Source organism: Gymnoscopelus braueri (genome assembly GCF_963280865.1).
Source record: "Gymnoscopelus braueri genome assembly, chromosome: 12".
NCBI lineage: Eukaryota > Metazoa > Chordata > Actinopteri > Myctophiformes > Myctophidae > Gymnoscopelus > Gymnoscopelus braueri.
In genome coordinates, this window is record NC_137614.1 from 6,223,849 (window position 1) to 6,295,937 (window position 72,089).

The window sequence follows — 72,089 nt, forward strand, 5'->3', positions numbered from 1 at the left end:
GGTTTCTGCCTGACAGCAACGACAAAAATGTCCTAGGCCAAAAACCTTATGGTTGCTGTCATGCAGAACCCTTGTATCTCCATGTGCATGTGTAACTGAGAGTCGTGGTGTGGGTAATGTTGTTCATGTGTCAGTGTGCAACCACCCCCGAGGTCCTCTGCTGTGCCCTCTTTCACCCTAGTGCCTGGTTTATACTTGGCTCAGATCTGCAAGCTCACAACGCGCCACACCGCCGGCACGTTGTGAGCTTGTAGATCTGCTAAGCTTCAGCTTGTAGATCTGCTAAGAAAATTTCAGGCTTAAGCAGGAAAGCAGTGGCTCAGGGGTAGAGTGGCCGGGTAGCGTGAACTGGAAACCGCAAGGTTCCCAGTTCGATCCCGGGCTGGGGCGCTCCCCCAGAGTTAGTGTCGAAGTGTCCTTGAGCAAGACGCTGAACCCCTAATTAATCCCGATGAGCAGGTTGGTGCCTTGCATGGTTTCCTCCGCCATCGGCGTATGAATGTGTGTGTGAATGGGTGAATGTAATGCACAATCTATGTAAAGCGCTTTGGATAAAAGCGCTATATAAATGCACCATTTACCATGCCACTTGTGTGTGAAATTCAGCCTTACTGTGCTGTACAGCGCACGCACGCACGCAATACACAATAAGAAGAGGTGCGTGTGTTGTGACATTGTAAACCTCAATGCTCAATGACAAGACAGTCAGTCTTGATTTGAAATTCCAGTGAATACCAGGGACCAGAGACAGCACAGCAAAAAAAACGAAATATTCAGGCAGCCTTTCATGAGCAGAGGCCATACTATTGTCATCAGAAAATCACATGGGGTGCTTCTGACCATCTTGAGCTTGTGTGGGTGTGGGTGTGTGTGTGTGTGTGTGTGTGCGTGCATGCATGTGAGCGCGTGTCTGTCTGTGCGTGGGTGGGTGTGTGTGTGTGTGTGTGTGTGTGTGTGTGTGTGTGTGTGTGTGTGTGTGTGTGTGTGTGTGTGTGTGTGTGTGTGTGTGTGTGTGTGTGTGTGAGAGAGTGGGTGAGGTTGGCTCACCAAGTTGCTGCAGGGTGGGTTTCCCAGATCTCGGGCGGTGACAGTGATAGATATAGACAGTTGTGGTCTCTCTCTGCCCAGCTCTCTCTCTCCTCCAAGAACTCATCTGCTACATAGAACAAAAACAGAGAAAGACAAAGAGAAACGAGTGTTCAGTCAATATGAACTTTGTAACTGTGAATAACTTAAACCAACATGTATAAAGGATAGGCATAAGTAAGCTATGAGCTTCAGCCTATGCCTTTTCGATCAAACACTATGAAATATTGAATTACAGTGTGTTATGTTTTGTGCAACTATTGATGTGGATGTGGATAGCATGGATCGAAATAAACTAAACGAAACACAGGGGGAAAAAGAAACAGAGTGACGGTGAGAAAGTGGAGAGCGAGATATAGTGTGCAAGAGAAAGAGAGAGAGAGAGAGAGAGAGAGAGAGAGAGAGAGAGAGAGAGAGAGAGAGAGAGAAAGAGAGAGAGAAAGAGAGAGGGGGGGGGGGTACTCATGGGACCAGTGCTCATGTACCAGTCAAACTACTTCACTACAGTGAGAAACGCCCACGGCACAACACAAGAGGGAGCTCCACTGATCTCATTCCCCCCCAGATTCGGCACAAACATGGGGATGAATTCATTCTGTTATTATGCCACCAACAAGTGGAATGTCCTACCACCAGCCATCCAAAAGTGTGACTCCCTCCCTACCCTCCTTCAAAACCACCATAAAAGAGCACCTGTCTGCAATTTGCAACTGGACCTAGACAAGTCTTCTAGCTTGCCAAAAGAAATGACCCCCCACAGCATACTTTTACTGCTCCTGGTATTGATGGTTTATTGTATAGTATTGTATGTCCTCATATGTCTTGATGAATTGAATCCATAGAATACAATGGAAACAAGCCCTCAGAGCTTTTTGTGTTATCCTTTTAGCATTATTGTATAACCGTACCTCTGTACTTTGTGCAAACTGTTATTAACGTATTCAATCAATCAATCAATCAAAGAGAGAGAGGAAGAGGGAGTGTTGTTAGCGGAATTAATTTAGGTAGTATCGGCAGCTTCTCCGATACTAGCTAACCCTAAACTGCTGGTATCGGTGAGTATGCCAGTCTATGCCATTCCAATACCACGTAATTTATCACATGATGATGATTTGTCATACATACGGTCCTTTGTATTTTGAATTTCAAACCTAAATATGGAGTCGTTACGTCATAGATACGTCACAGATGGCCGACGTCGTAGACGTGCCCACATGATCAAAACCGCTAGTACTGCTTTCATCGCCGCCAGTATCTTTGGAAGGCAACAGCTCTTTTTATGCCCACCGCTCCGCCATCATGGAGCAAGACTCACTAACGCAGCGAGAGCACGGATCTTCGGTCTGAGAGAACGAACATGAGGGAACACAAAGGAGGCTTCGCCACGACCCTCGTCTCGGACGTGGAAGAGGCCGCTCTCCTCAGAGGGTCCGACATGGAGAACAGTGGACTTCCTAAAGTCACGCAAAGAGGGATCCACGACGAGCTACGAAACGTGTTGCTTCTCCTGTTCCTCTACGTTCTGCAGGGGATTCCTCTGGGCCTGGCGGGCAGCATCCCCCTCATCCTGCAGAGCAAGAACGTCAGCTACACGGACCAGGCGTTCTTCAGCTTCGTGTTCTGGCCTTTCAGCCTCAAGCTGCTGTGGGCTCCGCTGGTGGACGCGCTCTACGTCAGCAGGTTCGGGAGGAGAAAGACGTGGCTGGTGCCGACCCAGTACCTCCTAGGTCTGTTCATGCTCTACCTGTCGGTGACGGCGGAGACGCTGCTGCAGAGCAAGGACGGGCGAGGGCCCGACGTGGTCACGCTGACGGGCGTCTTCTTCATGCTGGCGTTCCTGGCGGCCACGCAGGACATAGCCGTGGACGGCTGGGCCCTGACCATGCTGTCCAGGGAGAACGTGGGCTACGCGTCCACGTGCAACTCCGTGGGCCAGACGGCCGGCTACTTCCTAGGCAACGTGCTCTTCCTGGTTCTGGAGTCCGCGGACTTTTGCAACAAATACCTCCGGACCATCCCCAAGGCCAAGGGCATCGTCACACTGTCGGGGTTCCTGTCCTTCTGGGGCGTGGCGTTCCTGTTTTCCACCACGCTGGTGGCCCTGTTCAAGAAGGAGAAGGTACGCGAACGCGTCCAAGGAAAGAAGCGAGTCCCGGAGGAGACGCAGAGCGTGGTGGAGACGTACCGGCTGCTGTTCTCCATCATCAAGATGCCCCAGGTGTTCACCCTGTGCGGCCTGCTCCTCACCGCCAAGATCGGCTTCTCGGCGGCGGAGGCGGTGACGGGGCTCAAGCTGATCGAGGCGGGGGTTCCCAAGGAGCAGCTGGCGTTCCTGGCCATCACCATGATGCCCCTGCAGATCACGTTGCCCCTCCTCATCAGCAAGTACACGGCCGGGCCGAGACCCCTGGACATCTACTACAAGTCCTTCCCCTTCAGGCTGTTCATGGGCCTGGTGTACGCTCTGCTGGTGCGGTGGACCCCCGGCGTGAAGGACCCCCAAGGGGGGTTCCCTGTGTACTACTACGCCATACTGCTGCTCAGCTACGGCCTGCAGCAGGCGGCGCTGTACAGCATGTACGTGTCCAGCATGGCCTTCTACACGCAGGTGAGCGACCCGCTTATAGGGGGCACGTACATGACCCTGCTGAACACGGTCACCAACCTGGGAGGAAACTGGCCCTCCACCATGGCGCTGTGGCTGGTGGACCCGCTCAGCGTCAAGGAATGCCAGGGGGCCGTCGGGGTCGGGCAGAGCTGCGGCTCCGCGGCGAAGGCGGGGCTGTGCGTCAAGGCGGGCGGCGTGTGCGTGAGGGTGTTGGACGGCTACTACATAGAGGTGGTGATTTGTTTCGCCATTGGCCTGGCCTGGTGGCTGACGCAGGGTAAGAAGATGAGAGGGCTCCAGGATACGAGCCCCGCGGCGTGGAGGTGCAAAATGAACCACTGATAAAAATGTCAATGTGGAAAAATGAACACTTTACTGTTCTGGTGCACCTACAGTATGCATGTCAAATCCTTATCAACAACTTGTCGTGGAAATCCACAATGAATGCTTCTGATTGTGTGTCATTATACAACTTGTCTGTTTTTTAGGTATGTTTTTTTTTTATCATGTTTGCAAACATGGGGAGATGTTCACACCTTTGACTAAGAGGTTCTCCCAGAGAGATTTGCACAATGTCGTGAAGAGATATTTCACTTTAAAAAACACTTTTGGGTAATTTTAACATCTACTCTGTGCACCCCAGACAGTCTTTTTATTTAGATATGTGATATTCATTTTATCAGACACGCCCCCTTCCTATATAATCCCATATAAATCTACTGAACTTCGAACTCCATTTTAACCATGTTAGACTCATTGAAAACTACTAAATTACTTTTTATTCATTTTTGTTTTCATTTTCAAAAAGGAAAAAACACACAAACGCGCACGTGCACGCACACGCACACGCACACACTAGAAGGACAATATCAGTCACCAGAACCATGAACATGTTTAGAATGAAGTTTGAAGTTACAATGGGTGTGAATTTATATCAAATACATAAATACTGATTCATGCAACTTAAAAACTGTCTGGGGTGAAACACAAAAGCACGAGTAGATGTTATTATGACCCCAGAAGTGTTTTAAAGTGAAATACTCCTTTAAGGGAGTGAGAATACATGAAAGGAGATATTAAGCAACAACTGTCTCACTGCACAACCTTGACAGTTAGCGGAATGCCGTCATCATAAGAGATAACGTTCACAATGCACACAGGATTCTTGTTCACACAAAGCTACAGTTTAAAATCCTACGTTAGGCCATCAAAGGTGAATCCACTGAAAATTATGATGTGTCGGTTATTTTCCCACAACACTGGTTCCTACAAGGCCACAGAGGAAAGAAAGAGTCCAGCCCACCATGCAGGAAACCACAGCTGGTCTCAGGAGCACAAATAGACACTTATAGATCAAACATCTGGCCAAAAGTCAGAGTGTGAAGGAGATTTCACTTTTATACACCAATGTTTCTCAACCACCAGAGTCCAAATGGACCACCGTTTTGGGTCTGTTTCTCTGAGAGTGCACAACATGGAATCAAATGGACCCCGGAACCAAATGGACCTGAGAAGCACCATTCAGAATGATATACAAGATGTGCAGGCAATGTGTCGGCAAAATCAAATATTATTCGATTTTGGTGTCATGAACGTCCACCGAATTGTGAGTCGTGGCAATCTTGTTTCTGCATTTATGAATGCTTGGGACCTCCAACATTGCAGGCAAAGTCTTTGCGGAAAGCAAGCATGAACACTGTGCTGGCAGCATCATGATATTGCTCGCATATTCTTGTGTGTGACTTGTGTTCAGTATTATTTTTTTTCAACGGTTGAACACTAAGGGTGCATTTTATCTCTCTCAGAGTTACATGAACACTGAGGATTTTACAGCGTATAGATTGGGGTCCCAGAGATTATAATTTTTAATCAAAATGGATACTACATGTCAAACGGGGGTGCTTGAAATGAAAAGGTTGAGTATTCACTGTCCTCCACTGAACACTTGTAGAAGTGTGTAAAAGTCAGCCTGACTTGATGGAGTGCAACCACCTCAGATGATTGACATGTTGGTGGTGAACTATGTTTACATTTCAGTGGTGGTCATAACTCATGTCCAGCGCAAATGTGCTGCTGATAGCAGCTATGGCTGTTTTTTGTTGTTGTTTTTTTGTTTTAAGGGGCAGTCCCCCGACTCCCTGGGTTAAACTATTATTATTTCAGAAATACGCATTAACAGGTGCAAATAAAACCATTAGAATAAATACGTACAGTACAGCCTTGCACAAAAATGACCATTATGTTGTTGGACGATATTAACTCAACAAAATAGGATCAAACCTGTCAAGAACTCAATAGGTTGTTTTGTGGGATGTGGCTAATGTAGCTACTTTTGGAAAGTTTTGGAAACTCTTTTGAAAATGTTGACCAAAATAGGGCTGCCAGGTTAAAAGTGGTTAAATACAGTAGCATTTAACTTTTTATTTATTTAACTTTCCTTTTGGTATTATTGAATTATATAGGTTTCTTTTTTAATATTGTGAGACTTTCTTTGTTAACTGCAAAAGGAACTGTACCAACAGTCAGTTAAAAGTCAGACTGACTGATTGACTGGTTTGGTTGATGTAGTGTATGAATGGTGCAATGGTGTATGGTGCAAACTTGAAAATGAGATGGGTGTGCAGTCTTAGTGGCTCAGTGTGTCACTTATTTTGGAAATTTGAAGATTGTGAGATAAAGATCTATGTCAAACAGAAAATCCCCAAAAACAGCCATGGTACCTAACAGGTTTGAAACTAGAGCATTTTGTTGAGGTAATTACAGCAAAATACAGAAAAATACAGGGTCATTTGTGTAGTTTGATGGCTTTATGTATTTATTCTAATGGCCATATATGGTGACAGCCCAGAGTGGTTTTATTAGTTTTTATCATGTGTGTACATAATATGTACACACACACACACACACACACACACACACACACACACACACACACACCCTTTCCTCAATAAACACAAATTTTTCTTTAAACACATAGTATGTGTATGGCCACAGTGACACAGTGAAAACACGGGGCATTTCTCCTCTGTCTCTCTCCCCACTAGCAAAACCCATTGGAAATGCATTGGGTGCTTAAAGTTAATTATTTCAAAAACTACAAATTATTTCAAAAAGAAAAGTACAAGCACACTTGTCCACAGTAAGCTGGATTTTTTACAGTTTGAATGGAGTTTCTAAGTGAAAGTATGTAGGAGTAGGCCTAGTTAGGTGCCAAACTTTTGAGGAGAATAAAGAAATGATGTAGAACATCTAGTGTGCTCGCTGCTGATGCAGCGAGCCCACAATTACCTGTGCGTCCAGTCTCAATGTTGGTAGGCCTAAACAAATAATTTAGCCGAGTGGCCAATGTACATATGCAAATGACAACAAGTAACAGAGAACCTCTCTGTTACACTCCAGTAAAGTAAAAGTACCTAAGAATTGTAGGGCAGTACTTGAGTAAATGTACTTACTTAGTTACTTTCCACCACTGTCCACAGGTCAGTCCACTCCACAGCACGCAAAGCAGCAGCCAGCCTCCCTCCAGCACACCTGCACCAGGTTGACGATGACTGCATGCAATGGCGCCCCCATGTGGCAGACACACCAACATGAGTTGACTTGCCGTGACGGTGGTCAGTTGCTGAGAATCACTCTGACTGAGCAGCCAAAACAGAGACAAATAATGCGTTCCCCTATTCAATAATTACATAACGTCAAAATGATACATTGTCTGAAAGAACCACGTTTCCCAAAATAACTTTGTTGTTGTGTTGTGAGTTAATCCACTGGCTCTCTGGCAGTGGTTGCCATAGCCTTGAAACATGACTGTCATATCCTGACAGTCATGGAACCACTTGTTCCTGGTTTGAGAATATTTTACATTTACAACCGCTACATCTACATTGACGTTCAGATTTCAAATATAAAGTGCTGACCCCACGGCCACGGATGTAACAAGTTAAAGCGGCCCGGTTTGTGATATCTTTTGGCTATAACAAAACGTTTTCTGTTAAAAGGTTAAAGCTCTATATTCTGATAATACTCATTGCTATAGAGTGTTTGTTCAGTAACAGGAGTCTCCCTGCCTCTCCAGCTCTTTAATAAACAGAACATACATTTTCAGGTAGGCGACAACATTTCAGCCAATCAGGAAAGAGTACCAGTAATTATCAGCTTATCTTTTATAGTGTTCCAGTTCCAATTTTGTCTGCTCATTTCTTGGTGTCATCACTTCCAATTTCACTTGTTTAATCTGTATCCTGACTGAGTTCTCTATCCTGATTGGATACAATTGTATCCCAAACTGAAAATGCATTTTCTGTTTAATAAAGAGCTGGAGAGACATGGAGACTCTTGTTACTGAACAAACACTCTATAGCAATGAGTACTATCAGAATATAGAGCTATTTAACACTTATTTTAACCAAAGTAAATCACTTACCCTACCTTTAACTTGAAACTAAATAAAACTTTCATGTACGGTTGTTCTCATGTCTTACTAAATAAAGTACATCAATCAAACTCTAATTATTGAGACAAAGACATGTTTCATCTTTGTTAAATATCATTTATTCATTGGTTTCCTTGTCAAAATGACACTCCGGCCACCACCACCTCTCTGAGGCTACAAAACATGGTGGCAAGGAGATGACACACCACTTCAGTAAGAAAACCAAAAAACTACATTTTCAAGCATCTGTACTGTGCAGCATCAGCTTAGGACAAAACAAAAAATGGGCCACTATAAAATCAACTGATGTAAGGCTTTTGTTTAACTAGGACTAAAGATTTTCTGCATACATTCAACAAAACTGACAAAACATCATAAGAGCATATCGTTGCTTTATAGCCCCATCTGTGACTTCCCCCTTCACTACACCTCCGGGATGAGCTCACATGCCTCCTCCATGGTTAAATTTGTCAAAAAGATAATTAAAATGTTTGTTTCAATCCATTGATTAATTATTCCTTTCCGGAAAAAACTACAGACTTCTGGACTACCTTTACGATGTTCAGAAAAAGGTCTAAATTCGACATTTTAATAATTTTTATGCTCTCACCCCGGTGCTATAGCGGAAGGGGAAGTCACAAACAGGGCTAATCGTTGTTGTCAGGCAGAAACCTTGCATCTCCATATTTAACCTTTTAAATGTTATTTTCATAAATTAATGTCCTACTCCGTCGTAAAAGATTGTCACGGAAAAGTAGTGAAAGCCAATCGACAAGCTCGCAACTCAACACATTGTGACGTGTTGTGAGCTTGTAGAGCTGCTATTTTGGAAAGAAATGAAGTGAAAGTGATCTGAAAGGTATTAACAAGAGCTTGTGACTAGATAATAACTACATTGAATCCAGTGGAGCACCAGGTTATTTTTTCCTGAATTATTTCCTGAAAAGTAAAGGTCATTACACACCGGAGATTATGCGAATATACGCAAAATTCTGACTCGTTCCAAATAATTAAAAGACGCTTTTTCGCTCCGTGGAAGCATGCACTGTTTAAAAAAGAAACGTATTATTCGCATGAAAAAATCGCCCCCGGTGTGTAAGGAGCTTTAGAGTTTTGGACATGCAAGGTTTCCACCTGACAGCGACGACATAGAAAGGTTTCATGTGGCCATTTAAAAATCCTCTGATCAGATTGGGATCGATCAAACTGATATTGCAGTATTTGCTTATGTTGCTCTTCACCGGTAGCATAACCTTCAGTGAAAAGAGTAGACGTTTCCCCATTTCTATTTGTTTTTTTTATTTCCAGCGATTTACTTTTGAATTGACGGTGTTATTGCATATGAATAGGGACAATGTCAATCCAATTTGGTTTGATCTAATCTCAGCCCGAGTAGACTCAGCTCTTTGCTGACGTTCCACACTGACAGATACAAAGCAAGCAGACATTGAAAATGTTTCTGTGGGCTCATCATTCATGTGGAACGTTGAAGTTGCAGCGTGAACCCAAGCACGTTCACATCTTCCCAGGGTCCTCTTTGAGGGTGACCGTTCGGTTGAACACGAGCTGCAGTGAAAGGAAAGGTTTCCGTTAGCCACAGCACAAGGACCATACTGGTGGTTTTGTAATATTTAGACCAGGGGTCTTCAACGTTTTCAGGCCAAGGACCCCCTAGCTGAGACAGAGAAGAAGCAGGGACCCCCACAACATATTGTATAAAATTGTGTTTTAAATTAAACTTTTTTTGTTTACTTGGTCTGCTCTTTTTTCCCTCTACTTTTTTCCCTCTACATCTACTACACCTGTATACCTCTTTGCCAAAAATAGCCGATCTTGTAGATCTGCTATTTTTGGCTAAAGTTCTCATCAGAATAGGGATGCTAGGGCTCAAGTTAAGGAAAAAAATTATATATCACACAAAGATTTTGGCGGACCCCCTGTAGTAACTCTGAGGACCCCCTAGGGGTCCCGGACCCCGTGTTGAAGACCCCTGCTTTACATACTGTAACAACCGTTTTCCAAAGCGTACAACTTTTCGTTTGATTTTTTTTTTCAAACTTTCAGGTGATGATTGGGATTGAATGATGTGCTGTGATTAACTTTCATGGTACTGTCTGTACCTTGTCTGCTGTGCTGTCAGGGTCCATGGAGAAGTATCCCACCCTCTCAAACTGGAATTTGTCGTGGACCGTGGCTCTCTTCACCGATACGTCCACAAAGGCACTGTTGATAACCTGTAGCGAATTCTATAGCGTGACAGAAAGAACAAACTTGGTGAATAACTACTGAGGGTTTTTGTACAGCAAGATGCTCTTCTTTCCTAGGTCTTGTCAACAGCACACAGAGGCACTTACAGGGTTGATGTCAGTTAGGAAGCCCATAGGCACCTCTGAGGGATCCTCTGGATTTTTGTGCAGGAATCTGCAAGCATAGTAGGAGATGTTTGGTTTGATAAGACATGTAGACTGATTACGGAGCTGTTTGTTGTCAATCTAGGGAGGGGACGATAATCGTTATTATCGTTTGTGATTAAAAAAAAAACGCTCACAATGATGGTATTGCAAAGATTTTAATGTGGCGCGAAATTGTCCTCCATCATACACTAGGATGAATTAGCTTTAGTTGAGCTGCAAATTCAATACCACTAAAACCCCTCTATACTTGAAAAAACAAACATGTAAAGAGCGCATTTGGTACGCTCTTATTTCACTCTTTCGACAAAAATAGCAGATTTACAACATTGAGCTTGTAGATCGGCTATTTTTGGCAAACGTTCCCCCCAGAATAGGGATGCTGGGGGTTCAAGTAGTTTTTAGTAGCATTTTAAGTTTTAAGCATATTTTGATTATCACGATAATATTGTTAATCGCAATTATTTTTGCCACAAAAAATCGTAACATGTAATCGTCCAATCCCTACGTCAATCACAGTGATTGTTTTGGTGTAACTTACAGTCTTTCGTAGAGGCGCACTTCACACTTCAGTGGCTGGCTGACCCAGTGAATGAAGGCCTTGGGTTTCTCTGCTGCATCAGTAGAACTACAACACTTCACCTCTAGTTCCACTACTCTTCCCTGAGGATCCTGAGACGCAGAGTGGAAGGAAACACATCAGAATCAACTTTACTGTCACATCACAGGTGTAAGAAGTGGAATTATTTGTATCGTTTTGTACACAGCTGCACACTCCATAATTTCTCCTTGGCCTCTAGGGAGTATGCACATGCAAAGTTTCACGCCGTTCGGTTAGAGCACCATCATGAGGGTGGCATTTTTTCTTTGGCCTAGTGGGAATGTGCGTGCAAAGTTTCACGGTAATCGCACGCTGTGTTCATGATTGGAGGCCTTTTGTTCAAAACGGACCACTCCTGCAAACTTTGGAAGCCAATCAGGATGGAATATGAAAGATCGGACAGATCCGTCTTGATCACATGACTATAGAGATACTGTGTACCGACTCGTGATGTTTGGACAAAATCTATAGGAGTAATATTTAAAAAAAGAATTGTGCATAAATTGGCCTCTTGGTGGCCAGGCCATGTGAAACATTTGGGGCTGAGGTTCTGCTCTGGCATCCAGGGAGTGTGTGTGCACAGTTTCACGTTGATCGGGCCAACGGTGCCGGAGATTAGCTGTTCACAGACAGACATGGACAGACGGACACACGGACGGACGGCGTGCAAACCGGCCTGGCGGAGACAAACGGCAACAAAAACAAGACATGAGCGTTTCTGAGGTAGTGGGGGGGCAGAATGTACAGAAATCCACCCAGCAGCTGTGTCTGTACTCCCCGATCAGGGACGGCCAAGATACTGTCTGTTCATTATTTTCCCTTTTCACCCATCAATGCCATGCCCAGAATATGATGTCTCCGGTGAACACCTGGACCTGGTTGCCTCGTTCTCTGTGACAGATAGCATGTTATTTAGACATATGCTAGGTTCATTGTTTAAGTGGTATCCTATAGTTTCAATGTACAGATTATTATCGTGATAGTATATTGTTCAGACTGATGGTTCTTGGTGTACCTGTGATCCTAGTTTACTGAGGCACTACACTGTCTCTACTCTACACTGCATTTAATATAGGCGTTTACCTTGCTGGATAAATTGTAAATTGTAAATTACAGTAGTTTCCCAACCTGCTGCTTCGCCCTCAATCCCACAATCCTCTGCGCACGACTGCTGGCTGCTTCCATAGATAATTAATGGGAACATTTGTGTTTTTTATCGCACCATGAGAGCAACGGGACTGAAACATCAGGACTCTTACCTTGATGACCTTCTGCACAGAGATGACATACCCAGCATGCCTCAGGCCTACTGGCTGTTTTGGAGTCAACCTCTTATAGCCCTTTTCCGTCACCTAGAAAAGGAAGATGTACAAAATGACACCGCCGCACAATCTGTTTAGTTCTACAAATCCATTTCGTTTCTTACAAATAATATGGTGTAGATATTCGGCGACATGTTTAGTCTCTGACCTCTCTGAAGTCACTCTGTTCGATGAAGAGGGTGCGTGTGAATGGAACCACATGGCTGCCCTTCGCCTCGTTGGCAGGAAAGTCTGGAACGCTGACCTCCGACTGGACATAGGAGAGGAAATGAAGGCTGGGTGAGTCGTCAGTGTCACGTAAAAACAGCGTGGCTTTTAAACCACTAAATCTATGGTTGGCCCCCAGGGGCCAGGGCTCTATAATAGGCCCGCTACTGTTTTCACTCTACACCAGTAATAACCCAACCTGTGGGCCGTGACGATAATGCAAGCGGGCCCCCAAATCATTGGCACACAACAAAGATTTTAATGATATACTCCATACTTTTTTACAGTGGTGAAAACAAGCCATTTTCGACGAGCGATCACTCTGCAATGGCGGATCGCGTTAGAAATATTGTTCCAGTCGTTAGATCGCCCAGACACCCTTTACATCCGGGTCCTCGTGGAGGCTTCTGCAGTTCTAAAACGATCGGCGTAAACGGTAAGAAACGCTGGCACTGGATGTACCCCGTTTTAAAAAACCTCTGGCACTCCAAAATCCATTTGGAAAAACATGTTCAGAACCCAAGATATGATGATTTGAAGATTTGCTGCTCCATTCACTCTTTGTTTAACTTCTTACTGAAAAAGGCTGTATCTCGGCTCCTAAGCACTTTTTTTTACAATGAATTTTGGCTGTGGCACTCAGAGCCAAAATTCCATAAATAAGCTGGGCACTGAATGAGTTAATCACAAAGCCTCTAATTAATTAGATTTTTTTTTTAATCGAGTCCCAGCCTTAACACATTGCGTGCCAATCGCGTAGATCTACGTGAACCTAAATAATTGCGCAGCGTGCCAGTCGCGTAGATCTACGCGAAGTGTCTTTTTTTTTTTTCTCGCAGATTAACATTTCATTGTAGGCCTCGTTCGCCACGACACATTTCATTGTAGCACCACCGGAAACGGAAATATCCGTATCCGGAGATTTTCGCGCATCCGCCTCCACTCTAAAGCGGAAACTAAATCTCCATTTTCTCGGTTGCTGTTTTTCTCATCGCTGATCGCTGTTTAACATAAACCGCTGTAGCTTCAAAATGGCCGATCGCCGATCGAAACGGTCTTCTCTGGGCGTCTCACACAGCTACCCTGTGTGTCTACAAACAGTTGAACGCGCGATTTTAAGGTATTTAGCGAGGTCTGTGGTGACGTGAAAAAAATAAATAAAAAAAAATCGCTGGCACTGGTGAGTACATTATGATATTAAACTCTGGTGTGGAATGTGTTAATCGTAATATCTATGAAATCTATGAAAAAGTTTAATCTGCAACACAACACAACATGTAGTGGGGGGTCCCCGCTTCATCCCTCTCTCAGCTAAGGGGTCCTTGGGCTGGAAAACGTTGAAGACCCCTGCCGTAGGGTGAGTGTGTATACTGTGTGAACAAACCTTTGTGTTTGAAGGAAGGTTGGTTATGGTGACTTTGAGGGGTTCGAGGACGGCCATGGCTCGAGGCGCCGAGTCATTCAGATCGTCTCTCACAATGGCCTCCAGTAGGTGTGGCTCCATTGTCACCTGTGCAACCGTTACTCCCACCTGCCAAAATCACATGGCAAGTTGATTACTGTAGCTCCACTATACCCACAACCTGTTGCATTATATGTCATTATATTCTATTATTCTTGCATATATAGTAGAGCGATTAAAATAACGGATCGCTTTAACTGAACTCAATTAAACCCATGACTAAGCTTCACAACACTAATATTGCCTAATCTTCATTGAACTTAATTAAACCTACTCTTAAACTTAACTACAAGCTCAGTGGCTGTGTTTAGAATGTCTGCCTTGAGACTGGGAGGTCAGGGTTCAATACCTGACCGAGCCACACCAAAGACTATAAAAATTATACCCAATGCCTCCCTGCTTGGCTCTCACGCTATGGAAACAGGAGATAGGCTTCTGACCTATTGGTCTTAACCCATTAAGACAAATGCCTTCTAACTCATAGAACTTGTAGTTCTCACACTTTCAAGATCTTTCAAAAATATAAAAAAATAGCAGATGTACAAGCCCGCAGCACGGCACGAATAGATCTGCTATTTTTTAATAAATAGCCAGCACAAAAAATCTAAAATGACACAGATACATTCCAGTTTTTTAAATTAGTTAAACCTCAATAAATAAAAAACAAACCTCAAGTGTAAACCCATGTCTAAATGTAACAATATGCCTCACTTCAACGACTTCCCTGATCAATGAAAGGCAAGCATGGGCATGTTTTTGAATAAAAGTAGGTACAGACGCATCCCCCTCCCTCCATGCTACCTACCCCCTCCCTCCATGCTACCTACCCGTGCACAGAAGTTGTTGATAGCCTTAGCAGGAAAGCCCCTCCTCCTGAGTGCAGTCAACGTGTAGAGACGAGGATCATCCCAGTCTCTGGAATAAATAAAAGACCGTAAGAAAAAAGCTAAGTTATATCTTATCAGATATAACTTTCTTTATATTCGAGTCGATTTCGTCGACTAAAACTATGACGAAATTTTTTCGTTTACAACCTTTTTTCAATGACGAAAACAAAATAAAAACAAAATAAAAACTAAGCTACGATGACTAAAACTAAGACTAAATATACTAAACATTTTGTCAAAAAACTAGACTAAATTTTAGTGAGGGACGAGTGGAAAAGAGATCCAGTAGAATTAGAATAAGAATTTTCAGCATGCAACCAAGTGTAAAATCAGCCATAACAACGCCATCAGGGCCCACCAAAATACATTTTAGTCTATGATATTTAGTCGACTAAAACTAGACAAAAACTAAAACATTTCAGATGACTAAAATATGACAAACTAAATGGAATTTTATTCAAAAGACTATGACTAAAACTAAATCAAAATGTGGTGTCAAAATCAACACTGGTTATAATAGCATTCCTATTCTGGGGGTGAACATTCAGCTGAAATAGGCAATCTACATGCTCACATCGAGTCGCAATGAGATGTGAGCTTGTAGATCTGCGATTTTTGCCGAAGATATTTAGTGTAGAGTGAAAACAGGAGGGGGCCTAGTATAGAGCCCTTGGGAATGTGGTCAACCAATTATAGGATTTAATTTGTTAAGAACTTGTGATCACAACCACTGCACACTAAATCTGGACACCAAGCCAAATTAAATATAGGATAAATATGTGGTTGGTCCAGTTATACTGAAACATATAGAGGGATACGCGTTTTTACTCTTCTATTAATTGAAATATATATTTTTTACATGGCATCGATTTGACCAAAGAGTTTACCTGACGACTCCTGTCTCCACCAACTTGATGATCTTCCTCTTGGATACAACTGTGTAGGTGAGGTTCAGGCGGCCATACTCCCACTGCACAGGGCAGTACACATCCAGGGCGTTGCACAGCCAGAAGTATGACGACCGCCTGTAGAACAACCCCAAGCACAAAGAAACAACAACCAACATCAACGACCGACTACGTACGTACGCATTCAACGACATAAAGCGCCCGTCCATTTAACTCTGAGAGCAGGGCTGGGCAATTATATTGATATTATATCAATATCGTGATACATACGAGATATCGTCTGGGATTCTGGTAATATGGTAATATAACAGAAGTGTTGTCTTTTCCTGGATTTAATCACTTTAAATCACTACAAAAATAATAAATTCACCCACTTCCTTCACCTGTAAACCTGTGGCGTGAAAGATGATTCTGATTGTGCCTTAATAAATAGTTGTAATAGCCTATCTACTAGCTCCCAACACGACGTGTTTTGAGCTTGTAGATCGGCTATATGGCAAAGGTAGTCGGGATCGGGATTCGAACCCACGACATGCTGTCAGGCTGCATCAGCAGCCTAGGGTGCCCGGACCGCTACCCTAGCCGTCCGAGCCCAATTCTGAAAATCTTTGAAATGTTAAAAAGAAATGTGATATTATTGGTCACATATGATATTAACGTCACAATATCAAGGTATTTGGTCAAAAATACTGTGATATTTGCGACATATCACCCAGCCCTATCTGAGAGAGTACAAATACTTGTGTAGCCTCTCAGAGTAACAGATGTACGTATAGATTAACAGTGATGATTTGACAGTATAAATAAGTAGTGCTTAGTGACAGTGTGTACCTGGCCTGGAACTCTTTGGTGCACAGTGAGTGTGTGATGTTTTCAATAGAGTCACACAGGCAGTGAGTGTAGTCGTAGGTCGGGTAGATGCACCTAGGGGGGGACAGAGGATTCAAATTAAGATATTTTACATACAAACGGATCGATAATTATACAGATCTACACTATATACTGTATATGAGTACATGTATACACATAAAATATACATGCATCTGTGCCACAACACATGCCTTTTGTGTTTTTTGGTCACTCCTGTTATGTACCCGTTACTTACGTGTCGTACATATGTGTAAATCTGTGTGTTGAATATCGTTGCTGTCGAGGCAGAAACCTCTCCATATTTTAACTTTTTTGTGTTTTATCGTAAATTAATGTCCTACTTGATCATACTACAGCGTCATACAAAAGCATCAAAAGTGGCAGATCTACAAGCTCGAATAGCGGCGCGAAGCAGCACATTTCGCGCTTGTAGATCTGCTACTTTTGCTACTTTTGAATTTGAATACTGAAAAGTAACCGTTTTTGGGAGATATGAGGTTTCCACCCGACAGAGACGACATACTAGTGGTCCGTGGCATAATTACAGGCGGTCCATGGGAAATAAATGTTTGAAAATGTGTACCATTCATCCCCGGTGCGGTGGTGTGCGGTGTATTTGATGCGGTACGCCACGGGGTCCATCTTGCCGTCCTCCATGACTATCTTCATCCGGAGCGTGGCCTCTCCCTCGGCGAACACGCCCCTCTTCATCCTGTCGAACAGCACCAGGGACTCCTCCGCGGGGCGCTCCCTCCAGGGGGACGGGGACACGTTGTGGCCCTTCAGCTCCTCCCCCCTCTGGTGGCACACGTAGGCGTGGCCCCTGGAGACGGAGACACAAGGAAAACCAACTGAACATTACATTTTCACGTAGCTATAATTGGATTTTGATATATGATATATATATATGATATAACTTTTTGTGTTTTTCGTAAATTAACGCCCTACTTCAGGGGTGCCCACACTTTTTTAACTTGAGTTCTACTATTGAAATTGCCAGCTCAAGGTGATCTACCACTCGCGCGTGCATGAGTGGTAGGCATGGTGGTAGGCATGGTGGGCGAAATTTGCACGGTTTTGGGTGGATTATTATTTTCTTTTTTGGTTGGTTTTTGTTAGTTTCTTTTCCGTTTTTTGGTTACTTTATTTCGGTTTTAGGGTTAGGTTATTTAATTACTATTTTTGCCTGATTTTACCGATTTATTATTTAAAAAAATGTAATTCATTCATTTTATTTACCAACCAACAAATAATTATTATCCCATTAATGAAAATACTTTTTTTTTAAATTTACCTATGGGGGCTAAATAACAACATTAAAGGCGGTTACACACCGGCGAATATGCGAATATAGGCCTACGCAAAATTCGGACTCGTTCCGAATAATTAAAAGACGCTTTTTTCGCTCCGCGAAACTGGTGTGGAAGCTTGCATTGACTTTATAAGGTTTTAAAAAAAGACGTATTATTCGCATGAAAGAAATCACCCCGGTGTGTAAGGACCTTAAGGCATTAGGACTGTTTCAATATTTTTCCTGGCGCCCCCCCCATTTAGTGCCGCGCCACCGTTTTCTGCCACAGCGCCACCTAGAGCCTGAAAAACGCGATCGACGTAATGGGCACCCCTGCCCTACTTGATCATACTACAGCAGGGGTGGGCAACTTTAATGATGGAGAGGGCCACTATATTTCCACACTTACTCCAGAGGGCCACATTGCATAATACTGTCGGGCAGACACGTACCTCTTATCTACGTATTTTATTTGTAAATTAATGCGTACTTCACCATTCTATGTCACACAAAAGTAGCAAAAATATCCGATCTGCAAGCTTGAAACGTGTCGCAATGCGATGCGTTTTGAGCTTGTAGATCTGCTATTTTTGAATTGGAATCCTGATTTCATTTTTTTTGCTATTTACTGAAAAGTAAAATTTGTATTTCATTTCAAATGCATTTAGTTATACTTATGTTAACTTTAAGAACTTAAATACAAATACATTGGACATAAAAAATACATTAGAATTTTAATACTAGTTATTAAGCTACTAATATAGACTGAAGTTATTAAAGTGGGGCATGTTTGCGGGTCATGTTCAGTATTCTGATATTAACCTGCGGGCCACATTAAGTGAAGGTGGGGGCCACATGTGGCCCCCGGGCCGCCAGTTGCCCCTGTATGTACTACAGTGTCACACAAAAGCATCAAAACTAGCAGATCCGCAAGCTAGACACTTGAGCTTATAGATCTGCTACTTTTTTTTGTTTTAAGTAATTTTAAATAAAAGGGTAATCAAATACAGCACTCATATTTAGATTTGATTACTAGATTTACAAGCCCACCATGAGACTTTTTTGTTTGACATTTCCAGGAAGTGCTACACATCGAATTACCCAGAATGCACTGCAACTGCTTTTAGTTTAGTTTATTTGATCGTCTTCACAAGTATCAATAGAATTGTGCCCATTAAGTGAATATTACTGCTTCTGCAAGAAACAATTCTAAGTATAATGCAGCGTTACACTTGACATGACCTCGCATCACCAGGGTTTCCACCAGGAAAGCCCTGGTATTCATTCTAAAAATTAGCCGCGTGATCAGGTTTAGAAAAAAGGGGGAAAAAGTGGGTTCCGGTGGTAGGTTCCGGTTATATATTGCATTGTTTTTGTTCCCCCACGCCACATAATGCGAAATCAATTAGTTTAGTCTCGCTAGTCGTGCTACGAGTTAGAATAAAAGACGGATATACCAAACGATTATTATACCAAAAGAAATTAAACGATTATACCAAAACAAACACATTTTAAACTAGGGGAATCATTTTGGAGGTGCACGGCGCGCATGGTTCCGGCCGCCTAATGACGTAAAGTTATTTCCGCTTCAGACCGGATCAGAAAACCGAACATGGTATTGATCCCAGGCTACACTTCTGGAGCAACACAACTCATCAATGCAGTCGGGTGTGTCCAGGCCTCCAGGGTGTTAAGTTTGATTGATTGAAGAACCCTCGCCCATTTGCTCTGCTTACCTGCGAATGAGATCCACAGCCAGGTCATAGAGCTGCTGGAAGTTGTCAGATGCGTGGGTGATAGCATGGGGTTCATAGCCTGTGTGACACAAAGCAGCAGGAATTGATTGAAATTTTTATTAGGCAAAAAGAATGAAAAACATCACAATTACATTTATAATACTTTTGTCTAAAAGGTCCGTCCAAAAAAGTCCTTGCGGACTTGTTTCCGTTGGGGTCCTTGGTATTCATTTCATAAGACATATATAGTAGCAACCAAACAGTTCAAATATCAACATAAAAATACAGATATATATATATTTTTTATCACACCGTGGACACTGGACAGGCTGTCCTCATACACGTCACAGAGACTACATCGCTGACATTATTATTATTACAACTCACCCAGCCACTCCACCATTTCTGGTGTATTATTATTATTACAACTCACCCAGCCACTCCACCATTTCTGGTGTATTATTATTATTACAACTCACCCAGCCACTCCACCATTTCTGGTGTATTATTATTATTACAACTCACCCAGCCACTCCACCATTTCTGGTGTATTATTACTATTACAACTCAACCAGCCACTCCACCATTTCTGGTGTATTATTATTATTACAACTCACCGAGCCACTCCACCATGTCCTTGATGGCTGTGAAATACTTCTCCTCCTCTTTCTCTGGGTTGGTGTCGTCGTACCTCAGGAAACAAATACCGTTGTTGGCCTGCAGGGGGAGACGGACATGATAAAAAAAGAGGGCACATGTGAGACGGAGAACATGGGATAAGATCTTATTTGGCACTGTGCAATGAGGAATAAATAAGGTATAAACATAACGCCGTACCTTAGCATAACCAAAATTGAAGTTGATAGCTTTGGCGTGTCCGATGTGCAGGATACCGTTGGGCTCTGGTGGGAAGCGGGTGCGGATCTAGAAGGAATTCAACAAAATGGAGACTGAAATTAAAACATGTTCAATTGCACAGACAAGCACTAGGCAAGAACTCCACTGTCAGATTTTTTTATCACGTGAACCCTAGCGTTCATATTCTGGGGGGCGAATTTTAGGGCGTAAATAGTAGATCTACAAGCTCACAACGTGCGGGGGGCTTAGCTGTAGATCGCTACGACAAGTTGTGAGCTTGTTAGCTATTTTAGGCGAAGAGATTTGGTGTAGAAGGAGAGGGGGGGGGGGGGTCAGCAGACCAAGTATAGAGCCCTGGTAGCCTGGTTCCAGACGAATCTGCCTTTGCAAAATTGCATCGCACTTTAGCCCTCGGCAGATTAGGTCTGGCCCCCCTCCATAGAGATTCCATTTCTCTCCCTCCGCAGTTGTGCGGAACCAACCAGGGCCCAGTATCCAAATGTGGGCGGGCTTATCACCTTATTTGGAGCAATGACGTACAAGGAAGCACTGCTCTGATTGGTTCGTGAACAAGGAAGCACTGCTCTGATTGGTTTAGGTCTAACCAATAGAGTTCGTTTGGATCTTTTTGTAACCGCCCCTTGGAAAAAAATCTATCGTTGATAGGGACCAGACTAATATCCACGCAGTGTGTCGTGTGATATTGTCTGGCCACGCGAGGCTAGAGCCCTGGAGGACTCCGGTCAACTCAGTATATAGGGTCTAAGCAGGGGTGTACTGTGGATTTTTTTAGCTAGTGGAGCGTTAAGTCACACACACATGAGCGATCGCCGATTGAAATAACCTCTTTAATATGTAGGCCTATTTAGTAACACACAATATGCTGTATATCAACCGCAAGGTTCCCAGTTCGATCCCGGGCTCCCCCAGAGTTGGTGTCGAAGTATCCTTGAGCAAGACACTGAACCCCAAATTGCTCCCGATGAGCAGGTTGGTGCCTTCTGGTTTCCTCCGCCATCGGTGTGTGAATGTGTGTGTGAATGGGTGAATGTAATGCACAATGTAAAGCGCTTTGGATAAAAGCGCTATATAAATGCACCATTTACCATTTACTTTAGTGCTGTCATATGCATTTACCTTGCAAACGTCACGTCTGTAATTGAATTAGTTCATAAATCCATCAGCCACTGTTATCCAACTCTTTGACAGACAGAACATCTGACACCTACAGTAGGCTACTTGGCAGGTCACACAATGGACCATTGATATGCATCCAACCAGGTCGGTCAATCCAATTAATTCACGCTGTGACACTAAGCGTCAGCAGCTTTTGTAAGCGAGGTGCGAAAACTGCGAATGGCTGACGGACGTGCATGTCCGTGCATGTGTGGTCGTGCGCGCACCTTTGGAACTAGTGCAGCTGTGCTCCACTTCGCTCACCGGCAGTACACCCCTGGGTTTTAAGTGTCTAAATCATGCAAGGCTGTTCATGTTTTCTACCTGTCCACCTGTGATCTCCATGTGCTTTTTCAGCAAGTCCATGGTGTTGGGTGTAACCACGTAGCCCTCGGTTTTATAGTTCTCTCCTAACAAGATAAAGCATGATCCCAAATGTTAGCAGACAAGAGCATTTCCTTTAAAACAAGTACATCTGTGTATGAAGAGCATAGGAACATGGAGATGCCAATGGCACAATAACTGATCAAAGAGTTTTGTTTTCTTTTTATCTCACCTGGTTTATGGAACTTCAGCGCCTCTCCTCTTAGCTGCTCCATTAGAGACTTCGCTTCAGTTTTCACCTCACCTGAACACAGGGATTTACGCACCTTTTGTAAATCGTCGCTGTCGGACAGAAACCTCTTATCTCCATGTTCTAACTTTGTGTTTTTTTGTAAATTAACGCCCTACTTGATCATACTACAGTGTCACACCAAAGCATCAAAAGTAGCAGATCTGCTACTTTTCAATCCTGAAAAGTAACAGTTTTGGACACCCGAAAAAACTTCCACCCGACAGAGACTAAATGAGAAAACTGACTGTTTAGTCATCTTTGTGCCCCACAGATCCTTACCATTCACTGCCTCCTCCTCTTTCTTCATCTTCACATCGCTCTCAGGGGCTTTGGTCTTCTGAACCTACATCAAGAACATCACATATTACCTTTACTCTACCACTTTAATCCTAAAATTGACCATGGTCCCCCAGGGGTCTATAATACTAGACCCACTTATTTTTTCCCTTTACACCAAGTTCACAATGCGTTGTAAGCTTGTAGGTCAGCTATGTTCACATAAATAGTTCGCCCCCAGAATAAGAGTGCTATGGTTCATGTGGTTAAATCAAAGGATTTGGGGCAGGCTGGATGTTGACCAGATAAGAGTGTCGACCGCATATTTCATAGGCCAGTCTCAACCACATGAGCCCTCGCATCCCTATTCGGAGAATGTCTCAATGGGCGAACATCAGCGAAGACAGGCTAATATTCAGTGAAAGCCAATCTATAAGCTTGCAACGTGTTTGTTGATCGCCTATTTTTGGCAAAGAGATGGGGGGGGGGGCAAATACCATTTGGGGACCCTGGTCAGCCAAGTATATAGGGTTTAAAGGGATAGACCACTCATTTTCAACATTGAACTATGTCTTTAATACACCTTAGAGCTGTTGTGTGGTAATAAGAAAAAAGTCCCCCCCCCCTTCTATGTTGCCTAGAACTGAATAATTGATTGAGGTCATGTGAGGCAAAAGTACACCTTGCGTATGTCACTGATCATAATAAAGCCAAAACAACTGATATACAATAAAATAAATAAATCAATGATCTACCTTGGGTTTCTTCTCAAGGTCAGCCTCTGTCTTGGGCCCCAGGAGGTGCAACACCTGCGAGGCAAACAACAAATTAAGCTTCATTCATTCATCGCAGGGCAGAACTGATCTTGTGACACGTTATCTTGAAGATCAGTTCTTTTAGGCGAGCCACGCTGTTGTAAATGGACAGCCATATCCACTAATAATTACACACACGGAATGATAAGATTAAGCTAAGTCGTTGGCATGCCAATGACAAACTTCCCACTGTAAACCTCACCTGCATGTCCACTTCATTCTTGATGATCTTCCCATCAGCCCATTTGAGTCCGGCGCGTGCCTCTCCTTTAAGGAACACAAACACTGATGAGACACTGCAATTATGTCAAGGTTCAACAGCATGTGCAGTATAATGGATCCTCCATAGATACACCATATGTATAGTTGATGTCGGGCAGAAACCTTGTATCTCCATAATTCAACTAAAATTAATGTCCTACTTCGTCATACTACCACTGTCACACAAAATAAAAAAATGGCAGATCTGCAAACACGCTCACGACGCGACGCGTTGTTATCAGCTATTTTTTTATTTTGTTTTAAGTAAAAGTGAAAGTGGTTCAGTTTGTCGGTGGGTTTTATAAATATTTAACCTATGAAAAGTAGAACTTGTGACTAAATACTAACTACACTGGATCCATTGGAACACAGGTAATTTTTTTTCCATTTCCTGAAAAGTAATGGTTTTGGACATACAAGGTTTCCACTCGACAGTGACGATATGTACATGAATGAGAGGTCATAGGTCATACCCATGAGCAGGCCCATGTTGTAGCGGTACCTCTCCTTTAACAGCTGATCCTTGTGTTTCTTTACCACCGTCTCCACCTGAAAACAGTGACACCTTTTCTTATACAGGGCCGTTTTTAGACCCTTTTAGGGTTTAGCACAATAATATTTTTACATATCTATACACGTTTGGGGTTGATGCTCATATTACTTTCATTCTGACCACCTCAGACAGTGTCAGTAGTTTCATTTTGATTCTTGATAATAAAAAGACCCTTTGATTTTCTCTCCTTGTGTGTCTGTGGAATATAATATCCATAAACATTTCCCATTAGTGCAGTTTTGAGACACTTTCATTTTCTAACTCTGCTTAACACATCCACCGCCAGAGGTTAATCTCATAATGTACTCACCAGTGCCAAGGTGTTTTTGTTGTTTTTTTGTTTTTTTCATGTCGCCATAGATCTTGTTAAAATCCTTAAGATTGAGCCGTGAACGGTCTGTTTACATCCGCGAGATCTCCCTGTATCTCCCAGTGAAGATCGCGTGTCAAACGGGGCATCCATGTTTGAGTTAGAGCGGATTACGTTAAACAGTGAAATGCGAGGAGAAAAAACTACAGGAAGAGAATTGAGTTTCAGTTTCGTCTGTAGAATGGGAGCGGGCGTGATCGTCGAAACCGGATCCCAAATAATTCTATTTCCTGTCATCAAACCGGAAACGGAAGTGGATCAAAAAAATTCCGAAAGTGCACCCGGACCGCGCATGCGCGAAAAGACCGCAGCCCGTAGGACTACGGGCTCGGCGCTTAACCGTTGGATTTAACGGCCCGTAGAACTACGGGCCCGGCGGTAAAGGTGTTAATGTGAAAGCAGGGGCTCAGGAGGAAATGCATGTATTAATGTATGTTGTAATAGTTAAAAGACCACTTCACCCATTTTCAACATATCTTCAGATATTTGCTCTTCGCTAATTCTTATTAAAATATGTTTTTGTCTATTAGGTGTGTGTCTCATCGGTAGACGGGTTTGGTCATTTCAAACAAGATTTAAATTTTTGTATTTCATTTTTATCAATGGCTTTTAGTATAGCATGCTAACTTAACAGGAAAAGAAAGCCTTTTCTATTAGCTTGTATTCCCCATCGATGATGTCACTGTTAGGCAGCTTTCTGAACTGTACACACTCCACAGCCTCCTCTGAGACAAAAATGGTACAGTCTTATAATGAGCATTAGTGAGGCCCAATTGAAGATAGGTTGAAAATGGGTGAAGTCGTATGTCATTGTTAACCCGTGGTTTAAGGCTGAGCCCCCCCGCAATACCGGGAGCCAAGCAATCAGCCCGCTCCTATCCGAATGGCCACGCCCAGAGCGGGCACTGATCATGTACTCACCGCATTTTCAATCTGTTCTGGTGTTATCACCACGCCCACTCCACACGCCATCTCAAACTCCCTCTGGTTGATGGGGTCCTGAGGGTGGTGGTTCTTTACAAAGTCCAATGCAGCTACAGACAAAAAGAGAAAAGTGGAAATGCATTACAATTCACAATTTAGGCATTTAGCACACGCTCTTGATCCAGAGCCATTTACAGTAAGCAAGGACAACACAAGGTAAACCAAGAATATTAAAAAAACTGTAATCTGTACATTGAAACTATACAACCTATAGGATGCCAGGTCTACATAACATGCTATCTAAATTACATTATAACCGTTGCATAAGCCTACAAGGTCGTCAAGGCTAGGGCAAGTGCTACAGAGTTTGTTCCACAGTTTGGGAGCCAGAAGGGAGAAGAGTCTGTGGGACGTGTGGAGCGTTGTCCCGGAGGTTTTAGGGAAGGTTCAGACAGCTTCCCTGTGTGTGTGTGTGTGTGTGTGTGTATGTGTATGTGTATGTGTGTGTGTATGTGTGTGTGTGTGTGTGTGTGTGTGTGTGTGTGTGTGTGTGTGTGTGTGTGTGTGTGTGTGTGTGTGTGTGTGTGTATGTATTTTGGAGGCTGGGGATGCATGCTGATGAATGCTAGTGCAACGTGTTACTTTTGTTTACCAATTATTGTAATTAGTCCGGGAGCAGGATACGGTAGGGTCAATAAACAGAGAAATACTACTGCAAACCCAATTGGATTAAATGTTAGAATGTAATGTAGTATTGAAGACGGCTGACAGTTTGTTGCTGACATGTATAAATCACTCACGTACTAGTCACAATAACTATAACCAATCATTAGTTACTTATTGTCAGGGGTGTAGCTTTGTTCCAATGCGGGTCAGGGAAACCCCTTTGGGACAATAAACTTGACTAGAGATGTACCGATACCATTCTTTCCTTTACGATACCGATTCCCATAACTTGCGATCGGTATCGGATCGATACCGATCCGTTAACAGTGTGTAATTTAAAAAATAATCTAGGATCGTGGCTCTCAAAGTGGGGTCAGACCAGGGACTCTCTGGGTTCCTTGAGGGGGTTCCAAATGGACCCTTACAGGTCTGTAACTCAAAGAGTGTGTACAAATGGAACCAGTAACACACTCTCAGAGTTATGAGGGTCCTTGAAATTTAAATGTTTGAGAACCCCAAAAATCCCATTCATAATTGTTAAAGTGCAGCTAAAAAAGTTAGTAAAATAATAATGTAAAATAATAATGTAAATAGTAAGAGTATAAAACAGCAGTGCAACATCAACTGAAGCATTCAAAATACTACATAATTGATGACTGTAAATGCCACATAATAATGTGATACATCAATGGTATCGGAATGGCATAGACTGACCGACGGCGCGCCGATAACGATACCAGTATTTTAACCAGTATCGGCAGCTTTTCCGATACTGGCATTGGTATCAGAACAACTCTAAACCTGACTTACCTGCCAGTTGCAGTTCAGTGGTGATCTTGCGCCGGGCGATGTTTTCTGACAGGAAGGCCAGGCGCTTGGTGTCTTTGAGGCGAGAGGCCATAGTGTACAACAGTGTACCCATGGCTCGGTCCAGCCCTGATCCAAGGACATTCTGGGCCTACATAGAAAGAGAACGTGACGTCACACCATTGAAAGCAATAACTGAAAACTAAGCAGTAACTGAAAACCTCCCAAGATGGCGCCACCTGGCTGTCCATTGAACTCAATGGACGGGGGCGGGGCGGTCACTCGTTCTAAACTGAACGCAGCAGTGACAGCAGTATAAACGTTATTATACACGCCATTTTTTTAATCAAATGTGCATCAAATTCGAAGAGTCAAAAAACTCCGGCTAGCCAGCGAAGCCAGGTTATGGTAGCCTACTAGCCTTGCATACAATGCCTACAATGGTTTCTACCATAACCTTAGCCTGGCATTGGCCAGACTGATAACGTGGATTCACTCTCACGTTCCTCCCGATACCGGGGAGGAACGTGAGAGTGAATCCACGTTATCAGTCTGGCCAATGCCAGGCTAAGGTTATAGTAGAAACCATTGTAGGCATTGTATGCAACTTTGCCCTGTGTTTACATAACAAAACAATATATGCATTTTTTACCAATCATTTCCCCCTATACCAGCAGTTGTCAACCACTGGTGTGGTGTGGTGGTGTTGACCTGCAGAAACACATTGCCCTCTGGCTGTATTTTGGTGTTCTTTTCACTGTTGTTTTTGGTAGGAGGGGACGTTTTTGGGGCAACCAAAACAAACAGTGAAAACACCAAAATATACAAATATGTTTCTCAGGAATAAACACCACCACCACACTCTACTACAGTGGCTGATAACTGCTCGTAGAGATTAAATGATGGGTAAATTTGTTTATTTGTTTTGTTAAGTAAACACAGGGCAAAGTTACTATGCCTTTAATGCTAGGTGATTGTAAATTGAGTTGAATATTATGGGATATATTTAGGGATGGGACGATATAAGAATTACATTTGGCAACAATTATTGCAATTAACGATATTATCGTGACGATCAAAATATGCTTAAAACTTAAAATGCCACTTTTGTTAACCATTTGAACACCCAGCATCCCTATACTGGGGGGAACTTCGCCAAAAATGGCCGATCTACAAGCTTGTAGCTCTGCTATTGTTTGCGAATCGATTTGTGTAGAGTGAAATAAGAGCGTACCAAATGCGCTCTTTACAGGTCAGTTTTATCAAATACAGAGGGTTTAAGAGGTACCGAATTTGCAGCTCAACAAAAGCTAATTTATCCTATGGTGTATGACGGAGGAACATTTCACGATGAATGCGAGTTGCAATATGATTATTGTGACCGATCTTTCATCACGACAAACGATATTGACGATTATCGTCCCATCCATGGAACATTAGGGGGAGCCACTGGGAGTGACAGGACTGTCAGGAGGATGTGACAAGACAGGAAACATGGTCTTCTACTGTATGATGTAATACATAAGATATGTCAAGCTGAAAGTGACAGTTTAATGGCATTATGTTACTGTACATGGCTTGGAAAAGAGACTTGACTAGACTTCCTGGCATCTATTCTTTTACAATATTATTTCCTACAGTATGTTGTCTTACTTCCCAGGCAAGTAAGACAACAATGACTCTCAGTGAAGTGGTTATAATATAATAATATTAATAATATCTACTAAAACTAGATAATAATAACTCGGTGAGTGAAGTGGTTATATTATAATATTAATAATATCTACTAAAACTAGATAATAATAACTCAGTGAGTGAAGTGGTTATATTATAATATTAATAATAACTACTAAGACTAGATAATAATAACTCAGTGAGTGAAGTGGTTATATTATAATAATAATAAAAAACTACTATCACTAGATAATAATAACTCAGTGAGTGAAGTGGTTACATTATAATAATATTAATAAAAACTACTAACACTATAATAATAACTCAGTGAGTGCAGTGGTTATATTATAATAATAAAAACTACTAACACTAGATAATAACAACTCTCAGTGAAGTGGTTATATGATAATAATATTAACTAGACGCGTCGCAATTCAGGGCAATTGCAGAGTGTGGTTGCGCCGACGCTAGTCGCGGTTCGCTGCCGCCGGGACTCGAGGAATACGCTGGGAGGAATACCGTCGGAGGCTGCGCCAATTACATTGTCACGCAACTCCTGAGATCACTTGCGTTTCATTTTGAGAGGATTGGTCCCCCCAACATATGGTTTTTGCATCAAAAGGTTACATTTTGAGCATTTGTGGCGCCCCCTATGGATCAAAGTGGAAATTATTTTGGGGATGTGTTGAGTAATCCACACTTGACATGTGATTCAAATTTGGGATTGACTGGACGTTTTGTTTGTGATTTGTGGGCTTTTTTGTAAAACGGGCCCCTCCCGCTAACTTTGGAAGCCATTTACGGACGAACGGTATGGACTATCAAAATTCTGTCGCATAAATACCCATCGCATGGGTCCAGAGATCATGTGTACCGATTTTTGTGAAATTTGGACAAAATATATGGGAGGAGGAGCTAAAAGTGTGTTTTGAAGAAAATTCAAAATGGCGGAAAATCTATCCTGACGCAAATGGGCGTGGCCTATATGGGGAGATGCGTCGTGACCCAAGGAATCCAGGGGAAAATAAATTTTGATTTTACGACCTACGGTTCAAGAGTTATAGGCCAAAACGTAAAGGGGGCTGTTATAGCGCCACCATGTGGCCGATTAGTGTAATAATTTTTTCAATAATTTCGGACTAAATTATGAACCTCCCCTCCAAATCTGGTAACTCTAGCTCTTACGGTTTCTGAGAAAAACATACTTGAATTTGAGTTTTTTCACTTTTTCATTAAAGTGGATGGGGAAATTTAATGCACTAATAAATCAATATCAATAAAACTATGCAACCAATCTCTTAGCAAAATACAAGCACACGATTCCCGGTGAAGCCGGTCATTTTGACATATGGCACTAAATTGGGAAAAATAAACTGTGGGCTGTGATGCGATTGATAATATTGTTTATCTTGAATAATAATAATAACTAGACGCGTCGCAATTCAGGGCAATTGCAGAGTGTGGTTGCGCCGACGCTAGTCGCGGTTCGCTGCCGCCGGGACTCGAGGAATACGCTGGGAGGAATACCGTCGGAGGCTGCGCCAATTACATTGTCACGCAACTCCTGAGATCACTTGCGTTTCATTTTGAGAGGATTGGTCCCCCCAACATATGGTTTTTGCATCAAAAGGTTACATTTTGAGCATTTGTGGCGCCCCCTATGGATCAAAGTGGAAATTATTTTGGGGATGTGTTGAGTAATCCACACTTGACATGTGATTCAAATTTGGGATTGACTGGACGTTTTGTTTGTGATTTGTGGGCTTTTTTGTAAAACGGGCCCCTCCCGCTAACTTTGGAAGCCATTTACGGACGAACGGTATGGACTATCAAAATTCTGTCGCATAAATACCCATCGCATGGGTCCAGAGATCATGTGTACCGATTTTTGTGAAATTTGGACAAAATATATGGGAGGAGGAGCTAAAAGTGTGTTTTGAAGAAAATTCAAAATGGCGGAAAATCTATCCTGACGCAAATGGGCGTGGCCTATATGGGGAGATGCGTCGTGACCCAAGGAATCCAGGGGAAAATAAATTTTGATTTTACGACCTACGGTTCAAGAGTTATAGGCCAAAACGTAAAGGGGGCTGTTATAGCGCCACCATGTGGCCGATTAGTGTAATAATTTTTTCAATAATTTCGGACTAAATTATGAACCTCCCCTCCAAATCTGGTAACTCTAGCTCTTACGGTTTCTGAGAAAAACATACTTGAATTTGAGTTTTTTCACTTTTTCATTAAAGTGGATGGGGAAATTTAATGCACTAATAAATCAATATCAATAAAACTATGCAACCAATCTCTTAGCAAAATACAAGCACACGATTCCCGGTGAAGCCGGTCATTTTGACATATGGCACTAAATTGGGAAAAATAAACTGTGGGCTGTGATGCGATTGATAATATTGTTTATCTTGAATAATAATAATAATAAAGTGTGAGGATTACTATAGTCTGGTTGCCCTGTTAGGGCAACCACACTAATAAAGTGTGAGGATTACTATAGTCTGGTTGCCCTGTTAGGGCAACCACACTAATAACCCCATAAAGAGAACAAGCATCAAAATAAGTAAGTTGAGAGGAACAGATGGATCATGCGGCACACAGTCAGCAAATAAACCGACTAGTAACACTAGCTTTAGCCAAATTACTTGTATTATTGTTTGAAATAATACCTGAATAATGGCATCCTTCAGAGTGGAGCTTAGAGCTTCATTCTTTACAGTTTCTTTGGCCTTCTGTTCGCTCAGGCCGATGGAAATGAAGAGACTCAACGTGTCCGCCATGTTGTTAACACACACCGGTTCAACTTCAATGTGGGAGTAGCACGCCGACAGTGTTGCCAGATTCTGAGAGCTTGCGAGAGAAATAAGCAACCAGGTCTATGAAAACAAGCCCAAAAGAAGAGGCCACATGAGAGCACTTATACCACTACTGCACATCATGGGCCACTACTGCACATCATTTTCAAAAAATCTTGAAACAAAATACGAAATATTTCTGAAACATTTTGACAACACAAATATGGTACACGGCGGTCCATGGCACAAAACATTTTCAGATGGGGGTTTAGGGTACAATTTATCAAATATTTTCATGTTATGGATCCCCAAAATGTATATGTATTTGTACCGTACAAATTCATATACATTTTGGGGATCCATGACAAGAAAATATGTGATAACCACTGGTTAAAATAATAAACTAAAAAGAAATTGTAAGCAAGCCACTTCAGAAACTTTATGGCTTTTAACTGTTTAATTAATTGTATGTGTTTTGTCTATTATGTGTATGTACTCTATGGAACCCCTGAGTGTCTGGAATAAAGTTTGAGACTCTTTAAAATAAATAATTGACTACCAATATTTACAAGAAAAATGTACAGAAAAAGAAGCCCAAAGTCGCTTATAATAAGCAGACATGGCAACACACACGTCACTGCACTGGGGAACTACTTCCTCTAATCACGGTGAAATAATATATTATCCAATCACACGCCAGCTCCTGTGGGTCGGCCAATCAGGGATTGCGTTTATTACAGCTCCCGGCTACTAACGCTATTGGAGAGCCAATCGGTGCTTGTGTTGACATCAGAAGGGGAGGGGTTTACTAAAATCTGTGCAATGTTGCGTCAGATCAGAGCTAGACTGAAGATCGATATGATTTGCAGTCCAGTTTGCACATCCGGTCTACAACGGATACGGAAACGGCCTTAGTACACGCAAGTTAAATGACCTAATATAGTAGGCGGGGTCTAGACCGGAAATAAGCCCTCAACAGTAAATAGTAATTTAAGCAAGCTTTCCACTGGTACTGCGGAATGCAGCGTTTAGATTTGTGAATTTAAGGTAATAATAACCGATAATTGTTATGACGATAAAAAATACACTTGCAGTATTATTAAGTATTTAAGGTCGGACGCAACAACAAAGCACTAATAATAATAATAATTCTAAAAAGAATAAAACAATTTAAGACCCGTGGTAAGGTCTTTGTTGTCCCTAAAAAAATCAACCCCGTGAATGTTCTTTTAAGTCCATCATTTATACACTTCTTGAGCAGCATGTAAATAAACAGAAGAGTTTAGGTGTCTATCTATAACTAGTGTTTATAAACGTAGTTCTAGATGGTTTATGATTGAATAAAGCTGGCAAATCAGGCAATGAATGTACGAATGCAGAAGTAGTGTAGCCTACACAGAGTTTTGGGTATTGAGAGCATATTATCTAAACTAAACTGACTTCATCTCCTCACCATCACAAGCATGGCCAGACATGCTCTGTTGTCTGCAGGTCAGTGAGTGATGGAGAGTACTAACCAAGCATATTACTCAGTTATACTGTAGCCTACTCAATTACAATTTTCAAGTACTTTGTCGATACTTTATACTTGACCCCCCTTAGGCCTTGATTGAATTTTGATTGATTTATTGATTGATTGATTGATTGAATACTTTATTAGAAGTTTGCATAAAAAACATGAAAAACATGAAAGTACAGTTCAATACAAGGTCAGCTAATAGGAATTGAAAAACCCAAGAAATCCATTGGCTTGTTTCCATTGGGGTCCTTTGTTCTCGATTCATAGTGAAATTGTGTGCTTTTTGTGTTATCCTTTTAGCACCATTGTATTCATAATCGTACCACACTGTACTATTTGCAAGCTGTTAATAAGGTAACAATCAATCAATCAAAAACAAAACTTATACTCCATCTCAGAGGCAAACATTCAACTTTTTGCTCCATTACATTTATTTGAAAACCTGAGTTACCAGTTACTCTGCTTGTACCGTAAGCAGGCCTAACATATTATGTTGATGCCAATACTTTACTAACATTTAGGCTACTTAGTAATTGTTATGTTATGGCGGGGGTCCTCAACGTTTTCAGGCCAAGGACCCCCTAGCTGAGAGAGAGATGAAGCAGGGACCCCCACAACATATTGTATAAAATTGTGTTTTAGATTGTTTACTTTGTCTGCCTTTTCTCCCTCTACCCCTATACCTCTTTGCCAAAAATAGCCGATCTACAAGCTATTTTGGCTAAAGTTCTCAGAAAAAGGGATGCTAGGGTTCAAGTGGTTAAGGTAAAAAAAAAAATCATATCACACAAAGATTTGGCAGACCCGCTGTAGTAACTCTGAGGACCCCCTAGGGGTCCCGGACCCCCTGTTGAAGACCTGTGTGTTACTTTACTACTTTTACTTAGTAAAACAAATGTGAGTATACTGTATGCTGCTTAATTGCTCCATCACTGGCTGCAGGTACCAAGGCGTGGGGTTCTCTGTGCTGTGCCAGGTCAGAACTCAGACTGGACCTGACTCTGGGCTGCGGACAGACCTTCCGGTATGAAACACCTGACCAATGTAGCTTTACAATTATCATCACCAGGGATTCAGGGAAGTAACTAGTCAAGCCAAGTCAATTTATCTATAAAGCACATTTAAAAGTATATTTCACCCAAAAAATTACTTGCTTTCTATCGATAAGTCACTCTTGAATTCATTGATGTTTTTAGTTTTTTGTTGCATTCCTAAGCCATTAAAGGTAGGGTAAGTGATTTGCATTGGTTAAAATAAGTGTTAAATAGCTCTATATTCTGATAGTACTCATTGCTATAGAGTGTTTGTTCAGTATTAGGAGTCTCCTTGCCTCTCCACCTCTTTATTAAACAGAAAATGCATTTTCGTTTCAGTTTCAGTTTCATTTCCAATTTTATCCAACCAGGACAGAGAACTCAATCAGGATATAGATTAAACAAGTGAAATTGGAAGTGATGACACTAAGAAATGAGCAGACAAAATTGGAACTGGAACACTGTACAAATTAAGCTTAAAAATGGGTACTTTCTCCTGATTGGCTGAGATTTTGACATCTACCGAAAAATGTATTTTCTGTTTATTAAAGAGCTGGAGAGACAGGGAGACTAAAAAAAAAAACACCCTATAGCAATGATTACTATCAGAATATAGTATTTTAACCTTTTAACAAAATACTTTTTGTTTTAACCAAAAAATATCACTTACCCTACCTTTAATTTGATGACCAGCGGACCGGTAGGAAGCGGTTCCGGTAGGAGACACAAAAAAGACTCTTTGTGTCTCCTACCGGAACCGCTGCCGGTCATCAAATTATTGGCTTAGGAATGCAAACAAAAAAATATCCATGAATTCAAGTCTCCATGGGGTGACTAATCTCGATAGGGAAAAAGTCATTATGGGGGTGAACTATCCCTTTAAAAACAACCAAGGTTGACCAAAGTGCTGCACAGCATATAACAAAATATACAAGAAAAAACAACAATGTTTCACAAAAATATACAACAACAACACAATAAAATACAAAGTTATAAACAAAGAACAATGAAGGAAAGCATGGAGGTTTAAAATGGGACAGGAAAAAGAGTCCAAGCATTTCTCCATGGAGGCAGTGGGACATTTTGTTTAACCCATTCAAGACGGGAACGCATCTGTGTGTCATTTTTTGATTTATTTGGCTATTATTTTTGGCTCCATGCAAAACATTGCTTTCTTATCACAGAGAATATACTTTAATGTATAATTATTAACTAAGTGACTGTATAAAGAAGGATGTACATTTCACATTTTCCCAGAGCTGTGCTTTGAACAGGCAGCGCTGAATGGAGATGCCATCCGTTTATTTCAAACTTGATAAGCAGCTGAATAGTGGTATATTTTCCATGGGTTGAGTTAGGCTCTCACCCATGCTTCTGGAAACTGAAAGACGGTGTTGTGTTCAGTCTCTCATAGGCCTCTCTACGTTCATGACTGAATGGTAGATCTGTTTGAATGAGAAGTTGAACGCACTGTCATTTCTGTGTTTTGAGGTTCAGGTTTGCATGATGAGGCATGATTATCATTCTGCTTTATTGCACAGCGTTGTCATTTGTGCACGCTCAGAGTTGTAAAGGTTTGTGTTTCTGGTAATATAATTTCCCACACATTTTTATGTCCATGGCAAAGATAGAATTTTGACAAAAATGGCCACCACAAGCCAGCATGGCGATGACCCCTGAACAGTATTTGTACATTTTGGCTACCACCACCGGCACTAACACATGTTGTCCCGCTACCAAACAGCTGGAGAGAGACTGCAGACGGCCACTGGACCGGGGTGATGGGAGGACGTGTGTGGACCCTGACCCAGACAGAGGACACCCTGTGGTACCACTCCTATAAGAACCAACACACAGAGGAAGAGGAGGAGGAGGGGAGGGCTGGCAGGAAGAGGAAGAAGGCTACAGATTCACTCCGGGGGCCAATCAGGTCCGAGAAGAAGTTAAGAAGAGTGAAGGAGGAGGAAGAAGATGGAGAAGCAGCAGCTGTTCCTCCTGTCCTTGAGGAGGAAGGAGCCATGCTGAGGGATTACTTCCAGCTGGACGTGAAGCTGGGGGATCTGTACGGGGAATGGGGAACGAAAGATTCCCACTTCAAGCGTATAGCCAACATTTTCACTGGTCAGTGTGTGTGTGTGTGTGTGTGTGTGTGTGTGTGTGTGTGTGTGTGTGTGTGTGTGTGTGTGTGTGTGTGTGTGTGTGTGTGTGTGTGTGTGTGTGTGTGTGTGTGTGTGATTAGGGCTGTCACGCATACACATTTTATGTTGACGATTAATTGTCACACAAATAATTTGTGATTAACGATTTAACTCATTAAGACCTGAAGCCGATTCTACAAATGTCTTCTAAATACCAACAGTATTCTGAAAAAAGTATGTTTCTATATCAGTGGTGCTCTGCAAAAGAGCAGACAGGTACAGAGTCAGGGGTCAAGTTTATAAAATATCGAGGGTTTAAGTCGTTAAATGTCCCAAAACACACATTTAACATGAATCCAATATGTAGTGGGCGGTCCCTGCTTCATCTCTTACATAATATCTAATTATGTGACATCATGGTGTGTGAAGGATTATTGTGTGTTCCTTTTTGATAGGTGTGCGAATGCTGCGCCAGGAGCCCACGGAATGCCTCTTCTCCTTCATCTGCACGTCCAACAACCACATATCTCGTATCCAGGGCATGGTGGAGAGGCTGTGCCAGTCTCTGGGCGCTCCACTGGCCACACTGGATCAAACCGGCTACTATGACTTCCCCTCCCTCCATTCACTCGCAGGTATATACCAATCAGTGTTGCCATGTCTGCTTATTATAAGCGACTTTGGGCTGTTTTTCTGTAAAGTTGCTTGTAAATCATTGGTAGTTGGGTGCGGGTTGCCGTTTTTTTTGGTCTTGTTTGTAAAAATGTAGTTTAAACCAGTGGTTCTCAAACATTTTCATATCAAGGACCACCCCAAATTAATATGTGTGTGTGTGTGCGTGTGCGTGTGCGTGTGTGTGTGTGTGTGTTTTGTTTTCCTTTTTGTTATTCAACTTTAATCGGTTAAAACAACTTTTAGTTCTGGATTGCACCTTTAATGATGATCAATTCTGTATGACTGAGAAGTTATTGTCATGACTCTATTGTTGTTGTTTTTTTTTCATTGTCAGACAGCAGTGTGGAGGCTCGTTTGAGGGATCTGGGGTTCGGCTACAGGGCTCGGTTCCTGCAGCAGAGCGCCCAGAAGATCCTGGAGGTCCACGGAGGAGCTCAGTGGCTCCAGAACCTACGTGAGGTCCCGTATCTGCAGGCCCGCGACGCTCTACGCACCCTACCTGGTGTAGGCATTAAGGTACGACACCCTACCTGGTGTAGGCATCAAGGTACGACACCCTACCTGGTGTAGGCATCAAGGTACGGCACCCTACCTGGTGTAGGCATCAAGGTACGACACCCTACCTGGTGTAGGCATCAAGGTACGACACCCTACCTGGTGTAGGCATCAAGGTACGGCACCCTACCTGGTATAGGCATCAAGGTACGACACTCTACCTGGTGTAGGCATCAAGGTACGACACTCTACCTGGTGTAGGCATCAAGGTACGGCACCCTACCTGGTATAGGCATCAAGGTACGACACCCTACCTGGTGTAGGCATCAAGGTACGACACCCTACCTGGTGTAGGCATCAAGGTACGGCACCCTACCTGGTATAGGCATCAAGGTACGACACTCTACCTGGTGTAGGCATCAAGGTACGACACTCTACCTGGTGTAGGCATCAAGGTACGACACTCTACCTGGTATAGGCATCAAGGTACGACACTCTACCTGGTGTAGGCATCAAGGTACGGCACCCTACCTGGTGTAGGCATCAAGGTACGGCACCCTACCTGGTGTAGGCATCAAGGTACGGCACCCTACCTGGTATAGGCATCAAGGTACGACACTCTACCTGGTGTAGGCATCAAGGTACGGCACCCTACCTGGTATAGGCATCAAGGTACGACACTCTACCTGGTGTAGGCATCAAGGTACGGCACCCTACCTGGTGTAGGCATCAAGGTACGACACCCTACCTGGTGTAGGCATCAAGGTACGGCACCCTACCTGGTATAGGCATCAAGGTACGACACTCTACCTGGTGTAGGCATCAAGGTACGGCACCCTACCTGGTGTAGGCATCAAGGTACGACACCCTACCTGGTGTAGGCATCAAGGTACGGCACCCTACCTGGTATAGGCATCAAGGTACGACACCCTACCTGGTGTAGGCATCAAGGTACGACACCCTACCTGTTGTAGGCATCAAGGTACGACACCCTACCTGTTGTAGGCATCAAGGTACAATCACCCTACCTGGTGTAGGCATCAAGGTACAATTAGGGCTGTCGCCGTCATTACATTTTAATTGTCTGTCATACAAATAATTACTATTTAATTGTGTATTTGGCATTGAACTTTGGAACGCATATAAATTAAAATTACATTTCTTTTCGTTTGCATTCTAGGCTTTGTAAAGAAAAATAGGGTATATATCACAAATACCTTAGAAATACAAACTAATAACTGACAATGACTGCGTTGAGAGAATGAATAATTGCAACTAAATGTCTTTAGATGTATTTAATACAACAGATGACAATAATATAATGAAAAGATTATATGAAAATGAAAGAGAGTAATGGATTGAAATGAGAATAGCCAAAATGCTGAAAGAAAATGGACAGCATCTGAACCCAGTGTTGGTGAAAAGTACATGCAGAGTTCTAGGAGGATGAAAGGTTAAAGGAGAATTCCGGACAAATTAAGTGTTATCTTTGATGTCTCGTTACTCACCTACCGATGTGAAAAGTAGCGTTCTTTTTTTTCATATATTCCCCTGTCGTCATTTTTTAAACACCCTCCGTTGTTATAATGGGAGCCGCTGGGTTAGTGAAGTTCGTCTATTATAACCGATGCAATGTTATTTTTTTCTCTACTACGATTCATTGTAGAGTCTCATGATAGTCAAACATGCGCTGAAAATTCCTGCGAGCCTGCCGTTAATGGCGAACGATTTAACACTGGTTGCTTGTTTCTTCCAGAACCTGGCAACTCGTGTTGCCAGAATCTGGAAACAAGCAACCAGTGTTAAATCGTTCGCCATTGACGGCAGCCTCGCAGATAGTTTCAACGCATGTTTGACTATCATGAGACTCTACTATGAATACTAGTAGTGAAAAAAACAACTTTGCGTCGGTTATAATAGACGAACTTCACTAACCCAGCGGCTCCCATTATAACAACGGAGGGTGTTTAAAAAATGACGACAGGGGAATATATGAAAAAAAAGAACGCTACTTTTCACATCGGTAGGTGAGTAACGAGACATCAAAGATAACACTTAATTTGTCCGGAATTCTCCTTTAACCCCAAGGATACAAGTGTAACCAGACGGCTAGGCCTGTCACAATTATTAGATAATCGTCCAATCGCAATTATTTGAGATTATTATTTTTGCATAATCATCATAATCGTCATTATCGTTTCCACGTTGAAAAATGTTCACACATTTTAAAATATATTTAAAAAAGCAGAAATAGCAGATCTACAAGCATACAACGCGTCACTTTGTGATGCGTTGTATGCTTGTAGATCCACTATTTCTGCAATTTTTACATGTATAAAATGATTAAATATGTAAATAATTTCTTACTATATTTAAGTTATCTGCCCTGTGCAATTTTTTATTACAAAGCCTAAAAGGCATAAAGACATTTGTATTTTATTCACATGTTCCAATGTTCAATGGCCAAACACACAATTAAATCGCTAATCGTAATTATTCGAGTGACAATTCATCGTCAACTTAAATTTGTAATCGTGACAGCCCTACAGACGGCCCTGACGCAGTATTTTGGCTGAACAGTAAACATGGTGCAGGTGCAGGCCCATTATGCGCCTCAGCCTAGCCTATTAGTCCTGTAGCAGAGGCCCTCAGATTTTGAGATACCCCCACCCGAGTTAGAACAAAACACAACCATGTTTTTTCTTATCTTTAGGGTCTCCCATTAATGAAATGGATTGTTGTGAAATTTTATTTTGGGGCAAAATTAATTTTTTTGGCAATTCTTTAGAACTACTCCAATCTCTGAAAAAGGCAAATCCGAATAGGGCAAATGTGACCAAAAATGCTATAACTTGAGAATGCTCACTCTTATCTTCATCAAATTTGCTGAGGTGTGAACCAGGTGTCTACCCTACATCACCAAAGAGTCAGAATGTAATTTACCTAAAGAAATACTGAAATATAGTCCTGTAAACGTACCTTTAGTTTAGGCGGAAATTGTACTTTTGTAGTGAGGACTCTCTACTTTCCCTTATTTAGAAAAACAACGTACATTTATGTCAAATAAGCTGTTACTGCATAGCCTAAGATGCTATTAAACAATAACCAGTGGTTGTGTGGAGAGATCTAGTACAGTTTTATTGCAAATGAGACTTCTTTAGACACACCCCTTCTCTGGAAATACAACATTATAGGCGGGTGCAAATATGGTTTGACCGAAAAATAAGTAGAACAAAAGGTTTCTCACCTAATGCAAAATGTATCAGGTGTACTTAATAACATATCAAAAGTTTACCAAAATCTGATCATTAGAAATGTCAAATTTCCAAGATGGCCGCCACCAGTTCCTTAAAAGACCATTACTCCTTCATTATTTGCCCTACACAAGTAATTTTGGTGCCTAACCCCATGTTTTGGTGATCTAGGAATCCAATTAGCATATATAAATTATAGTCAAGTGATTATAAGTACAATTATATATTAAAGCAATTGGTTATAAGCATATTTAACAATGTAATTTGACATTTCTCCCCTTTCTACATGCCATAATGCCCAGGCTTGGTGAATTCATCTCATGTAATTCACATTCTGTTGAAGCTTTCAAGATTTCTTTTGATACCAATAAGGGATAAATTAATTATTACTGGGTGTACTGTGACATTTGTAAAAACATGGCTGCCAATGTGATAGACTGGGAATATTACACAAATCTTGGAAGAAATTCCTTACCGAGACATTTCTTCACCAATTTGTTTGTAAAGGTGTCTGGTTCCCAGTTTGGGGGTCCCCCAAATGATTTTGGGGGGTCCCCAGATGGTTAGCTTGATGTGCAACATTGTTTTCTCACTCAACAGTAAACAAACCAACATACAGTATAAGTGTACTGTATACAGGGTATCTGCACATTTCTAAAGTTACAATTTAATTACTCTTAAGACTCAATATTACTGTATCTCAAATATTAAGAAAGAGGCAAACATTGTGAAAATAGCCGATGTACAAGCTCACAACGCTACAGAAAACAAAATGGCCACTTGTCTGGTCTATGGGGAAGATGGACTCCTCAGTGGGGATACAGTGGAGAGAAATGGCCCCTTATGGGCCTAGAGAGGGTGTGCAAGTCAGTACAGAGCTATCACAACATGTATCTAGTGTCTGAATGTCTAGGCAGGGGTGGTGGAGGAGTGTGGTGTGGATAAGGTGCAGATGTGCTTGTCACAAACATCGCCTTATTCCTGAGACTAGTAGTTGTGTGAGGTTTTAGTGCAACATTAGTCTTTATTTTGAGATTGGTACTGCTGGCAATAAGCTTGAACCTTGATCTTTTTTTCTGGATAATTTTAACAGCAAGAAGGTACGTATAGGGAACAGCCCATGACGCCCTGGGCTCCAGTCTCCCCATAGAATCCCAATCTAACCGACCTCCACGCCCATAAGGGGCTGTGTTTCTGCTGCTATCCAACAAACAAGCATTGCTTTCGGCAAACACCAAGTTTTTGTTCTGGAGCTGTTCTGGAGAGGGGAGAGGACGCTCTGAGCCATAATGATAAGTCACTGGGGGCCCCTGGGAATATTAATGGTCAGCTACCACCGACTCTCCTGTGAGCCAGTCCGACATACACCCTTGTCTGCCTGACACACAGTCATGCACCACCACGTGGAGGTCTTACAACCACCACTATGGAGGGGGGCCGACCCTCCTCACGAACGCCTATGCCCACTCACGAGCGCCTATCTCGGGCATAGGAGCCAGCCAGACCCGCCAGGAGGTCCCGCCAGGAGGTCCATTTGGGGCCAGCATACATACATTTGTATATGACACAATCTTGCAACATGTGGAGGTCTTACAACCACCACCACTGGGGACTGTCCTCACTACCTATGCTAACTCAAGAGAGCCTATCTCGGGAGTGCCTATCTCTGGAGCCAGCGTGGAGGTCCACTTGGGACCAGTGGGACTATCCAGTGAGCCAGGCGACATAGGGACACTCCTCTCAGCCTCACGCATTAGCTAAATTCCAATACCTTAATTTCTGCCTCCTCCTCACTCCGTCCTCCAGCGTGCCGTGACTTAGAAATTGTTTGCATCCCAAATGCTAATTTGCTTTTGGAGGAGCTGAGAACAAGGAGAGCGCAGGCTCCCTAAGCCACTTGGAGTGAGATCTGGCAAAGATACAAGTTTATCTTTCATGTATTATTTGCAAAACTGTCTTCGTTGAAATGGCGTATAATTTCTGTTGGAGGTTTTGCACGTCGGACGTGGGGGAAAGGAGAAGCTCAGGGTCTCCTTGGCTCCTAACTTTGCTCTTCTGCGCTCCAAGTGCCCAGGGAGCAATCCAGTGACCTCCATACTCCCCTCTACCCACCTGAGGGGAACCCTAGGCCCACTAAACTCTAGACCAGACCCACCCCCCATACTCCCCTGTAGGCACCCAGTAGATACACGGTTCTGACAGCTCTACACTAACCTCCATAACCACCCCCACCCCTCTTTGCACACTCACTGATTGCCTTCCTAATGTGTTAAAACATCTATTTAATGTTTTTCAAAATCTTGTGTCTACAAGATGACACTGCGCTTGTCCACGAGAAAAATAAATATTCTTGTGTATGTAGGGGAGGAGTTATGAAGTTGGGTGGGTAAGGGGAGGGGTGCAGAGAGATTGGTTCATAATGCAAGACATTTTTTGGGGGTGGGGTGTTTAGTCAAAGATGAATTTAGTTTGGGCTAAATTTGATCCACAGAGCTATCCAAAACCTTTCAATATTGAAAACAATACTATCTATCAACTGACAATATTCTCTGCCACCACCTTCTGAATTACTGCAAATTGTGACTATTAGTTTTGTTGTGTTTTGAGGATATCTTGAAGCCTTGTTCCAGTAAAAAAGAAATATAAGTAGTTGGACATTTATTATATAATTGGTTAAACGGGTGACCATTTCAGAGTGTTTTAATAGAGTCCAATGGTCCAATGGATTCCCAGGCCCCCAAAACATGGGATTAGACACAAAACGTACTTGTGTAGGATAGATAAAGGAATTAAGCTATTTTAATGTTTTTTTGGCCATCTTGGACGCCATCTTGAAAATAACACCTTAAAAGTGGTCAAACTTTGGAAAACTTTTAGTGTGTTATTCAGGACACCTAATACTACAAAAAACAGTTGAGAAACCTTTTGTTTTTTTCATATATGCACCCGCCTATTATTTTTATGTTGGAATAACACTTTACTTTTTGTACTTCATATATAAATAAAAGTCCAAACCAAATTAAAAGTCAAATTCCTTCTCAGTTGGCATTGTTTAACCCCCCCTGAATATCTATTGTTGTGATTTTGGGGCAATGTTGAGGCAATTAAAAGTAGAGGAGTCCACACTACAAAAGTACCATTTCCGCCTAAACTAAAAGTATGTTTAAAGGACTATTGTCAAGCTATGTAGTATATTTGCAGTTTCCCCCGCTTGAAAGGGATGGTACAGTCCATAGGAGGTTTTAACTGGGTTTCACTCATACAATGACCACAACTTTGGTTTTCCTTTTAGTTCTTCTTTACTTTAGTTTTTGTTGTTGCAGTACAGCTTATGCAGGTAGTGTGTAGGTATAGGTATAGGTATAGGTATAGGTATAGGTAAGGTGAAAAACCTTAAATGAAAAACAAAACATAATTACTGTAAATATAATGCACATGAAATAATAAATGCAAAATATAAATGCTTTACATATATTTTTTAACACTTGTTGTTTTTACTTTCTTAGTGTCTTTTTATGAATTAGGGTTTTAAACAGTTTTTAACAAATGCAGTCTCATATGAAATGCAAATATAATAGACTGAATTTTAGCAGCATTCAAACTGTTCCTATCAATCTACATTTCTCAATAAACAAATCACATTTGTTTTTAAAACAACAATCATGTTGCTTTAACTTGAGGACATCAAACAAACAATTGACATTGAACTACAACGCACGTTCTAACGTGCGCCACAAACGGCAAGTTTTATGACTCTTAAACAAACAAACAGTTAGTCTCTCACCGGCTGCCTCTCCAGCTTTTTATGGCTGCACCAGTGCTGCTTTGATGTGTTCTGCGCGACGTTGCTGTTGCAGGACGCACGCTTGTTTGTTTGGTAATAATGGAGGATTGTGGAGGATTCTCCTCCTTCTCCCTTCTCTTCCACTGTGGTTTGGTTTACAGGCTTCTTTCAGGGGTGGTGCTTTATAGTGTAGCGAAGCTGATTAGTGATTGGGGAATGATTTCAGACAGCTGCCACTCTGTCAATCAGCCCGACTTTTTAACCCTTTTGGTTCCAGTGAAGATTTCCCAAGTTGACTTCACACCTCCCACTCGACCTTTCAGTGGAGACACCTGGGAGGTCGCACGTTACAAAGGTAAACTTGGGTCTGACGGTTCGTTCTGCTCTTCAGCGGGAAGCAAGACAACCAGTCGCCTGACGTCTCTGTGAAGAACTGTCGCTGGGATCTCTTCTTTGAATTTTTTAGATGTTTGGTGCTTTGCTTTTACTTTCGCTGTGGTAGGCCTTGTGACAGGAACAGGGTAGCTTGGGAAGGTTCGGACGTTGACATCCCTCACAATTCCTTTGCTGTCTGAGTTGACACTGACCACTCTTGCAATCCTGAACTGACCCCTGAGGGCGTTTTGGTCTGCAATCCAGACGATGTCTCTGACAGCGACATTTCTCTTGGCTGTATGCCACTTGTTCCTTACGAATAGGTTAGGACCAGCGAGTTGACTCCAGTGCCTCCAGAACTTGTTAACTTGCGCTTGCATTTCTTTAAGCCTTTTGTAGGGATAGTCACTGAAGTCGAATGTTCTGACATCTCCACTCTGCGATGCTCGTCCGAGCAGTAGACAGTTAGGAGTGATGAACTGAACGCTGTCTTCTCGGCTCTGTGTCCTAGCGTCAATTGGCCTTTCATTCGCAAGATTAGCAGCCATGTAGAGAGTTGTTTGGAATTCACTCCAACTTAGCCCCGACTCCCCTCCCAGACTCTGCAGTGCTCTCTTGACGATGCGCACAGCAGCTTCTGCAGCACCGTTCCGGTGTGGAGAATCGGCTGGATTAATTTTCCATGTCCATTCTGTGCCATTCTTGGCAGCTCTCTCTTCTAGGGTAGCTTTGTCAAGATTGGCAAGGAATCGGTACTGTTCTTCTAGGACTGGCTTAGCCCCTATGAAGTTAGTACCTGGATCTGACCAGATCTTCTTTGGATGACCTCGTAATGCTGTGAACCTCTGGTAGGCAAATAGGAAACTTTCAGTGGATTGAGAGTTCACCAGGTCTGTATGAATAGCTCTGGAAGCCATGCAACAAAATACAACTCCCCAAACCTTCAGTGTTACTCTTTTCTTGACATCATCCTTGACTTGGTAAGGTCCAAAGAGGTCTACTGTTGTGTATTTGAAGGGGGCAGCTGGTTCTATCCTCTCTGGAGGTAGATCACCCATTATTTGCTGGCATCTTTTTGCTTTTGTTTTTCTGCAGAGTATGCAGCCTTCGACCACTTTCTGAGCAGTTCTCCGACCCTTCACGACCCATGCTCTTCTTCTCATCTTGAGCAAGGTTCCAGCCACTCCATCGTGGTTCTCCTCGTGGGCTTCTCGTGCTAACAATGTTGACACCCAGGCTACATAAGGCAAGATAGGGACAGCAACTTTATCTTCATTGAAGATCTGCATGCGACCCCCACAGACCAACAAGCCAGTTTCTTGGTCTCTGTAGACTGCCAGCCTGTCTGTAGTTGTGCTTGGGAAGGATGCACCTTGCTGTGCCGCAAGAAAGATGTCTCTTAGGGCGTCTTCTCGCTCTCTCACCGAGATGACTTGTGAAGACGACACTGCCTCCCACTTTGGACTATTTGCAGTTTGTCGTTTCCCTCTAATGAACTTCTTTGCTGCTCTCCAAATCCAAGCAACTGTCTTGATGAGTCGGCTTAGGTTGCTGAACCGCTTGACGTTCACGAGGTTTAGGACAGCCGATCCTGCTGGTGGCCTTTTTGGTTGTGTTTGGGTTTGAGTTGGTTCCTGATCCTGCTTTAATTCTGATGGCTTTTGTGTGTTGGCATCCTTTGAATCCGATGGCACTTGTGCCTTGGCCTTTGCTCTGGTTAGTGCAGCAACAAACGCTTTCTTTTGCAATCTGTTGACACTGTCTCTGGCAGCTGTCACCAACTCTTTGGCAGATTTAATTGGCCATTCATCCACTGGTAATTTCAAGAATGTTGGTCCGTTTTGCCATTCTGAACTTTCATCCAGGTCTTGAGGACTGGCCCCTCTGGTTATGATGTCAGCAATATTAAGCGGACCAGGAATCCACCACCAGTCTTGGATGGCTGTTGTGTCCTGGATCTCTCCGATTCTGTTCGCGAAGAAAGTCTGATAACCATAGCTCTCTCTATGGATTGCACCAAGGACTGTTTGGCTATCGATGATATGGAACCACTTCTCAACTTGGATCTTGCTGTGTTGCTGGAAGTACTTCTTGAGACGTGAGGAAAACACGGCTCCGCACATCTCTGCCTTGACAGCATCACCTTTGTGGTCTAAAGGAGTTAGTTTCGCCTTGGACTCCACCAGAGTGACGAATGGGCCTTGGTCGGTGTTCCACCGGAGGTACATCACAGCGCCGTAGGCATGCTCGCTTCCATCTGAGAATGTTATTGCCCAAGGTTCTCCAGTGAAGCTTGGAGGTGTTATGGCCCTGGTGAATGTAACCTGCCCGAGTTGCACATACTCTTCGAAGAGTCTGATTGCATCTTCCCTGAGGCAGTCTGACAATGCTGTATCCCAGGTGTCTTTGACAGGGCAGCTGTCACTTTTTGCCTCCTGGAATGCTCTCCGCACAAGGATGGCACCCTTCTGCTTGGCAGGAGTTACCAGGCCAATTGGATCATATAAGCCTGAGACTTGACTCAGGAGGTTCCTTCTTGTCAAAGGGTTTGGGGTTTGCCCTCTTACTTGGTCTAGTAGAAGGTCTTGGCCAAGTCGCATCTTCATCTTTCTCTTTGAGAAGTTAATGGATGACATGACATGGAGTTTGTCTTCTTCCACAAGGTAGCCTAGACCAAGCGCTTTGTTATCTTCATCCCTCATTTGATTCGGGAGGACCATGTTATTAACTTTGGTCTTTTTAGGTTCGTTGTTGTTCCCCTTCCTCCCACTTTGGCCTGAGAAGACCCAAGGCTTCAACAGGAAACCTCCAGCTTTCAGGATTTGCTCCATGTTTGCTGTGATGGTTCTCAGCTTCTCAAGGTTGTTGTGAGACGTGAGGATGTCATCAACGTAACTGTCCTTTTGTAGTACCTCTCGCTCCTCTTGAAGGTGGGCGAAAGGAGGTAGGTTGGCTGTTTCTCGCATTGCGAGCTGTGCGATGCATCCTGCAGGCTTGTCACCAATGTTGACTCTGGTGATTGCGTACTCCTCCAACTCTTTGTCCTCAGAGTCCCGCCAGAGGAACCTGTGGAGGTGCATCTCTCTATCTTCCAACCATACAGAGTTGTACATTTTCCGGATGTCCCCTAATGCAGCGTTGGTTCCCGCTCTGAACCTCAGAAGGACAGCACGTATCTGGTTAAGGACGTCTGGCCCCTTCATCAGCAGGTCGTTCATGCTGGTGCCTCTGAACTTTTGACTGCTGTTCCAGACGAGTCTTACTGGGGTTGTTGTAGAGTGTGGGTTTGGTGCAATAAGGTGACTCACAAACCATATTGGTCCTTTCCAGGTCATGATCTGCTCTTTAGTCAACTTGATTGCAGCTCCTCTGTCGACCATGTCATGCACTTGAGCCTTGTATGCAGACTTCCATTCTGGTTCTTTGGCTAGCTGCTTCTCCGTCCTCCGGAATGTTGCTTCAACAGCACTTCTGTTGTTCGGCAGTGAGGCTGGATCCTCTAGCCAGGGATACTTTGCATGCCAATGTGGTTCTCTGCTGTGATCATCGCTCATGACATAGGTGAGTCCATCCTTTACCACCTCAAGCTCCCTTTCTTCGGCAAGGGTCATTTCTTTACCACCGGGCTGACAGTTTCCGCACCGGCAGCCTCCACATCTGGGCTCGCATGCTGCGCCAATGCTGTCCCATTGCCACCATTTCAGGAAACTCTCTTTGCTGGTCGAAGAAGTTGATCCCTGTATTTCAGCTACTTCTTTGCTTGAGGGGTTTTGTTCTGGAATGTGGTTAGTGAGCTCTTCATATTTCACAGCTGCTGCTCTCATTGATCTTGCAAAGTGTGTCTTTGACATGTGGGCTGACACTTCAATCTCCTCAAACAGTTTGGTGTGGGTTCCTCCAACTGTTTTCCCTAGTGGTCCGTCCCACAGTACAAGGTTTCCCACGACTCTGATCCTCTGAGGAGCTAGCTGGCCTTCTCTGTGGCTGATGAGAAGCTCGACTTCTTTGGGCCTCACAAGCTCATCAAGAGGTACGTCTGGGAAGAATGGCTGCAGTTGCTCAGGTGTCACACTTTTGTGGACGTCTGCAATGTTGTCAAGCCCATAGCAAACCAATTGATGTGCTCTTAGTGTGCCCTTGGGGGTGGAAACACGGATTTTGAGGAGATAGCGCTTTGTCTTTACTTGGACCTTCATTCCGCCAACTCCATGTACAATGAGCATGATATCTTCACTCTTGAGATCCAGGCGGCCCGCCGCTCTGTGAGTGATGTAATTTGTGTCAGATGCTAAGTCGATGAGTGTTCCGATTTTCTGTCCGGCGTTAGCTGTGGCGACGAGTAGCATCATGATCACTGGAAGCTCTTGCATTCCACTCTTTTCAAGTAGACTTTGGTCATTTGAGGTGTTGAAGACTCTGGAGGCAACATTTGAGAAAGCCTCCCTAAACTGCTTTGCTAGGTCTGGTGGGAGATTTTTGATGAACTCTTCTTGACCCTCTGTGTACTTCTTTTTGCCTTTATCCTTTTCAGATCTGTCAGACCTCTTTGCCACAGATTTGAGACAGAGGTAGAAGTGATGCTCAGGAGCCTCTTCATCTTTGCAGTCTTGGTTTTTGCATAGAAAGCCGGGCTTGCAGGATGACTGGTTGTCGTGAACCTCAAGGCATCTTGTACAGGCACCCAGCTTTCTTACCGAAGCCTTCTTTTCTGCTGCATTCAGAGCCCTGAACTGCTTGCAGAAGTAGAGCTTTTTCTTGTGTTTGGCATCGCCACAGACTACACAGCCTTGGTCATCAGCTGACTTTGTAGACTTGGTTCTGGCACTTTTCTGCTCAATTCTGGTGTCTTTCCAACTCGGCTTACTTGGTTTACTTGGCTCCTCATCTCGTAGCTGCTCGAGCTCCTCGTAGATAGTCTCTTGCTGCTTGAGAAATGCCAAGAGATAATCAAACCTTTTATCTGGTGTCACACCATTTCTTGGATCGGCTACATAGACAAGCCACTCTTTCTTGAGGGATTCAGGGAGTTTACTCTCTATTGATTTTGTTACGAGAGGATTCTTTATGGCGCCTGTGTCTCCAAGGTCACTCAGGTCCCCGAGTGCTTTCTCCACGGCTTGAATCAACTCGACAATTTTTCTTGGTTGGCTACTTCTGACAGATGGCATCTTCTGCAGGTCTTCCACTATTTCGATGGCAATAGCCGTCCGATTGCCATAGCGGTTCTCCAAGACACGGAGAATGTCATCTGCAGTGTTATAAGTAGTGAGCCGAAAGTCTTTCTTGATCCCATCATCGAGACTGTCCAGTAACTGTATCTTTTTGACTTCTTTGGAGCCGGTTGGTTCTCCTTGTTTTTGGAGCGACTCCCAGTCTCTTCTCCACCTGTGAAAATCACGCTTGTAGCCAGAGAATTTGGGGAGAGCTGTGGGTTTCAGCCTAATGGTTGGGGTAAAGGTGGGATGACTGGCAGTGTTCGTTGCTCCTGACCTTGTGTCTTCCTGTCGTCTCACCATGATGAACTCAGCCTTTCTGGAAATCAGACTGGTTGCTTGGCGTTCGATCCCTTTCAACCGACTGCGGAACTCCCTCTGGTCTTCCACCGGAACCCACTGCTGCCACTTGCAATGAGCTCCCTTTGCGGTCTCCACCAGTGATTTCAGATGGTTGAGCATGAATTCGTAGGCCTCATGGTTGCCATCAGGACGTACTCGAGCGACACGCTCACACTCAGCTTCTGCTAGTTCCACAGCTGTGCACAGTTCATCTCCAAACTTTTGCCAAAGCATATCTCTAAGTAGCTCTCCAACTTCCTTCAGCTTTAAGTCACATTCATTTGTGGTCTTTGCTATGTCGGCTTTTTGCTGTTCGGTCAGCTCGACTAACTCCTCTGACTCCTCGTCTTTCAGCTCTGCCTCCTTTGCTGCAATGACCTCCGCCATGACTTCCTCATTGGTTTCCATGACTTTTTCGGCTCCCATGGAGAGTTTATTGAAGCTATCTTGGAGCTGGTCTTCAGACATGCCGTCGTGAGTTCTGATGATACTGTTAGCTAGTCGTGTGAAAGATCGTTTTGCTGCAGTGCGCTCACTTTTGAGCTGCTCAACTGTTTTCCTGACTGTGGGTTGATTTTGGGTCCCCTGGCTGTTTGCAGGGTGGTTTATTATATTTTCCCGGTCACTGTTTTCACTGTTCCAGCTTACAGCTCCGGTTTTTCACTGTCCAGCTATGTAGTATATTTGCAGTTTCCCCCGCTTGAAAGGGATGGTACAGTCCATAGGAGGTTTTAACTGGGTTTCACTCATACAATGACCACAACTTTGGTTTTCCTTTTAGTTCTTCTTTACTTTAGTTTTTGTTGTTGCAGTACAGCTTATGCAGGTAGTGTGTAGGTATAGGTATAGGTATAGGTATAGGTAAGGTGAAAAACCTTAAATGAAAAACAAAACATAATTACTGTAAATATAATGCACATGAAATAATAAATGCAAAATATAAATGCTTTACATATATTTTTTAACACTTGTTGTTTTTACTTTCTTAGTGTCTTTTTATGAATTAGGTTTTTAAACAGTTTTTAACAAATGCAGTCTCATATGAAATGCAAATATAATAGACTGAATTTTAGCAGCATTCAAACTGTTCCTATCAATCTACATTTCTCAATAAACAAATCACATTTGTTTTTAAAACAACAATCATGTTGCTTTAACTTGAGGACATCAAACAAACAATTGACATTGAACTACAACGCACGTTCTAACGTGCGCCACAAACGGCAAGTTTTATGACTCTTAAACAAACAAACAGTTAGTCTCTCACCGGCTGCCTCTCCAGCTTTTTATGGCTGCACCAGTGCTGCTTTGATGTGTTCTGCGCGACGTTGCTGTTGCAGGACGCACGCTTGTTTGTTTGGTAATAATGGAGGATTGTGGAGGATTCTCCTCCTTCTCCCTTCTCTTCCACTGTGGTTTGGTTTACAGGCTTCTTTCAGGGGTGGTGCTTTATAGTGTAGCGAAGCTGATTAGTGATTGGGGAATGATTTCAGACAGCTGCCACTCTGTCAATCAGCCCGACTTTTTAACCCTTTTGGTTCCAGTGAAGATTTCCCAAGTTGACTTCACAACTATATTTCAGTATTTCTTTAGGTAAATTACTTTGGTGATGTAGGGTAGACACCTGGTTCATACCTCAGCAAATTTGATGTAGATAAGAGTGAGCATTCTCAAGTTATAGCATTTTTGGTCACCTTTGCCCTATTCGGATTTGCCTTTTTCAGAGATTGAGGTAGTTCTAAAGAATAGCCAAAAAAACTAATTTTGCCCCAAAATAAAATTTCACAACAATCCATTTCATTAATGGGAGACCCTAAAGATAAGAAAAAACATGGTTGTGTTTTGTTCTAACTCGGGTGGGGGTATCTCAAAAACTAAGGCCTTTTTTGAGGGCTTGCTACAGGACTATATGTTTACATTCTCTACCAGGACCAGGACACTCCATCCAGACATAATCATAACACTGTGCACTAATGATGAACTGATTCAGACTACAGTCATACAGAACCAAATATTTTAGCCAAAGTGTAAAATATGGATAAAGTGGTTTACACAGATGCGTTCCCGGTTTGAATGGGTGTTAAAGAGCATCTGCTAAATGTAGTTGTTGTCTGTAAGGGCGTCAGGATGGACAGTTCAGTTCATGAAAGAATAGTGTGTGTGTGTGTGTGTGTGTGTGTGTGTGTGTGTGTGTGTGTGTGTGTGTGTGTGTGTGTGTGTGTGTGTGTGTGTGTGTGTGTGTGTGTGTGTGTGTGTGTGTGTGTGTGTGTGTGTGTGTGTGTGTGTGTGTGTCCTGCAGGTGGCAGACTGTGTGTGTCTGATGTCCTTAGACAAGGCCGACGCCGTGCCCGTGGACACGCACGTCTGGCAGATCGCCAAGCGAGACTACAGCTGTGCCGCTGGCAGCGGACAGAAGAGCCTCACCGACAGAGTCCACAGAGAGATCGGTTAGAATCCATTTCATGTATTTATTATTACAAGTAAGACGCGCGAACGCTGGAAGCGAACGCAGCTCGAAAATATTGTGTATTTACGGACTTGTAATCCGTGTTATTTCACTGTGATGGGGAGAGAACATTGTGTGTGTGTGTGTGTGTGTGTGTGTGTGTGTGTGTGTGTGTGTGTGTGTGTGTGTGTGTGTGTGTGTGTGTGTGTGTGTGTGTGTGTGTGTGTGTGTGTGTGTGTGTGTGTGTGTGTGTGTGTGTGTGTGGGGGTGTGTGTGTGTGTGTGTGTTTTGCAGGCTGTGTCTAAATTCCTGCACTCTGGCGCCCTCTGGCCCTCTACTAGGCAGTGCATGCACACAGGCAGACACACACACAGACAGACACACACACACACACACACACACACAACCCAAGCACGGTTACATAGTAAGCTCCACTTGGTCGGAGGCGCGGCTTCGCCGCGCCTCCTTCCGCGTTCGCAACTAGACCATACCCGTGGGGGGATATGAGCACATGATTTGGCAACCCGGGAGCCAGCGAACACAAAAACGCTAATAAACAGCTGACATTTGGGGAAAGTTAAAAACGGGCTTCGCTGTTCCGTGTACAATACATGGTAATGGTCAATGGCTGTGTGCAAATTCAGATCAATTGCTCCAGCCACTGAGGAGAACCGGGCAGAAAAGATTTTGGCCTCACCACCACCCACACAGAGCTTTGTCGAATTATAGGAGGATGTTTGAAGAAGAGTCTTAACGTTTCATTTTAATGCAGTGGTTCTCAAAGTGGGGTACGATCATCACATTTTAATTGACGATGAATTGTCATTAAAATAATTGCGATTAAGGATTTAATTGTGTTATTGACAATCTGACTAAATACATCTGTTTGCCATTTAGTATTTGCAAACAAAGATTGCACAGGGTAGATATGACAAATAACTTAGATAGCGTATACAAAGAATTGACTGACAATGACTGGTAACAATAAATCAAAAATAAATATAAATGGTTTTAAAAGCTTTTTTTTTAAAATAGCCGATCTACAAGCTCACAACGTGTTGCATTGCGACACATTTGTAGATCTGCTATATCCACAAGTTCCAGGGGGTCCCCTGCTAAATGAATGATCCATAGTTATGAACCAAATGGACCCTTTTACGGGTCTGTAACTCTGAGAGTGTACAAATGGACACTCTCAGCCACTCTGAATGGAACCAAATGGATTCAGGGGAGACATCTCATGCAACAGGACACATGATAAACAAGTGAAATTGGAAGTGATGAAACGAACAAAATAAGTAGACAAATTTGGAACTGGAGCACAAGCTAGTAGATGATCTTTGTGGGGTTGTCTCTCCTGATTGGGTAAAATGTTTATCCCACCTGAAATGTATTTTCTGTCTACTTAAGAGCTGGATATACGGGGAGATCCCTGTTACTGAACACTCTATAGCAATGATTACTATCAGAATACAGAACTATTTAACACTTATTTTAACAAACAAATATAACTTACAGCACATTCTTTATTTATACTGGAAGTCAATGGAGGCTGAATTGGGCTGGAAATGTATCCAAATATGCAGAGGCCTGTCCATATGATGTCAGAGCTCCACAGGGAAGCCATCTTGTTTTAAGGTTCATACAGTACCTAATGTATTCCTACACAGGCGATTTCTTCAGACAGCTATGGGGTCCTTACGCTGGTTGGGCGCACTCGGTGAGTGTTTTGTGTCAAGATGTGGCGTGTGCACGTTCCATCATATCCTGCTACTGTTTGTCATCTGTTATAGGGTTGTCATGACGATATAGGGTTATAGGGTTGTCATGACGATATAGGGTTATAGGGTTGTCATGACGATCATGGCATTTTTGTTGACGATTAATTGTCATACAAATAATTGTGATTAAACATTTAATAATAATAATTTACGAAAAAACGCAAAAAGTTAAAATATGGAGATAAGAGGTTTCTGCCGGACAATAACGATATCTGCTATTTCCTCATTTTTGTTTTATTATTTTGAAAATGTATTCAACAGATGAATTCATACAGATTAATAGAAACAACTCTTGATGACTATGCAAAAATACTAATGATTATCTAATTCAGGGGTCTTCAACAGGGGGTCCGGGACCCCTAGGGGGTCCTCAGAGTTACTACAGGGGGTCCGCCAAATCCTTGTGTGATATGATATTTTTTACATTAACCACTAGCATCCCTTTTCTGAGGAGAACTTTAGCAAAAAAATTGCCGATCTACAAGCTCACAACACCTCGTGCTGCGAGGCGTTGTGAGCTTGTAGATCGGCTATTTTTGGCAAAGAGGTATTAGGTGTAGAGAAGTAAAAAAAAAAAAGGTTTAATCTGCAACACAATTTTATACCATATAGAGGGGGGGTCCCTGCTTCATCTCTCTCACAGCTAGGGGGTCCTTGGCCTGAAAACGTTGACGTTGACCCCTGATCTAATTATTTCGATCAGGCGATTATTATGTAATAATTGCGGCAGGTCTGTCTATGAAGTATTTTGTTGTTCTTGTCTCTCAGGTGCTGTTCTGCGCAGACCTCAAGAAGTTCCAGAAGATGAAAGAGGAAAGTACATCTGTGAAGCAGGAGGAGGAAGCAGGGAAGACGGTTAAAAAGAAGAAGATTAAGAAAGAAGATAACAGAACTGTGAAGCGTCCAGGAGAAAGCACATCGACACGTCACACAAAGACCAAGATGTCCATAAAAAGTGAAGACGCATGAGGTAAACACACTGGTGCTGATCAGCAGTTTAAGAAGATTTGTTTTACTTTAGTAAAAGTAGCGATACCACAATTTAAAAAAATGCTCTGTTACAAGAACAGTCCTGTATTCAAAATGTACCTTGAGTTCAAGTACAAAAGTCAATTTACTGTATACTTACAGTACCAAAGTAAAAGTACATTGTTCTGAAATTTGTCAAACTTTTTATTTATTTTATTTTTTAATAGTAGATCTACAAGCTCACAACGCGTCATGATGCGCCGCGTTGTGACGGCTGAACTATAAAATAGGGCTTAATTGGTTAATGTATGTTTTGTAATCATAATCTAAATCTACAAAGTAACTAGTACCCTAACTATTAAAGTGTTCAAATTCTTGTATTGGAGTCAAAATACAATTATTTGTCTCTGAGATGTAGTGGAGTATCACAAAATGGAAATACTCAAGTAAAATTCGAGTACTTGAGTAAATGAACTTGGTTACTTTCGACCACTGCTGATCAGTGATTACTTCATGTTATAACGCTGAATACCTCAGTTGTCTTTTTTGCATCTTAATCTCATAAAATATCTAACAAAAGTATATTTTGTATCATAAAATGATATGCTTTTCCTATGAATGAACTCGACCAAAGCATTAAATCAGTCATTATTGTGCATCTGAATGTTTTTTTATTGTCACATCACAGGCTTATAGGATGTGGGCTTTTTGTGGGGGGGGGTTATTCGTGAGAACAAGGGAAGAGGAGGATAGAGATGGAGGAAGAGCAGGAGAGAAAAGAAAAACACAGGATAGAAACTGATAAAATAATCAAGGTTTCTGCCTGACAGCAACGATATACATAAAGCATATGTAGTGCCAGGTATGTACATGATGTTTAGAACGGTAGCATCATATGCAGATAAACGTGCTGCCGTGCGGCAAGAAAAAAAAGAGAAAAGGTAAAAGTAGTGTACGTTAAGATGCAGTTCACTAGACCACACACTGTTAATAAAGGCCTCTAAAATAGGATAACCATCTGCTCTTGTTGTGGGTTGTGATTCCCCAGCAGAGGCCCTACATTAAAATAGTAAGGCCAGGCCAACCATAGTAGGTCATGCTGTCTCTGTAGAACATACACAGTATATATCTATATGCATTTTGATTATTTGGCTGTGTCAGCACGGTCTGTTTATAGCCAGGGATTGCAGTTATCTGCCCTCAGTGCTCTGGGCTAGTGTGACTGTCACCGTGTCACGGACTGTCAACACGCACACGGGTCTTAAGGAGTGTAGGAGAGCCACTGCACTCATACTGTACATGGCAGTGGGACCTCTATCTCTTTCAACACACTTTAAGCCATTAAGACCGGGAACGCATCTGTGTGTCATTTTACGATTTCTTTGGCTATTCAAAAATATCAGATATACAAGCTCGTAGCGCGGCACTTGTAGATCTGCAATTTTTTGAACAATCATGGGAAATTTGTGCAAATCTTTGAATACATGTATTTTTCAAAGCAAACATTTTTAACTCAAATCTTTGCTTCTAGGGATTCTACAATTGTCTTCTAAGTCCTAAGAAAAAACTTGTTGTTGCTATAATATCAGTGGTTTTCATGTCAAGGACCACAAAATGATATGTATTTGGCCGCGGACCCCCATTTCAAAATATGTTGTTCCAGGGACCCCCAGAAGCAAAGATTTGAGTAAAAAAATATATATATATATATATATATATATATATATATATATATATATATGTATTCAAAGATTGACAAACATTTGCACGATTTTTCTAAAATAGCAGATCTACAAGCTCATAGCACGGTGCCACGCTATGAGCTTGTAGATCTGCTATTTTTTGAAAAGCCAAAGAAATCTAGAAATGACACAGATGCGTTCGCGGTCTTAATGGGTTAAGGTTGATTATTAGACTGAGAGCAGTGATTCTAAAAATACAAGCCTGCCGAGTCATGTCTGTGAGAGTTAATGTGTGCATATATTCTAAAGCCCCGGACTCACAAACAGACACATTAAGCCCTACGTACGTACTTTAGGCACACAACAAATTGCTAAAATAGCCAGTCCACATGCTCACAACGCGTCAACGCCATGTGATCTTGTAGATCTGCAACATTTTAGAGTTTCTGATAGCTCGATTTTCAGACCTCTCAAATGTTGGTTTATTCAGGATGCTATAGGGCAGTGGTGTGTTGTACCGCGCTACGCTGCATATGTCGTATACCGTGCAGATCTTTTTTGGAAACCATTTCATCCATTGAAAACGCGCTAGCGTATACTCACGACCACGCGCATGTCGCGCAGGGAATAATTCGTATACCCTCCGGAAAAAATGGCTACTGTAGTGCTATAGAGCACCGAAGTCTGACGTAATTTACGCATCTTACCTGGGTCGCGGAAAGAAACGGACTGTTTCAAATATGAGTGACTGACTATCATAAACGATACAGAGCCTCCTCCCTGACAATATCGCAGAGACAGTTTGTTTATTTTTGGACCCCAATTCTTATATGAGACGATTCTAAGATGACCCAATGTTATTCTCCATAGAGAAATTACTTTACGACCCAGGGGATGAAGTAGTGACGTCAGGACTTCTGTACTCTATAGGGTGACAGTGGTTATGGCCGTAGTTTGTCACATCTGTGTTTGTATGTGTGCATGACATGCACGTTGTCCTTTATTTGTGTGTGTGTGTGTGTGTGTGTGTGTGTGTGTGTGTGTGTGTGTGTGTGTGTGTGTGTGTGTGTGTGTGTGTGTGTGTGTGTGTGTGTGTGTGTGTGCAGCCATGTGTGTGTTAATGAAGATGTGAGTCATCTTTCATCATGCACTCCGGTTGAGTTGTACACAACACAACCCCAGGCTGAAAAGAGGCAGATAAAAATAGAGGTATGGTAGGGTAGTAGAGAGGGGACATGAAAAAAAGGAAGGATGAGGGACAACATGTGCTGGCGGAGAGAGGCAGGGGGACTGAATCATTTCAAAAGAAAAGGGTAATCGTTGTTGTGCAGAGCGGCAAAGATCAAAATAGCCCTGATTCATTGTGGTCGTTATGTTACGTAAAGGGAGATTGACTCCGGGCAGGACTTATGACGTCATATATGGCCTGATGGAAATGATTTCTGTAGTGCCAGGCTGCCAGCTATAGGGTTGGGATCTTCTAGGATTTGAACCATTCAGGTTCCTTAATGGTTCCCTCTTGGGTGCCAAAACCGTATATATACGGTTTTGCGCATACTAACGTTGAGTGCCAAAACCGTATATATACGGTTTTTTTTTTTTTTTTTTTTTCCTTCACAGCAACAGGAAATATCACTCCTACAAGATTTAGACTCCAATCCACCTCCTGGTTAACTTATGACTTCAAAAACCTGTATCTCGGCTCCTGTGCACTTTTTTTTTTTACAATGTTAATTTAACTATTTTCAACTGGCTGCAACTATGGAATGGATTTCCGAATGTTTTAAATTTTTTCCCCCCGATTGTACGAGACCTGTATGTGTGTAATGAGGGGTTCACCGTGAGGACGGTGATCACTGAAAATATTTTGTGACTACTTGAAAAAGGTTCAAAATGTTTAAAAAGTCCTGGCACTCAAAGTATAATATTTTAATAAACCTCTGGCACCCAATGTGTTAACAGTCTGATTCCTTAACTGCACCCTTTAGCCCATTCAATCTGGGAACACCTCTCTGGCATTTTTTGATTTCTTGGCTATTCAAAAATAGCAGATATACAAGCTCATAGCACGGCACCGAGTGCCGCGCCATGAGCTTGTAGATCTGCTATTTTTGAAAAATCGTGAAAAGTTCTGCAAATCTTTGAGTAATATGTTTTTTTAAAGGGAACATTTGTAACTCAAATCTTTGCTTCTGGGCGTTCCTGGAACAAAATATTTTACAAATGTTCGCTTAAAAAAATACATATTCAAAGATTTGCACAAATGTTCACGATAAAAAAAAAATAGCAGATCTACAAGTTCATTGCGCGGCACTCGGTGCCGCGCTATGAGCTTGTATATCTGCTGTTTTTGAATAGCCAAAAGAAATCTAAAATGACAGACACGTTCCCGGATTCAACGGGTTAACGATTCCGGGGGGTTCCATATGGACCCTTACAGGTCTGTATAACACTTGAGAGTGTACAAATGGAACCAAATGGACCCATTTGTATTGCTCTCATGAGTTATGACGCTTCCCTTTTGTGTCGTCACCCCGGAGGGACAGCAGGGGGCAGCGACGCTAGAGTTCCATCTGTGTCTAGATCCAGATGTGCAGCTAAAAGGTTGTGTTTGTGTGTCGGTGGGTTACGGGCATGTGAGCGCTCCTTCCTTTCACGGAGGTCAAGTGGGGATCGTATGTCTGCCTGTGTGGTAGGCTACACATCTACACAAATTCATGGGGATCTATCTACAAAAGTAATTGTCATGTGTTTGTCATTTTTAAACCACTATATACTTTGTCATAGGATGATGCGATGGGTTGTGATCTTGTAGATCTGCAAAACAAATATTTCGATTTTTTTTTAAATGTTGGCGGAAACAAATGTTTAAATATTTTAAAATGTTCACCTATAAATGACCAAAATAGGGGTTTGACAGAATTATAGTGTGTAGTTTAAAGTCGTATAAATATAGGTGTGTGTGTGTGTGTGTGTGTGTGTGTGTGTGTGTGTGTGTGTGTGTGTGTGTGTGTGTGTGTGTGTGTGTGTGTGTTTTCATTTTGATGTGATTTTACCCGACTATGATCAGCGCCCAAAGAAGCTATGGCTCATCATCATAGTCTATGGTCTAAAGTTTAGACTGTAGACATTGTATTGACACCCATAACTTCTTTCATAGTATAGCTTCTTTTTTTCTCCCTCACTACCTCCATTTCTTCCTCATATCTTCACGGTCAGGTCACCCAGCCCCACACCCATCCACCCACCCACCCTGGAACCGCCGTCCGGCGTTACGCACAAACAGAGCCCAAAATGGACTCAAGACTCGTCTCTGCGGCGACTCCACACACACATCTTTACCTAATATAATCCAAAGTCATTGGCTAATATTATTACACATGTTATATATTACACACGTGTGCTATGTAATGGCATCTGTATCTGCTCTCCACTGCCTTAGATGGATAAATACACAGAGATGGTGCTATCCTGGTCTTATGCCCCCCTCCCAGAACTCATGAAACCCAATGCTGGCAGTGAGAGGGGCCCAAAATCGGGGAGATTATGTCTTTAGTGCCTAGACAACCACAGACAGAAAGAACACACAGTCGCTATGCTATATTAGATAGATTTTTTTTTAAATGCATTAACCCATTCAATCCGGGAACGCATCTGTGTCATTTTAAGATTTCTTTGGCTATTCAAAAAATAGCAGATATACAAGCTTGTAGATCTGCATTTTATTTTTGAAAAATCGTGAAAATGTGTGCAAATATTTGAAGATTTATATACATTTTTTAACTCAAATCTTTGCTTCTGGAGGGTCCCTGGAACAAAATAGTTTGAGATGAGGGGGTCCGCGGACAAATACGTATCATTTTGGGGGTCTGTGACATGAATTTCTTTTGAGAACCACTGATATTATAGCAACATGAGTTTAAAAAAAATCCCCAGAAGCAAAGATTTGAGTTAAAAATGTCTTTGAAAAATATATATAAACACACATTTTCACAATTCTTTCATTTTTTTTTTGCAGATCTACAAGCTCGTAGCGCGGCACCGAGTGCCACGCTATGAGCTTGTATATCTGCTATTTTTGAATAGCCAAAGAAATCTAAAAATGACACACAGATGCGTTCCCGGTCGGAATGGGTTAATACAGACTTCCCAAAAAGGCAAGACCAAGAAGACAGTATCCAGTACAGTATCAGTGAGAAGATATAAATAGTGCAGTAATTGAAGTAATTGAATGCATAGGCTCTATGCACAGCAGCCATATTGGAAAGAAATTGGGCCTCTTCCTTACTTCCTTAACAGGTGTTACCAATGATACTAATGAAGGCTCTGTTCCATTTAGTGTAGCACAGTGGTTCTCAAACCTTTTGATTTCATGGACCCCCATAACTCTGAGAGTGTACAAATAGAACCAAATGGACCCAGTTACACACCCGTAAGGGTCCATTTGAAACCCCCTCAAGGAACCATGAGGGTCCCTGGACCACACTTTGAGACCCACTGGTGTAGCAGAGTGTTTCCAGTGAGCCAACATGCACAACCTCAGCACCCTGACTCTGTTTGACCAGAATGGAACAGAGCCTTCATTAGCATCATTGGTAACACCTGTGAAGGAAGTAAGGAAGAGGCCCAATTTCTTTCCAATATGGTGGCTGTGCATATAGAGCCTATTCAGAGCTATTAGTCTACGGAGCGACCACCCATTGGGCTAAAAACAGAAAAGAAAGTTTGGCTTCATGACGTAGGACAGTTTGGCATGCCGCAAATAGCCGACCCACAAGCTCATAACGCATCACGGATGTGTCGCGTTGTGAGCTAGTAGGCAGTGGTGTAAAGTAACTAAGTACATGTACTTAAGTACTGTACTTTAGTGCAATTTTGAGTAGCTTTTTTTTTGTATTTCCAACTTGCAATACTTTTACTTCTACTCCACTACATCTCAGAGTCAAATATTGTACTTTTACTCCACTACAATTATTTGAAAACTTTAGTTACTAGTTACTTTGCAGATATAAATTATTATATTATAAAACATGCATTAACCACTTTTAGCCCTATTTTATACATAGGCTATTTGAAAATAGACGATCTACAAGCTTGTAGAGCTTTTAGATCTGCTATTTTCAAACATTAGTACTTTGACTTTTGGTACTTTAAGTATATTTTGATGCCAATACTTGTGTACTTCTACTCAAGTAACATTTTGAACACAGGCCTTTTACTTGTAACCGAGTATTTTTATTGTGTGGTATTACTACTTTTACTTAAGTAAAATATCTGAGTACTTCTTCGCACCGCCATGCGGCGAAGTATAAATCGGGTCTTTTGTCCGTGTATGGGGCTGACATTCACATATGAATTCCATGCTTAATAAAAGAGGGTTTATTCCTCAAATGAATAGCGTCCATAGTAGTGTGATGGGAGAAGTGCAACTCAAGGCCCCACATACACACACACACACCATGTGTAGATTGGGAGGAAGGAGCAGTTATTCCGGGGTCCAGTGTTGGGTTTCATTTTGCAGAGCTCCCTCCCTCCAGGATCAATCCTTGTCCTATAATGACTAAGTGGAATGTATCTGCCAGATGCCTGCATTAACATGCTATGGAACCCTATCTGCAGTATATGGATAGTCTGGATGATTCTGAAGGCTTGGGCGTGTGGAGTCAATTAGTTGTAGCATTTTGTCCATTTATCCTCCTCAAACCTCATGTATTTATGGTACCTGTCTGTCTGTCTGTCTGTCTGTCTGTCTGTCTGTCGGTCTTTGTATATAATTCATATAGCCTGGCCCTATACGTACAGTTATATCACCCGCCTGCACAACACATTTTTACCCTTAGGTACTATTAACTTCTTTAAACCTGTCGTCCCTGGTTTGGTCATATCATTACAGGCTTGATTAAAAAATGTTCAAATATTGTCCAAAACAATCTCAACATTTTCAGAAATAGCGGATCGACACGCTCGCAATGATGTGTCACATTGCATTGTGAGCTTGTTGATCGGCTATTTCTGTTATTCGGCGTACAGCAACGTATATAGAGCTCAAGTGCTTCACCGCTTCAATCAATCAATCAATTAATCAATCAATCAATCAATCAATCAATCATAATCAATCAATCAACTTTATTGTCGCAACACAGTTACAGGTAAAAGTGAGGCGAGACTCACTTATGCAGGCTTTACATTTGCAGTTCAAGGAGTAAAAGAGAATTAAGGAAGTAAGGAAGGTTGTATAAAAAATAAAGCACAAAAAAGCCTGAGAATAGCAGCATGTTAAAACCAGTATCATCTAAATTAGAAGATCATCCATCCTAAATCACAGTTTCCCAAACATTGGGTCCGGACCCATTTTTTTTGTAAATATCCCCTTTTTTTCGTTCATTTCCAAAGATTTGAAAAAGTAAAAAAAATACAAAATCACAACTTTAAAAAAATTGAAAAAACTATTCCAACATTTTCCAAAAGTATTTCATAAATCAAATCAGAAAATCAAAACATTTTCATGAAAAATAAATAAATATATAGTTTAAGAAGTAGTGAAAATAGCAGATCTACAAGCTCACAACGCGGAACCACTGCTTTATTGACCGGGGTCCCCCAGGGCTCTGTAACTTTTATCCCTCTACACCAAATCTCTTCTAGGGAAATAGCCGACCTACAAGCTCGGCTATTTTGGCAGAATGTTTGGCCCAGAATAGGGACTGTCATGTGGTTACAGAAACCGTGAACCCTGATATATACCGTATATCTACTATATTTAGCATATATACACACACGCTCGCGCTCGTGACTCTAAAACACATATAGAACGTTGTGGTCTTTTCCAGACAGGCAGACAGATGGGCACCCGGCCCGCGTCTGAGTGGTGACTCATAGGGGTTCTTTTAACTGTCATCTCAGGGTGTCAACTCAGCTGGGTGTCACCACCACTCTGATGCAGCAGATTATAGTAATCTGGTCACAAAGAGGAAGATGGCTGGAGATGGATGACACCCGGCTCATATCGCAAACACTGCATTTTAGGAGTGCTTTGCACTTGGGTGGTGTGTGCCGCGCGCACACAAGTTGCGTTGGCCACACACACACACACACACACACACACACACACACACACACACACACACACACACACACTATACACTATACACACAGAAACGCTAGCTATAATAATGTTGCTGTCGGACAGAAACCTCTTAACTCCATATTCTAGCTTTTTGTGTTTTTTCATAAATTAACGCCCTACTTGATCATACTACAGTGTCACGCAAAAGCATCAAAAGTAGCAGATCTACAAGCTCGAAACGCGTCGCTTCGCGCCGCGTTTCGAGCTTGTAGATCTGCTACTTTTGATGCTTTTGAATTTGAATCCCGAAAAGTAACAGTTTTGAACATACAAGGTTTCCACCCGACAGAGACGATAAGTATGTGTTATCTTGATGCCAGTGGTGGAAGAAGTACTCAGATATTTTTACTTAAAGGACGACATTTGTATCTTCATATAATTGGTCCTTACTAATGCTCATAATTGGTTCCACTGCTAGGTCTGTGTCTCATAGGAGGGCTGTGGACACTTGAGAAACCCGCCTACCAGTGACATCATCATTAGGCAGGGTTTTTGTTTTTGTTTTTCAAACAAGATTTAAAATTTTAATTGTTTTTACGCGAGAACAGTGGCTTCCATTATAGCATGCTAACTTTCCCGGAATAGAAAGCCTGCAGTTTCTATTAGCTTGGATTCCCCATCGATAATGCCACTGGTAGGCGTACTTCTAAACCGTCCACAGCCCTCCTCTGAGACACAGACCGAGTACACAAAAATGTTGACATATTATAATGAGCATTAGTGAGGACCAATTATATGAAGATACTGTAGGTTGAAAATGGGTGAAGTCGTCCTTTAAGTACAGTACTTGAGTAAATATACTTAGTTATTTTTCACCACTGCTTGATGCCAACATACTATATAGCATGAAGCTCTCATACAGTTTGCAGTACGATGACATATGAAGACGGATAAATGTTGAACTATACAGGGTTCCCGCTGTCATTTTGAAATTAGAAGGTTTTCCAGGCTTGGAAAAGGTTTGGAATTAATCAAATGTTTTGGAAAATGTTTGGATACACATTGTTTTTGGCTATTGATTTTGTTCACAAAAACATGTCCCAAAACGTGTAGCATTACGTGAAATACCGTATGTAACATGGTCAAATGTAGTGTGGCCTAATGTATACAGGACGTCATGCGACAAAAATAATAGATCTACAACAATCTATGTTGCACCGTGATACATTGATAGCTTGTAGATCTGTTCTTTTTGTCACGTGACGCCTTCGCTCGAGTCTGTCTTGGGGCATATGGAGTAAGAGTATAGTATTATTGCTATAGGCCTGGAAATGGGGTAAAATACTTTGGAAAAGTTGTGGGAAGGTTTTGAAAATTCATTGGTAAAAATGTGTGGGAAGGAACCCTGAAATGCTTCTTTGAAATTCACTAAACCCCCTCTGTCAGACATTTTAATTAAGAGATAACAGGGACACACAGTAACACACTCTCTTTGTTACAACAATGGGTGGAAACACAGAATAACGCTTTCATGTTCCATAATACTCCTTTTGTTAATTTTCCTCCCATCTCAGTACTTCTCTAGGCTTCTGAGCAGTGAATGAGTTGAGAGAAAACATTTACAGAACCGAGAAACCTTGTATGGCTTTGTGAGAGAGAATGGCACAGCTAGGGTTAAACCCTTTTGATTAGCAGGTTAACAAGTTAAGTCTGCTTGAGTTTGAATGTGTTTCCTTTGTTTTTCACATCAGTCTTCAGGCACAGAAATAGGATTACCATCGTTTGACTTCATAATCTTAAATTGCGTGCAGCTAGCAGGCCTGGAATTATTGATTATTTTGTTAGTGATTATTCTATCGATTACTTTTTCAAAACATTCTAACTGATATTTTATATAAGCGACTAAATGGATTACCCTGATTGATCACTTTAACTTTTATTCTTCATCGCACAACGGTGGTCGCATGAAAATATCAGATCTACAAGCTGACAATGCGTCACATTGCAAGAGCTTGAAGATCAGTTTTTTTACTACTGTATTTAAAGAAAGAAAGACAAAATACATCTATTGTTTTCCCTGACATTGATAATAAAACAACATGGCACACCACTTTCATTATCTCCTCCGTGGTGTCGCCGGTATCTTCCAATCCTCCCAACGAACGACTCGACGAACGAACGACTCTATCAAACAAGATGTCGACAAGGGCAAATATTGCGGCATGGTCATGCTGGACCTCCAAAAGGCCTTTGACACCGTCAATCACCCAATTATGATCAATAAGCTCAAAGCAATAGGTTTTGATGATACGTCAGTGAACTGGATGAGATCCTACCTGGAAGGGAGGGAGCAAGTGGTGGAAGTAAACGGCACCCAGTCCCCCCCCCTCCCTGTGACTTGTGGTGTCCCACAAGGAAGTATACTAGGACCTTTACTGTTCCTGATATATGTGAATGACATGTCATCGGCCTGCGACTGCAAGCTGTTCCTGTTCGCAGATGACTCGGCCCTGCTAGTCTCGGACAGGGACAGGCTGCAGGTTGAGAAAACTCTCAGCTCCGAACTCAACAAGATCTGCATCTGGCTCTCTGACAACAAACTTTCATTACACCTGGGTAAAACTGAATCCATCCTCTTTGGGTCCAGTCCTAACCTTAGCAAGGCAGAGAGTTTCACGATCAAAGTGGGTGATAATGTCATCAAAAGAAAGGATGAAATTACCTACCTGGGCTCCATCTTGGAGGCAAACCTCTCCGGTAACAAAAACGCCGAAAAAGTGATAAAAAATGTCAACCGAACAACACGCTATTTGTGGAGGATTGATCGCCTAGTCAGTAAGAATACTCTGAAGATTCTTGCAGGGGCCCTCATTCAAGGTCATTATGATTATGCATGCACTTCATGGTATCACAACACCTCCAAGGCCTTAAAAACAAGGCTCCAAACATCCCAAAACAAACTTGTAAGGCTACTTCTTGGCCTCAATCACAGAACCCATCTAACCCCTGCTCATTTTGCTAGGATTGGATGGCTTAGGGTTGAGGACAGAGTACAGCAACTTGCTATGGGCCTGGTCTTCAAGATACACCACAACATTGGGATCCCCCTGTATTTGTCAAAATACTTCAAAAATGTTAATGAAGTCCATGATCATAACACCAGAGGCAGCTCCACTGATCATGTTCAACCCAGATTTGGCTCAACTAAGGGTATGAACTCATTCTCATGCTATTCATCAAAAATGTGGAATGCCCTACCAAAAGGAGTAAAGGAGTGTAAAACCCTACTCACTTTCAAAACTGCCCTAAAGGTACACCTTCAGGAGGCTGCAATTCGAAAATGGCCCCTGTCTAAGTCTTAACCTACCCCTCCCTACCCCCCCCCCCCCCCTCTTTCATTTTCCTCTTTTGTATATATATATATTTTTTTTTCTTTTTTTTTTTTTTTTTTTTTTTTTTTTTTTTTCCTCTCGTCATACCAGTAACCTGAAAGCTGATTGTATGACATTCTGTATAGTAGTGTGTATATCTGCCTGCCTCTTATATTTCATCATGATTTGTGTGCATGGGGTCCTCATCTTAAACAAGCGTAATGCTTAATGAGGGTTTCCAGTTTAGTAGACCTTGTATTGTGAATTTGTACTTCCATGTACTGTTATGTACTGTCATGTACTATTCTCATGTCTTTCTAAATAAACTACATCAATCAATCAATCACGATCCAATTTTCAAAGAGTGAAGTGAGTGCCCCAGCCCCGCCCACACACTGATTACCTCCGCATTGATTCACTGAAACAGATTGACGTTTCTCGGTCGCAGCAAAGGACCTTTTCTCAAGCCCTCTCCAACAACGTCCCAGCTCTTCCCATGGCTGGCGTGTGTCCCCAGCGTCCGAACCCCTGCCCTGCACATCTCCCCATGCAGCACGCTCGGTAGTAGGCCAACTTTAATGCTATTAGCTATAATCCCCTGAGATAAATGAGTTATTTTAGTCCCTTGATCTCAGCTGTGCCGTACTATATACTACTATAGGCCAGTGGTTCTCAAACATAGGAACGTTCTCATTCTACTACTCTGCAACCGAAAAAGTGGAATGCCCTGAAACCATCCATTAAACGATGTAAATCTCTGGATCCTTTCAAAACTATAGGCTGAAAAACCATCTGTCAGGAGACCACAGTTTCCCTTAGAAAGGAGGTGTCATTCATGCTGACGTTCCCCTCTTTCTCCTTTGTACATACAGTATAGTGTTTTTGTATTTGTTGATGACATGTATTATTGTGTTATTCTTTTATGCCATGTTGATGAATTGAATACATATATATTGAGGACCACAATGGAAACAAGTCTCCAGGATTTTTTTGTGTTATCCTTTTTAGCCCAAATGTCTGACTGTACCTCGTGCTGTTTACATTTCTGACTAATAAAGTATTCAATCAATAAATCAATCAATTAATGTCAAGGACCCCCAGTTTGATATGCATTGGCCACGGACTGCCATTTGATGCCTTTGTTTAATCACTGGGACTGCACTGTAAAGTCCTTAGTGTTTATTTAACTCTGAGAGTGTACAAATGGAACCAAATGGACCCGTAAGGGTCCATTTGTACACTCACAGAGCTACAGACCCGTAAGGGTCCATTTGGTTCCATTTGTACAGTGCCGTACACAATCTAGGAATGTGACAGATAGTATGAAATTGATTGAATAGTATGAAGAGATTGACAAAAATGGAAGAATAAATGGTGACTGTTGGTAGAGTAAAGTTCACATGTTATTTAGACATTATATTGCTTGCTTGACCACAAATGCTAAGAATGTTATTTAGATAGCATGTTGTTTGGACAGATGGACAGGTTTGGTGTTGACCCGGTATCCTAGTTAACTTTGCGGCACTTTAATTGTTTTCTTTGCACTCTGTTTGCTCGGCCATTTGCCCTGTCATTATGTTGACTAGCGGTTTCGACTTCCATCTTGCACTTTGTACGTATTCTTTGGACAACACCACCAGTGTCTGCTAAATGACTTAATCGTTCCTGTTGACACAACATTGACATCTAAGACAAATAACGTATGCCTCCTTATCCTGACCTGATGGAATGAATCCTGTGATGCACTTTGACCTTTGCACTTTGACCTTAAACCTTGACCAGATTCCCAAGGGCTCTATATCAGCAAGCACCTGCCTGTTTTTGCTTTAGACTAAATATCTTTGCCAAAAACGGCTGATCTGCAGAATCATAACCAACTTTTATTGTCACGTGACAGGTTTAAAGGTGTAAAGAATTGGGTGTAATTATTTGTGTGTGTGTGTGTGTGTGTGTGTGTGTGTGTGTGTGTGTGTGTGTGTGTGTGTGTGGGGGTGTGTGTGTGTGTGTGTGTGTGTGTGTGTGTGTGTGTGTGTGTGTGTGTGTGTGTGTGTGTGTGTGTGTGTGGTGTGTGGTGTGTGTGTGTGTGTGTGCTCCATCATTTGTTTGTTGTTTGACAGGTAGCATAAAGGAACCGTAGTGTTATGGAATATTACAGTAACCCAGTGGTGCAGAGAATGCCAGCCAGGCCAGACCTACAGCCTGTAAAACCTAAGAGACGGACAGGCATTCACCATTAGCAATGAGAATGATTTTCAGAGGTACAGTAACACGTTGAAATGAACATGTGAATTAGTAAGAGTAAGAGCAGGAGAAAAACACAGGATAGAAACAGGTCAATACAAATAACACATGATGTAATAGCAGGAGTGCACAAGCTCAAAACGCATCGCTCTGTGAGCTTGTAGATCGGCTATATCTTCTCCGAACGTTAGCCCCAGAATAGGGCAGCTGGGTTTCAAGTAATGAATACACTTTGCATTCCCAGGCAGACAAACTGCCCTCCCCACAGAGTTTGAATGAACTACACGCTGCTATGGTGAGAGTGTGTGTTTATGTGTGTTTGTGGGTGGAGGAGGGGGAGGGGGAATAAGGAAGGGTGGCACCGTGCCAGCTGGGTGCAGGCTCTAAGCCCAGGAAAATGGCAGTGTGGCCTTGGCTCACGTGGAGCCGACTGACTTCATCCTCTAGAGATGAAGGTTAGGAGGAGACGCAGGGGAGGAAAGGAAAGGAGAGGAGGATAGAGTTTCACCCACAGAACACTGACTCGTTCCCAGCCTATTGTCATGTTAGTGTGTAGCACATTCTACTGGATAGGTATAGATCACCTGCTTCATTAGTCTCCACCATGACTCTTTGGATAGTTGATGCTAAACTGCCTATTAACTCATTAAAACCTTAAGCCTCAGGTCTTAATGGGGACCGTACCTATGTTCCCCAGGTTCTATGTTCCCCTCCCCCCCAAAAAAAGGTTCTATGTTCCCCGGGTTCTATGTTCCCCGCTCAACCAAAAAAGGGTTCTATGTTCCCCACTCATCCAAAAAAAGATTCTATGTTCCCCACTCAACCAAAAAAGGTTCTAAAAAAGGTTCTATGTTCCCCACTCAACCAAAAAAAGGTTCTATGTTCCCCGCTCACCCAAAAATGCAGGAAATGGTGAGACATTTAAAAAGGTTTAAATACATGTATTTATACCCATTAGTTATTTGTAATTTTTCAGTTTTTAAAGTGTCAAAATATCATGTTTTGAAAACTTCTTTGACATGACTCAAAATCTATTTAGGGGTGTCACGATACTATATTAATTTCACGGTACATATGATACGATACACGATATTGGGCTCACGATATCGATACAATATTATTATCATTTTTACCATCATCAACATTGGCCATCTTCAGTTTCAAAGTGCTTAATTTATAAAGCATGATACTGACCATGATACTGACATGATACTGACATGTTATTGACCATGATACTAACCATGATACTGACCATGATACTGACATGACACATGATACTGGCATGACACATGATACTGACATGATACTGACCGTGATACTGTCATGATACTGACATGATACTGACCATGATACTGACCATGATACTGACCATGATACTAACATGATACTGACATGATACTGACCATGATACTGACCATGATACTAACATGATACTGACATGATACTGACCGTGATACTGACCGTGATACTGACCATGATACAGACCATGATACTAACCATGATACTGACATGATACTACCATGATACTGACCACGATACTGACCATGATACTGACCATAGTACTGACATTATACTGACCATGATACTAACATGATACTGACCATGATACTGACCATGATATTACCATGATACTACCATGATACTGACATGATATTGACATGATACTGACCATGATACTGACCATGATACTGACCATGATACTAACATGATACTGACCATGATACTGACCATGATACTACCATGATACTACCATGATACTGACATGATATTGACATGATACTGACCATGATACTGACCATGATACTAACATGATACTGACACTTGCCATGAAACTGAGCATGATGCTGACCATGACACTGACCATGATACTGATACTGATTATAAGATGTAACACTTTTCTCAACAATTTGACCAGTTATGGCCCGGACGGCTGGCGCGGCGGTCCGGGCACAGCGTGTCGCGGGTTCGACTCCCGATCCTGACGGACTTTGCTGCGTGTCACTTCCATCTCTCTCTCCCCATTTCCTCTCAGACTACTGTATACTATCTAATAAAAGGCAGATAAAGCCAAAAACAATTATAT

At 42.3% G+C, this 72,089-nt stretch overlaps 3 protein-coding genes across 4 annotated transcripts; 2 read left to right on the top strand and 1 right to left on the bottom strand.

Annotated features, from left to right (window-relative positions):
* Positions 1-2,443: 2,443 nt before the first annotated feature.
* On the top strand, positions 2,444-4,036 carry LOC308097439 (acetyl-coenzyme A transporter 1-like; the record flags this gene model as incomplete). The annotated part of the gene is made up of 1 exon (XM_080445197.1): positions 2,444-4,036. The coding sequence occupies one exon, from the start codon at positions 2,444-2,446 to the stop codon at positions 4,034-4,036; it is 1,593 nt and encodes a 530-aa protein (XP_080301323.1).
* A 4,186-nt stretch (positions 4,037-8,222) lies between these two features.
* On the bottom strand, positions 8,223-31,612 carry qars1 (glutaminyl-tRNA synthetase 1). Its single transcript, XM_080444297.1, has 23 exons — positions 31,496-31,612; positions 27,147-27,294; positions 25,668-25,780; positions 24,297-24,372; positions 23,765-23,829; positions 23,503-23,556; positions 22,751-22,814; positions 22,412-22,483; positions 22,180-22,265; positions 20,659-20,745; positions 20,439-20,538; positions 19,822-19,900; positions 17,378-17,617; positions 16,756-16,848; positions 15,904-16,041; positions 14,957-15,044; positions 14,052-14,198; positions 12,609-12,710; positions 12,398-12,490; positions 11,079-11,209; positions 10,481-10,547; positions 10,247-10,372; positions 8,223-9,692 (listed from the first exon to the last, which is right to left on the bottom strand). Exons 1-23 carry the CDS (start codon positions 31,604-31,606, stop codon positions 9,642-9,644), a joined length of 2,331 nt encoding a protein of 776 aa, XP_080300423.1. The 5' UTR covers positions 31,607-31,612; the 3' UTR covers positions 8,223-9,641.
* Positions 31,613-32,897: 1,285 nt separating this feature from the next.
* On the top strand, positions 32,898-56,302 carry ogg1 (8-oxoguanine DNA glycosylase). Of its 2 annotated transcripts, XM_080445862.1 has the most exons (8): positions 32,898-33,112; positions 34,083-34,164; positions 35,919-36,295; positions 36,768-36,947; positions 37,322-37,503; positions 52,750-52,897; positions 54,567-54,616; positions 55,446-56,302. In XM_080445862.1, exons 1-8 carry the CDS (start codon positions 33,085-33,087, stop codon positions 55,644-55,646), a joined length of 1,248 nt encoding a protein of 415 aa, XP_080301988.1. In that variant the 5' UTR covers positions 32,898-33,084; the 3' UTR covers positions 55,647-56,302. The 2 variants fall into 2 exon arrangements, with proteins under 2 accessions (XP_080301988.1, XP_080301989.1); XM_080445863.1 differs by lacking the exon at positions 54,567-54,616.
* Positions 56,303-72,089: the final 15,787 nt, after the last annotated feature.

Bases quoted from the DNA above. Each gene is read 5' to 3' on its own strand.
- qars1 (XM_080444297.1), bottom strand. From the start codon at position 31,606: ATGGCGGACACGTTGAGTCTCTTCATTTCCATCGGCCTGAGCGAACAG. The intron at 20,746-22,179 runs GTAGAAAACATG...AATTCCTTCTAG, and splicing joins TGGAGATCACAGGTGGACAG to ATCCGCACCCGCTTCCCACC. The intron at 12,711-14,051 runs GTTTGTTCACAC...TCCTATGTCCAG, and splicing joins ACCTTCCTTCAAACACAAAG to TCGGAGGTCAGCGTTCCAGA.
- ogg1 (XM_080445862.1), top strand. From the start codon at position 33,085: ATGGCCAGACATGCTCTGTTGTCTGCAG. The intron at 33,113-34,082 runs GTCAGTGAGTGA...CACTGGCTGCAG, and splicing joins ACATGCTCTGTTGTCTGCAG to GTACCAAGGCGTGGGGTTCT. The intron at 36,296-36,767 runs GTCAGTGTGTGT...CCTTTTTGATAG, and splicing joins TATAGCCAACATTTTCACTG to GTGTGCGAATGCTGCGCCAG.